Below are 68,357 nucleotides of genomic sequence, written 5' to 3'. Positions count from 1 at the left end.
AGAGGCTTTGAAGAGCATGGTATAAGGAGTGAAACATCTGGAAAAATTAGGATTAATGAAAACATAATTCCCAAGACTAAAGGAAAGATTAATCCTGCGTTACCACTTGTGTGTTCCACAGCTTTTCCCCAGCTCGTAACACTGAACTTATTAAATCGCCCTGAGCTGAGTTTTCCTTTTTCTCTCTCTCTCTTCCCTGTTGAGCCCAATGGAAGCGACTGATGCCGAATCTGACGATAAGGACTGTGCCGAGCAGCGTGGGGACATGGCCTGCCCCACGCCCAGGTGGGCACCCATGGCCTGCCGGACCATGGGTGGGGTCCCACGGGGTGGGGGTCCCATGGAGTGTGGGTCTCATGGGATGGGTGTCCTGTGGGTGCTGGGGGTGTCTATGCTGGCGTGATGGGTGCTGCACCCCAGTGGGGCTGCACCTGCTCCTGTGCCCCTGAGCAGGATGGGGCCTGACCGGCTCATGAGACGGGGGAGGATGCTGGTGAATTGAAGGATAAACATAGAATAAACTGCCCTGCTCTGCTTCCAGATGGATGCACCTCGAATCCTGGGGTCAGTTTTGGGCCCCTCAAGACAAGAAAGCCCTTGAGGTGCTGGAGCGAGTTCAGAGGAGAGAATGGAGCTGGGGAAGGGGCTGGAGCACAAGTGTGATGGGAGCGGCTGAGGGACCTGGGGGGTTCAGCCTGGAGAACAGGAGCTGAGGGGAGACAGGGACACAAAGAAACGGCCCCAAGTTGCGCCAGGGGAGGGTGAGATTTGATCTGGGGAACAATTTCTTCCCCAAAGGGCTGTCGAGCATTGGAACAGGCTGCCCAGGGCAGTGCTGGAGTCACCATCCCTGGAGGGGTTGAACAGGCATGGAGATGAGGTTCTCAGGGACATGGGTCAGTGCCAGGGGTGGGGGAACAGTTGGACTTGATCATCTTGAGGGTCTCTTCCAACCAAAACGACTCTGTGATCCTATGCCGTGCCACGTGCTGTGCCCACGCTGGCACCACCCTCTGCTCCAGAAACATCTGCGTTTTGTTGCCGCGGGGCCAGGCTTTGAGCAGGGGCTGTGCTGGGCTCTGGGGCCACAGTGGGGACATGGCTCATCATGGCACCAGGGAGCACCGGGGACTCGCCCTGGCCGTGCCAGCCCCAACTTGAGCCTCCTGGGCAGGGCTGCCCTGGGGTCTTGGGCTGCTCTGGAGCAGAGCTCAGATGTGTGGAGGATATAATGGGGGAAGATGCTCCTGGGTGACAGAGTTTTTGTCCCTGGAAAATGCGGCAGCAAATTCCTCCTTATTTTGGGGCAGTGATGCCACTGGCAAGTAGCACGAGTGGCAGCATCGGTTGGGGAGGGCACGTCAGATGTTTCTCCCTGCAGCTTCGTCACTGTGGACACTAATTTGTAAAAAGGGATGGAGTCAGGGTCGGAGCGTGTCTCTCCCTAGATTAAGAGGCAGCGAAGCCCTCTCTAGCCTGGTGCTTCTTGAGAAGAATGAAAGAAAGCAGATTCCACTGCATTACGTCTTCATTCGTCCCATGCTGGGTGCAGGGAGGCCGGGCAGTGCCAGCCCAGCGCTGGGGCCAGCTCTGCCGCACAGTCCACCCCAGCAAACCGCTGCTGCTGGCCCTGCGCTGCTGCAGTCCCCCTGGGGGGACCAGGATGGTCTGGGGGGTTGGAGGAGCCGCGTGGGATGGAGATGGGGAGCAATACCCGCTCTGCAAGTCCTTGCTGGGGTTTGGGTGAGCTTTTGCCTGCTGGGTGCTCCCCAGGACCTCATGATGGGGAACTAGATGTGGGCTGCACCCCCTCTTTGCCTGCGGGCCCCACCGCAGCTGGGGCTGCAGCCAGCTGGGGACAAAGGAGTGTTTTCCCCATGCATAGCGAAAAAAGGGCTTGTTTGCTTCATGCACGGGGGGAAAGGCTTTTTTGCCCCATGCATGGAGGAAAAGGGCTCATTTGCCCCATGCACAAGGGAAAAGGGCTTGTTTGCTCCATGCATAGGGGGAAAAAGATTTGTTTGCTCCCTGCATGGGAGAAAAGGGCTCGTTTGGTCTGTACACGGGGCTAAGGAAGGGCCAGCCTGCCCTGGCCACCCCCCTGCAGAAGGGGAGGCTCCCAGGGGACCCGATGGGACCCCGCTCCCTCCTTCCCACACTGCCGCCCCGCTCAGCACTCCCGCTTATTTTCCAGAGAGGAAACTGGCAACCTTGCTATTATTTTTTTCTACTTTTTTTCACGTTTGTTTTTTTTCCCCCCCGTTCACATGTGTCGTGGCGGAGCCCAGCTGGGGGCAGCGGTGCCGGGTGCCGGCGGGCGCCAGGTGCCGTCGGGGCGGCGCGGGAGGTGCCCGTCGGCCGCTGCGGGACAATGGCGGCGACAGCCCACGGAGCTCGCGCCCGTATTGTGTGAGCGAGGAGGAGATGGATGAAGGTCACATCCTGCCACTCTTCCGATGCCCGGCACCAGGAAAAAGCTGTGCTTTGTAAATATAAAAATAAACAACAAACTCTTCCCCCCATTTACCACCTTCCCCCCACCTTGAAGAAAACAACAACAGCCCCTGCGGTATCGCAGCCACCTGCTCGGGGAAGTGATTTTTCATATAGGCAGGAAATGGGGGGTCTAATTAAATCTGGGGTCAAGAACATAAAGGGAGAACAAAGTTTATTTAGGAGGGGTCAGAAGGGTGGGAGGGGGGTGCTCAGCGGGGCTGCGGATGCGTGTGACTCCATGGGACAGAGTTTCATAGAATCATAGAATCATTTCAGTTGGAAGGGACCCTTAGGATCATTGAGTCCAACCATTTCAGTGGGGCTGGGGGGAGCGCAGGGGTTATTTTGGCCCCAGGGTGGGTTGCAGAGCATTGCTTTCCTCCCACTATCAGGTCACGCCTGGTCCCCTCTTCCTGGGGACAGTGGTGGCAGCTCGGTCCTTGCCGGGGCAGGGATGCGCTCGGGGAGTCCCTGTTGTCCCCGTTCCCCGTGGGTGGAGAAAGGAGCCCGGGGAGCGTCACGCTCAGACCTACAAGAGTGTCCCCAGCCTTCAGCGAGATCATATGAGGTTCCTGTTTCACAAGCCGGAGGATGGCATTTCCATTGTGCTCGCCGGGGATGTGTTGCAATGGGGCAGCCGCTTCCATCCTTTGTCCTCCTGCCCGCAGAGGAGGAGTCTCAGCTTCTGCCAGGGTGAACCGTCACACCCTGTCCCCCCGCTTACACTGAATTCAGCTCTGCTGGCTGCAGCAGCCCCCCGGCGGGTCCCAGCCGTGGGCATCACCCGCACCACCAGCAATCTCCAGCTCAAAGGATGCCACCACACTGGGTACCCTTGTCTGGGGGGTCCCCATGGGGTGTGGGGACATCGGGAAGGCGATGCCCCATCTCGAGCCCCTGCTGGTGCTGACCCTGGGATATCCTGGCCGCCTCTGCTGCCTGCTCCTGCCTAATTTTCATAATCAATGAATTAACGAGCGGTTGACCCCCACCAAAGCCCGGCTACAGACCCCTGGGTGCTGGTGGCAGTGCCCACTCCCCCGAGGTGATGTCACTGTCCTGTCCCCACACTCCTGCCCACAGCAGGCAGCTGCTGGATTTTAGGAAGCAATGCAGGAATCTCTGCCTTTGCTGGGCTCTTCCAGCCCGGACCCGCTTTCTATCCCCCAGCTGGGCCCAACGCGCTGAATCTAAAGTAACACAGCATTGTTACGAAAAATAATTAAAACCCAACAAAAAGGCGAGAGGCAGCTGGAATCGGAACAAGCCAGGCTGGTGTAACCCTTTGCGGGCAGGGCAGGCAGGGCGGGCAGGAGACCAGCATCCTGCATCGCCCCGTGCCTGCGGGGGTGGAAAGGTAGGTGACAGGTGTCCCAGCTCTTGAGGTGTCCCAGTACAGACCATGAGCAGGACTAGGGGCAGACTTGAGGCAGGATGGGGAATGATTCCCCATGGGCAAAGGGGGACTTGTGCCCTGGAGGCTTGTAAACCAACAGGATTCTTGCCCAGGCTTTAGGGACGCTGGGTGTGCCGTGGTCCCCACATCCATGATGACGGATGGGATGTGCAACCTGGGGACACTCAACCCAGGGCTGCCCACCCCTGTCCCCACCCTGCAGAGAAGCATCAGGTCCCTTCTGTGACCACCAAACGGATGCAGGTGCCACCCACCATGCCAGCTGGGTGTTCCCTCCCTGCCACCAGCATCTCACCACCGAGCAGGGTACCAGAGGTGGCGACACGGGGCTGAGGACGCGTCCCCAGCCGCGGGCCATGCTCCAGCTGGGCGCTGTTTTGTAAGGACTCCTGGGCCTCTGCGGCACAGAGATAAGCCCAAGAATTTGCCGTCGGTTCCAAATATCCCATCCGCTTCCTCCCGCCGTCCTCGCCGCCGCTCCAGCCCGCTTGTCTCATTTCCGCAGCCTCGCGCTGGGGGGAGTTTTTCCTGTTTTCCCCCCCCAGCCGCGGGGCGGTGGCGGGGGGCTGCGGGGCGCAGGGAGGAAAGGCAGGACAATGGGCACAGGCAGGGATGGGCAGCTGCCCACCGCCCTCACCAGGGGTCTGCACTGGGGACATGGGGGTTTGCTCGGTGGCCCAGGATGGGGCTGGGAGAGGCAGACGGGTGGCAGCAGGGGTGGCAGGTGGCAGCGGTGGGGACGCGGGTCCTGGGCTGAGCTGAGATTGCAGATGTGGTTTCTTTTCCTTTCCTTTTATTATTTCTTTATTTTTCTTTTTCTTTTTTTTCTTTTTTTTCTTTTTTTTTTTCTCTAAGGGTTTTGCTGTAAATCAACCCAAGCTCCCTCCGGAGCATCCTTTCTGTGCCACGGTGGGTGACACCAGCTGGAGGACCCCCCCGTCCACCTGAGCATCACCCCAGCGTGAGAACAGGGATGGAGCCAGGTACCGCCGCTCCGCCCAGCAAAGCCCTTGGTGGAGGGACCCTGTGATCCACGGGGAGACGAAGCCTCCACCCAGAGCCACTTTTTAGGGTCCCTCTAGTAAAAACCACCCACCGCAACCCCACACACAGCGTGGGAGAGCAGCATCCCCTTGGGACTGTCACCTCCCAGGGGCTGTGATGTGGGGCTAGGGGGCTGGGATGCAGCTCCCCCATCCCAAACCACAGCTCTGGGAAAAGAGGGATCTACTCTTGGGCTTTGCTTGCTTGGAGCCCAGCATCCTCCCGAATGGCTGGAGGGCAGCACTGCATCCCCTCTGGTTTTGGGGAGGGGAGAAGGTTCTTGCCCCCAGCCCCTGGGCTGAATGTGAGTGTTTACTCGCTGCCTTTCTCACCGCTCGCAGTGTGGCAGGAGTTATTCAAAGGCGGGCGGAAGTGAGCGCAGCAACTGAAACAACAATGAAAAGGAAACAGAGCTTGAAAAATTCTCCGTTCATAAATCAAGCGAACTGCAGGTGATCCCCGAGCAGGAGTGAGCCGAAGAACAGACTCGGCTCGGGAGGGGGGGATGGCTGGGGTGTCCTGGGCTGGTTCTGGGTGATGCTGGGGTTGGTGTCCCTGTCCCCAGGGCTGCACATCAGGGGCTTTAGGGCAGGAGAGGTGCAAGGATCTCTGGGTTAATTTTTATTATATATAAGCAGATCTGGGTGAGAGAGGTGAAGCTGCAGCCTGGGGATGGGATGGGGTCCCTGTTGTGGCCCCCCAAGGCTGGCAGAGCAGGGAGATGGGGCTCTGAGGGTGCTCCAGAAGCTGCAGAACCCCTTGGCTCTCTCTTCACCTCCTCTGCAGCTTCCTGCCTTCCTTTTGGGGTGAAACACACCAGTTTTGAAGCAATGGAACCAATGCGGTGCATGCACACGTGGCTCCAAGCCGCGGCCGTGCTGTGGAAGATGCCAGGGTTAACGGGAGACGGTCCAGGGCTCTCGGCGGCATCAGGCCACGGCTCCTTGCTGAGATCTCATAAAGGCTTTTTCCTCCTTAGGAAGAGGAGCTGCTGTCTTGGGACGGGCTTCTCGGCGCTGGCAGCATCCCTGCGCGGACAGAAAACCTCTCCCCACCCCAGCCAGGTCCTGCAGCATCTTGCTACAGGGGAGATGGGGAGCAGTTTGGAAAAAGCCAGGTCTGCCCTCCTCACTGTCCCCTCTCTGCCAGCCCCTGTGAGCTGAGACCCCACCTTGGGGACACTGAAGGGGAGCTCATGTCTTTGGGATCCATGGATGGCTCCAAGCACCGAGCTGGTGGCAGCAGGCTGAGCCGTACAGTGGAGAAAAGGAAATGGTCCCGGTCCCCACGCTGGGAAAGCCAGGCAGGATTGTGTCTCCCCCACCCCATTATCCATCCCCCCTTCCACGATTTCCCTGTCATCTTGTCTTTCGACAGAGCTGGAAAACTGGGAGACAACCGTAAATAAATCCTGTGTCTTTAAGCCGTTCTGTACAGTACAAGAAAACGCACTCGTTGAATTACAGCTTTTTAATCAAATACATGTAACCATGTCACTTAAAGTGCTCGCGAAAAGCAGGGGGAAAAAAAAAAAAAGCTCAACACAATTGGAAGAGCATGATATTAAAACCAGCTGCTTGCTTACCCCCACCACAGTTAATAGTTTTTGAATGTTCTGAATGAGAGAGAAACCAGAGCCAAGCTCCACTTTCATGTCCATCTTTCTGATCAAGCCCTGTCAGACGGGGGGAGCCGGGCAGCCTGGCACAGTGATGGGGATGGAGGAACGCGGGAGGGCTGTGCTCCTCTCTCCTGCCGCTTCTCCCGTCCTCTTGGGCTTTGTCCCCATGGTGACGGGGATGTGGCAGCCCGTGGGCTTCCTTTCAGAAAAGGAGCAAGCCTGGAAATCCGAGCGCAGGTTGCCCAAGCCCTGTGGCGGTGAGGGATGCTGCCTTGGGACATCACCATTGTGTCATATCCCCCTCTGGCCACGTTCAACCCAGCTCCACCTCCTGATGCTTCTTCCTGTGCGTTGGCATCACCACTGCCGCAGCTCGTCCCCTATGGGTGCTGTGGCGCCGCGGTGCCCACAGCAGCCCAGCGTGCCGGCGCGGTCCCCAATGCCACATCCCCATGTCCTGCCCCCTTGGGGCACACACGCCTGGACCACCTCGGTGTCTACCTCCAGCCTCGCTGGCCACTGACTCCCCCAGCACCGCCTGCCAACCACACCGGGCTGTGTGGTTCCCCCGTAACGTGGACCAACGCTCATTAAGCGTGAGGCAAAGACCACCAAATATGTCAAAACACACTTAAAATTTATTGTTTCATACCATACATTTGAGTCTCTTGAACGCCGGCCAGTGTTTCTCCCTCTCCACGATGGGGCCTATCTGCTGTCACCGACACTTCGCGTATATGTATAGCCCGCTTGCTTTCTGTCTTTTTTCTTTTCCCCTTCTTTCTTTACATGAAAAACACAAACAATTGATGGAAAATGTACATTCGTTCCATATGGGACGGTCGAAGCATGGAGAGGAGCCAGGAGAGTCATTTTTAGGCAAACTCCTCTCTCCAGCGGATGACTGGATGGCTTCCCAGAACGGCCCCGCGCGGCCTGGCCTGACTCTCCTGACGAGCCTCAGACAGTCTGTGACGCTCCCGCACGCGGGGGGGGACGTGATTCAGCTCCCTGCTGGGCTCATTCTCCCCGGGGGATGCTGAGTGCAGGAGGAGGGAGAGGTTTCCACCGAGACCCCTGCAATGTCCCAAATGAGCTGAGCCTGGCTGTGTGAGATAGTGATGGGGAGACTTGCTTTGCATGGGAGGTTGAGTTAGGTTAGTTGGGTTGGTTACACTAGGTTGAGTTGGTTCGGTTGTGTTGGGTAAGGTTGAGATAGGTTGGTTGGGTTGGTTAAGCTAGGTTGAGTTGTTTAGTTTGGGATAGGTTGGTTGGGATGTATTGGATAAGGTTGGTTGGGATGTATTGGATAAGGTTGGTTGGGTTGGTTAGGCTAGGTTGAGTAGTTTAGTCTGGGACAGGTTGGTTGGGATGGATTGGATAAGGTTGGTTGGGTTGGTTAGTCTAGGTTGAGTTGTTTTTTGTTGTGTTAGGCTGGGATAGGTTGGGAGAGGTTGGTTAGGATGTGTTAGATTTGTTGGGTTGAGTTCATTAGTCTAGGTTGGGTTGCCTTCAGTTGCATCGCGTTGCCTTTGGCTGGGCTGGGTTTCCTTTGGTTGGGCTGGCTCATTTTGGGTTGGGTTGGGTTATACTGGGTTGTCCTGGCTTGTGTTGGGTTGGGTTGCACTGTATCAGTTGCGTTGGTTGTCTTGGGTTGCGTTGCCTTGATCTGTGTTGCCTTGAGTTGGGTTGTGTGACCTCTGGAGAGCACTTCCAACCCTTTCATGGTCCTGTGGCCTCTGGGAGGGATGTGAGGGCTGTTGGGGACAATGCTGGGAGCCTGGGGACCACAACCAGAGATCCACTAGTGATGGAGACGCAGAAAAAAAATGCTAAAAGGTATGAGTTTCAGGCTGTGCAGATTTTCCAGGGCACGTTAAGAACTCCTTACTGGCTTATTTTCTTTTTCTTTTTAAAAGTCTGTAACGCTTATGATACCATGGCCCTGATTTACTGCAGGGAACTGCCCTCCTCTGCTTGGAAACTGCGGGGAGCAGAGCTGGGGGGAGCATCCATCCATCCATCCATCACCCCCCCGGGCGCTCCGGGCACGGCCGCGGAGGAAACAGGGCCTTTCCTGTCCTGCAAGGAGTGCTGAGATTTTTACACGTTTCCTTTCCCAAACTGGGCTGCAAAACAGAAAGTTGGGGAAGGTTTGGGAACTTTTCTTCGGCTCAGTCAGGAAAGGTTGTGCTGGGAACGTTTGGAAACTTTCTTTGCATTTCAACCTTTTCCCTTTGGTTAACCTCTACAGCACATAATGCTGTTACATCTCTAAATGGTTTGCCTCCCATCTAAAAAAACCTGGAAACTTTTTTTTTCCAATGCTCTTTTTCTCGAGTCAGGAAATGTTTTGGAACCATTTCCCACAAACAGGTTTGGTTTTGATAAATCTTCATTTTTTTTTTTTTGGTGGAAGAGCAAAAAAAAGTCCCATTAATAGCTGTAGAGCTGCTGCTTGGTACCGCGGGTGGGGGACCAGCACCGACAGCCTCTTCCCATTCCCAGCGGTGTCCCCACTGCAGGGTTGTGTGGTGCTGAGCACCCAAAATACATGTACAAGGAGATTTAATTTCCCATTAACATCCCAGCTGGGATGATTTCATTGAGGCTACACGTCCACAGGTGCGTATGGGTGTTCCCTCCCCTCCGGTGGCTCCAGACTAGAATGTCTCCGGCTTCTCTGGAGCTTCCACCGGCCGCCCCAGTGTGTCCTGCTCACGGCTGGCTCAGCCGCGGCTTCGGCCTCAGGAGCTGCGGATCACCGGGCTGGCTGGCACATGCTGTTTTAATATTTGAGTGATGTCATCCAGCACTCTATAATGCCGTAAAAAAACCAGAACATCTATAAACCTGACCAGTGAACCTCCAGCAGAACACACACATGCATGGGTGTGCACATGAGTATGCACGTGTGTACACATGCACGGACGTGTGTGCAAACAGACACACATGCACATGCACAGATGCACAGAGATGCATGCCTGCACACAGATGCACACACACATGGACGCACATGCTTATGCACATGTGGATACCCATTTGTGCATGTACAGATGCACACGTGGGTGCACATGCAGATACACAAAATGGGACACACAGACATAGATATGCAGAGATGCACACACGTATGCATGCACACGGGTGCCCAGAGGTGCACATACACACACACAAATGCATGTACACAGTGATGCATATACACACAGATGCACACATGGTGATACACACAAATGCATGCACACACACACACGATTGCACACCGATACATTAGGATACACATGCAGATGCACACACATGGATACACACACACATCCCAACACATGTACACATGGATACACACAGTGATGCATGTACACACAGGTGCACACGTGCTTGGAGATGCACACACAAGGATGCACACACACACACACGTGGCAGGCAGCACAGGAAGGCTGGGTGTGATGGTGCACACACTGCCCAGGGCTGGTGACACTCACATGTGAGTGTCACCGAATGTTGGGGCCTCTGCAGAAGCAGCCCCAGCATGGGGCAGTGAGCATGGGGGAGTCCACTGCCCCACGTCTCCAGGGGACGCGGAGCAGCTGCCACCTGCCCATACAGCCCAGGCAGGTCCTGGTGGTGCCTCCCCCTCTCTCTGTCCCGGCAGGATCGGCCTGTCAGGTTTTACATATACCTATCAAATACCTTCTCCATATTTCTGCCATAACGACCTGCTAAGAGCCCCTCGCTCCTCCTTCCAGCCCAAAACCATCAGGCCCTGAGCTTTGGAGAGATTAAGTCATAAAAATCGGAAGGGGCTGCATGGTAACAGCCCCGGCCTGAGCCATAACGGCAGTGAAATCATCCTCAAACTATTTCAGCCCCATCATTTCCAGTCCCACGTCACACCTGAGCCACCGGCACGCAGCAAAATAAAACACTGGTGGATGTTTCCTGGCCCCGGCGCAGCTGTACAGGGATGGGGGCAGGGAGAGGAGGCAATGTTAAAAATAAAAAGCTCTGCCGGTGCTCAGGGCTGTCTCATCCCAGCGGGGTTTTCTGCTCTGTAGTTTGCATTAATTCACCCTGAGCTGAGCAAACCCACGGGGCCAAAGAGCCAGAGCACAGCAAGACTGAGAGACAGCGGATTTAGCATCAAACCCAAACGCGGCTAATTAGCAATGTGGGTGAAGTTCATTGAGGAGCCAACATCCCTGGCAGGGTCTGCTTAGCTCGCTGCTCTCCCGATGGATTTGGATCAACCCTGGTGCCAAACCCCGGCTCTGAGGAGGTCCAGATCCTGTCCTGGCCACGGCTAAAACGTGATGCTGCAGCTCTGATGCTGCAGGAAGGTGCCTGCAGGCTCAGTACCAGCCACGTGTTGCTCACTCAGAGGCCAGGCTGGAGGAATAGTCATGGTTTGGGACACTTCTTGATGCATTTAACAACAAAACAGTGAGTTTAAGTGAAAAAGGTTGTGCAAAATGCTGAGCAATAGGAGGAGGCTTGGCCAGAACCCAGGGTCTGGCACAGGTCCTCCTACCTCCCGTTATCTGACCCAAACCCACACTCCTGTTTTCTTCCTCTCTCCTTTTCCTTCTTTCTTGTTTCCCTGTGACCTGGGGTAGGGCTGGCCAGCAAGCTGGGGCAGCTGCACATTGTTCGCAGCCTCGATTGCAATTAGGCTTTATTATTAATAAAAACACCCAGGGCTGCATGAGGCAGGAGGGTTGGCAGGGCTCTGCCTGCTGTTGTGTAGAAGCAAGTCAGGGCTTTGCTGGCAAACACTCCGTGGTGATGCCGACATGGAGAGCCAAATCTGGCGCTGGGTCTCAGTGACCTGGGGAATGGTGGACACGGTGGGTCCCTGCAAATCACCCTGGCACCGTTCGGTGCTTTCGCAGCGATGCAGCAGCTGTTGTTTCAATATGATGCATCCCCGATGCATTTATGGATGGGAGTGACCATCCCTCACTCTGTGGTTTTCAGTTTGGTACCTGCCCCAGCCCTTCAGCAGCATCCTTGGGTATGAAACAAGGAGATCACGGCTCCTCACCCAGCCCCATGGCAAAATTACATTTCAACAGGTTTTCAGCACAGGTGCTATGGGAAAGCTCCAGCTGTGCCCAGGATGCTGCCGATGCTGCCGACCACCCGAAACCACAGCACACGGCACCCAAATTGCTCCAGAGCCAAAAAATCAGCCCAGTTATTTGCAGCCGTTCTCAGAGATCAGAGGCGAGCTGGCATGGCCCGAGCCATAGGGAAAGGAGGGGATTTCTGCTGCAGAAAAATGGCTTAATGTTTCCTCCGCCATGCGACGCGCTGCCGGCTTCCCCCGGCACCGCGGGGCAGCTGCGCGAGGGCCGGCGCGTCCATCGCGCCTCCGAACCGTGGGAAGTGACCGCATCCCAGCCCGGACGGTACCTGGAAGTTTGGGGGGATGGAAAATAAGTCAGAGTTTTCTTTTTTTCCCCTCCACAACCCCCCCTCCTCATCTCCTTCCTCCCGGCTGCTTCGGGGAGCGGAGCCGCTTCCTTTCATAGTCATCGGCGGCAGCACAGGATGCTTCTCATTTGGTGTTGTGTTTGTTTGGTGCGGCGCGGGGTTCTGGCACCCGCCGGGCGCCCGCCAGCCCTCCCGTGTAGGTAGTGAGGTCATTTTTCCATGTATTCCCCTTTTTTACATACTGTATATGGAAAGACAATGAAGCGCCTTTGTGGCGTTTAGTGCGAACACGTCGCCAGCCCCCGGAGTGGTCTCGTTTATTAGCGCTTCGCATTAAACAACAACACACACCAAAAAAAAGTGAGTCAGGATTTAGTCCTGTTAACACTAATGTGAATTTAATTTCGGAGAAGCTTGAAAATTAATGTCATTTGTTAAATATCCATTTCCCCTAAAAGGCAATTCTTTGCCAACAACAACAAAAAAACTCTTCTATTCAATTTTTTTTTTTTTTAATAGCCGTTTTTGGCGATATCAGCCTGATTTAAATCACTCGGCGTTCAAGGAACGGATGCCACCGGGGTTTTATGCAACAGATTGTCATTTCTCCTTTTCAAATTGGACAAAAAACATTACTGTAAATCATACGAGTGGTTCACGGGAAGGGGATGAAGCTCCGGCAAAGCACCGGCGTGATGACCGAGAAGCGAACGGGCTCCTACATGTGGTACTTTCTTCCAGCTCCAAGGAACAGAGCGAAAGCATCAGAGCAACAGGCTCTCTTTTGGGGGAATTTCGCGGGAAAATGGGGGTTAGCCATGAGGACCACGCACCGATGCGCTGGCAATAACCACACCGAGGCTCGTTTTGGAGGAGGATATCACATGTTTTTATTACGTTTTAATCTGAGAACAGCTGCTTTTCCTGCAGAACGCGCCTCTCGGCGTCCCGTCCTGTCCCGGTGCCGGTGCCGCCGGCTCAGCCGCGCTCACCGAGCCCTGGGCGGCTGATGGGGCGGCAGCCTGGAAATTAATACATTTGCCAGGTTGTCAAAACATTAATCAACGGATACAAAAATCTGGAAATGGTTGGGACAACATGTATTTGCGGAAAATATGTGTTCACACAACAAGCACACAAGATGGGAACAATTATATGAAGATGTTTTAATAATTAACCAGTATAAAACAGTTTGCTCTCCATACAGTTCTAGACAATAAAAGTGTTTGCAGTCATATTTTTCTTTTATACAAAATTCCAGTCAATTGTTCCACAACATTTACATTGTCATTCGCTTTTCACAAAATATCTCCTTTTTCTCCCCATTTTTTTTTTCAAATCCAGCTTTGCTACATGAATGCTTTAGATCTCATGGATATCCCTTGATTTATTTTTAAAAAGTCTAATAAAAAAAACCCCAAAAGACATTAAATACCATTTTATATATAAAAATGCTTAGTAAAAATATAGTTTTGTTGCCCAATTAAAATATATTGCTGAGAATACAGTAAAAACTGTCCTAAAGCCCACCCCTAACAGGCGCCGACACTTTTTACAACCCCAGCAAAGTCTTCCTAAAAGTTTTCCGCCCCCCCTCAAGTTCGCCTGCCCTTGGGTCAAATACTGGGGGGCAAGTCGCTTCGGCTCATCCTGGTGGTGGTTGTTTCAGGCAGGATTTACTGGAATTGGCTTAAAAAATGCCCCTTGGAGCTGATGGGAGCTACAGCTACACCCTGCCGAGGGCTGGACTGGGAGCGCGGCGGGACGGCTAGTGCTTGGGAAAGGCATCTATTGTGTTATATAGTTATACGGTATATCAGTGAGTTCAGCATGGTTTTTCTCTAAAAAAAAATTTAAAACAAACAAAAAAAAAGAACAAAAGAAAGCGATGCATTTAATGAGATACTCTAAATATTATGGAGCTCGTGGTTAAAGGAGGATGGCTTTTTGTTTTTAACGGAGAGCCGGGGCTCTCACAGTGAGAGCATCGGGCGGCGGGGCCAACCTAACCGGTGATGCAGGGGCTATAGTAAACTGCACTGCTGGCGTCGGACAGCGCGGATATCAAGCTGCTCTCCTCACAGGAGATGCTCCTAGGAGTCACTTTGGACAGGGAGACATGGTAAGGGAGTCCCGAGGCTTCGGGACGAGTCCTGCTCATGTTCAAATATTGGTCAAACTCGTTGCGATCAACGTCTGTCCAGAGCTCGGTTTGGTTCAAGTGATCCACACTCTCCATGTGATGGGCTTCGGGTGGGGGCGAGAGCTGGCCCAGGTGGGCGGAAAGCCCGTTCTGAGTTCCCGAGCACATCTGGTTGTAGTATATGCTGGAAGGATGGGGAGTCCTCATGGCGTCCGCCAAGTGCGATGGGGTCTGCGCGTAGGGCACAGCCACGTCCCGCCCCATGCACTTCTCCTGGGGAAACTCCATCTGGTGATGGTGGTGGTAGCCGCGAAAGGGCATCATGTTGCAGTCATCCTGCATGTGCGGAGGGAAAAACGCCGGCTCGGTCTGTTCCAAGACATCCAAGGGAGACATCTCAGGAGTTGGCAAGCCATAGTTTTCAATATCCGACCCCATGGAGTGGAGTTCTCTGAAGTGGTTAAGTGGGGGAGGCTGGGGGTGGCCCGGCTGGCTGCCGCCATGGTGACTCATGCTGAAGTTGTCACTGCAAGGCTGGGAAAGGTTATGCAGGAGGATATTGGGTTCCATCCTCTTGATTTTCTTGGCTTGCTTCTTTCTCCTTGGGCGGTACTTGTAGTTGGGGTGATCCTGGAGATGCTGGATTCGCAGCCGCTCTGCCTCTTCCACGAAGGGACGCTTGTCACTGGCGCTCAGTGCTTTCCATGACTGGCCTGGAAGGGGAAAGCAAAACTCTGTGACACTGGTTCGGCCACCCGGCGCTGGCTGGGGCATGGGGACACCCGGGGAGAGGGAGCCTTTGGGGTGGGAAGGGCTCCCTCAGCCACTTTGGTGCCTGACCGTGGTCCTGGTGCTGGCACAAGGAGGGGCTGGGGACTGGGAGCCCAAGCAGGGCTGTCCCTCCATCCCAGCAGCAGGTTCAGGCTGTGCCCAGCACTTCAGTACAGCGGGAGAATGGGGGTGCAAAGCCAGAGGGGGAGCGCGGGAATCCCCCTACCAGGGCAGGGGATTTTGCCTCCCACTGCCCCTCAATACATCCTGATCCTCTGGGGTGGCTGCTTCCCTGCATCCCGCATCCACAGCCCCACTCCTCCACAGCCCAAATTGCTCATCCCTAAACCCCACAGCTCTGTATTCTGAATCCCATGTCCCCGCACTCTGTAGCCCTGTGTCTCCGCATCCTGCTGCCTTGTCCGGCCATATCCTGCTTCCCGTAGTCCCGCATCCTGCAACTCCATCTACCCATATCCTGCTTCCCGTGTTCCCACATCCCGCATCCTATGGTCGTGCATCCCGCATCCTGCAGCCCTGTATTCCCATATCCTGCATCCCCACAGCTGCATACCCCACAGCCCTGCATCTTTGCATCCCACAGCTGTTTCCCTGTATCTCATGCGTGTGTAGCTCTGTATCCTCACATCTGACAGCCCACAGCCCCATATTCCCACATCCTAATCCCACATCCCACAGCCCTGTAGTGCTGCACCCCACAGCCCTCGATCCAGCGGCCCTGCATCCTTACAGCCTGTGTCCTCGCACTCCCGCATCCTTGTAGCCCACAGCCAACATCCCTTCATCCCATCTCCCTACAGCTCGCATCCTGCAGCACTTTAATCTTGCAGCCCCCAGCACCCCACCCTTCTAACTCAGTTCCTGCACTCCCATATACTCACAGCATGCCCCTCGCTGTCCCGTACCCTTGCAGCACACATCCCAATACCCCGTACCCCTGCAACCCACATCCTCAGCCCCTTATCTCTGCGTTCTCCTCCCCTGTACCCCTGCAACTCACATCCTCAGTCCTATAGCCCTGCACTCCAACGCCCCATACCCCTGCAGTGTATATTCCCAGCCCTGTAACACTGCATCCCGCTGTCTTGTACCCTTGCAGCCCACATCTCTGGCCCTTAACTGCCTACCCCTACGTGCCTAGCTCTGCATCCCCGCATCCCTGCCTCCTCAGCCCCACACCCTCACATCTCACAGCCCTACACTCTTGCAGCTCTCATCCCCAGCTCCATCCCCTGTATCCCTAGTCCCATACCCCCACATTCCTGCATCCAAAACCCCATATCCCTGCATCTCCAGAACCCTGCATTCCTGCATCCCCACATCCTGAGACTCACCCCCAGCCCAGTATCCCCACATGCCACAGTCCTACACTCTTGCAGCCTCCATCCCCAGCCCCACACTCCCACATTCCCGCACCCCCAGCCCCATAACCCCACATCCCCAGCCCCGTACCCCTGTATCCCTGCATCCTCAGCTCCATATCGCCACATCACTGCACCCCCAGCCCCATAACCCCGCATTCTCACCCTGCCAGCCCCGCACCCCTCCTCCCGCAGCCCGTCCCGCTCACCCAGCATCTTGCTGAGCACGGCGTTGTGCAGGTCGGGGTTCTGCTGCGCCAGCCGCTTGCGCTCATCCTTCGCCCAGACCATGAAGGCGTTCATGGGCCGGCGGATGCGGGAATCCTCGCCGGCCTTGCCCTCGGCCCGGCCCGCCGGGGGGCTGTATCCATAGCCCGGCTCGGGGCTGGGCGTGCGGCTGGGGGCCGCGCCGGGGCCCGCGCCGGGGGCCGCTCCGCCGGGGCCGGGGCCGAAGGCGAAGCCGGGCTCGGGGCTGGGCGTGCGGCTGGCGGGGGAGGCGGCTCCCGGGGGGCGCGGGAAGGCGAGCCCGGGCTCAGCGGCCGGCACGGCGGCGGTGACCCATGAACAGTCGCCCCGGGGTTGCGATATCTCCTCTCGGCAGTAGTTAGACTCAGATATATTCATTCCAGCTGGACAGCACTTTGTGTCCGACCCGACCGGGTGCCGGAGAGAGAAAAAACGGGTCCCGCCGCGTTCCACCGGGTCCAGCAGCCGCCGAGCAGCAGCCCCGCCGCTCGCCTCGCTCGCCTGCGCTTCGGGGGGATTTGGGGTCGGCTCGGTTTGTTTTGGTTTCTTTTCTTTCTTTCTTTTTTTTTCCTCTTTTATTTTTTTTCCCCCTTTTCCCCCCCAAAAAAAAACTTTTGGGATGATGCTGGACTGGAAGGGGCAAAATATAGCCGGGCTGGACCAATCAGCGGGGCGGAGGGGAGGAGGAGGAGGAGAGGGAGAGGAGGAGGAGGAGATGAGGGGGAGGAGAAGAAGGAGGAGGAGATGGAGATGAGGGGGAGGATGAGGAGGAAGGGGGGCGTCCCCAGGCACCAGCAGGAAGAGCCACCCGGGGAGGGCCGGTCTGGGACCGGTGTGGACGCTGCTGCCCAATTCCCTTCCTTCCAAGGAGGAGGGTTGTTAATTTTTTCTCTCTCTTCCTTTCCTTTCTTTCTTTTTTTTTGGTTTTTTCCTTTGCAATCCTCTTTTCTGACTACTTTCGATGTGCCCGCGCCTCCCGCAGCCTCGCCGAGCCCAGCCAGGAAAGTGTTGAGATTTGTCTGCCCGGCCGCTGCTTTGCAGGCAGACAAGGATGCTCGGGGCTTTGCATTTATTCTTCTTACGACTTATTTCGTGTGTGTATTTTTGTCAGCATTCCCCGCTCGGGGTTGGGAGCAGCCCTGGGGTGAAAGCAAGGGCGAGCCCTCTTCCCCATACAATTTTCCGATGGGAATTTCACTGCTGGGGGGAAGAAACATCTCCTTGCTTTTAAGCAGTGTTCACATTAAAAGAAACATGTTTTCAGCCTGGAGTCCTAGGGGCTGTTGAGGAATGGTGTATTCACCAGTAGCTGGGGGATTGTGGCTAAAACCTGCCGAGCTGTGCTACTGGCGCTGGCACGACTGTGCTGCCACCGCAGGCACCGCGGGCATGGCAGCACGCCCACAGCACGCTGCCACCCGAGAAGCAACGTGTCCCCCGCCGCAGGGTCACGGCTCCACTCGCTCGGCTGCAGTCCAGCAGAGATTTGCTGTGCCAAAAGCCAGGCTAGGTGGTCTGAAGGTCCTTCCTGCCCTTGGCACGGCAGAGTTATGAACTCTGCAGGACCTGTTCACAAGCTGCGAGACCTGCCTGAATGCTGTCCCTGCCACCCAGAACCCCTCCGGCTATGGGGTGATGTGTGAAAGGTGCCCCAGTGTCACTATCTGCCTCCAAGGCCCCTCTGACTGCAGGCGAGCCTGAGACCCCAACCTGAAATGTGAACGTCAGCCTTGGGAAGACTTGGGGCGCCGGGTTGCGCAAGAACCCGGCTCCCAGCCTGCTCGCAGTGGTGGGGTATTGCATGCCATGGTTTCTGTGTGTCTGGAAGTGATTTGAAAAAGTCGATCTGCTGTTAACCCTAAAGAAAACAAAGGCCTTAAAAAAAAAAAAAAGTTGTCTCACTTATTCAGTTGCTAGCCAGGAGAGATAGAGGTTCCAGGCTAGATTTCCTTCACGTTTCTGGAGACTCTTATTAAAATTTTGCAAGAGCAAATCAGTACTAGTCCATGGGAGAGCCCGTACGGCTGCAAGGAGCCTCTCCTCTGCTCTCCCTCGTCCCGCCCTGGCCGTACAGCCAAGGATGGAGCTGGAGCACTGCGATGCAGGAGGGACAGCCACATGTCACCGCCCGGAGTGGAGTCCCCAAGCCACCAGTGGCTTTGGCTCTTTGCCCCTGCCCTGGGAGCAGCAAGGTGGGTGCTGGGGTAGCTTGGGACCTCCAGCCCAGGACCTGCGGCTGCTTGTGGGGTAAAGTGAGCAGCCTTTGGGGCAGCTGGTCTGGGCAGCTGCTGGGGACACTCCAGACACATCCCCCCGCACTGGTCCTGGTCCTTCTCCCAGGCTTTGGCTGAGCACATGGCGCTTTCCCTGATCACATCCACTCTGTGGCCTCCCCCGTGGCCTCAGCAGCACCCATGGCCTCTGAGTGGGCTCAGAGCTGCCCTGGCTGGAACCTGGTGCCACCAGTTGGCATTTGGGACATGGGGATGAGCTGCAGAGGGGTGGGAGTGGGGACAGCTCAGATTTTCGCAGCCCTGGAAATGATGCTAAGAGAAGCACATGGAGTCTACACCTGGCTCAGCTTTCCCAGAGGTGGGACACACAAAACCCCCGCAGCACAGCCCCTCCTGTCACCCCACTGCCCCAGGGACACAGGGATGTGGCAGGGGGTGCTGGTGACCCCCCGACCCCAGCTCCTCAGCGGCTGCATCTGCAACGGCGTGTGAGGAGGAAGCCCTGGACATCCCTGGGCAGAGATAACATCAGTCTGTGCCAGATGGGTGACCTCCCCCCGCACCCTCCTCGCCGGGTCTGGCGTCGGGCGAGCTGGACCGCAGCCCAGCACACAGCCTCAGGAGCCGTACGTTTCATTTTTTTATTCCCCCCCCCACAAGCTTTATTGGGCTGGCTGCTAGCTGTCCCCATCCCGGCCCCCGGTTTCCTTTCCTAGCATCCCGCACAGCGCAGCACCACACCTAGCAGAGGAAGCATGGCAGGGACGGCAGCCTCCACTCCCGGCACAAAGGCATTTTCCCTCTCTGCCTCTAGCCCCTGCCTCTTGCTGCTGCTTATTCCATTGAGCCAGGTCTGATGCTGAGCTCGCACCTGCCTAAAAATAGACTTGGCACCACCTGGACCATCCCAAGGGGCCTCGGGGATTTGGGGGCTTGAGGAAAGGTGGTGGGGATGGCAAGAAGGTAAGAATGAGCACTGCTAGCTGAGCCTGGTGGATATTTCTGCTGCTGATGGCCGCAGGTGGATACAGCATCCCCAGTCTGGGCTAGGGGCTGTGCAACCAAATCCAAGGGATTTACCCTCAAAATTTGCACCCAGGCTACAGAGGCAGCAGGTGGACACTGGCAGAGTCCCCGCAGCACAGCAGCAGGAAAACCCTGAACCCTGATGGGAAAATTACTTTTAATTCTCATTTTGTAGAGGGTGCAAGGAACCAGGGGAGCAGTGAATGGGGCAGGAGAATGAGCTGTCCCCAGGCCTGGGTGCGGGTTCTGCACCCTCTGCAGCTCACACCTTCTTCACAGCCTCACTTCTAGATGTGCTAATCACCAGGCAATTATCAATGTGGGGCTGTTGCCCCCTTGTCTCCAGTTGGATGAATATTTCATAGGAAGAGATTTTTTATTAATTACAGCTGATAATTATCTCAAGGCCACACCGCAGAGGTACCCAGGGTGGATGGAGGTGACCTACCCCCGCTCCTTCATCCCAAAGGAGATGACCTTTACCGGGGGGTCGAGGGGAGCAGGGGGATCCGTGCGGGGCTGCTTGGTGCCACTGTGGGATGCCTGGGCTGGCAGCTTCCCTGGCACCCTAAAAGGTGCCCCCACGCCAGCGGGTTCCATGGGTCCCCCTGGGGCCATTGCAGGATTGCTGGAACAAAGGCTTCCCGAAGAAAGGCGCTTCCTGGCGAGCAAAGGACTCGGGACCCGGGCTGTGTGGGACGCTTGCTGGGAGGCTGAAGTCATCTGCTGGGAAATGCTGCGTTTCACTGGAGCCTCCCTTTGTCCAGGGTGCAATTGACCGCCCGGTTTCCTCGGGGACAAACAGTTCAGTGGGTCAGGCAGAGCTGGCAAGCACCGAGCAAGCCGACCAGGGGCTGCCGGGCGATGCTGGATGGCATCTGTGTTAGGAGCATTCCAACAGCAGCCATGGGCCCGTGCAAAGGTGACATGTCCCCTGTGTCCCCAGCGGGGGACCAGCCTCTTTCCCATCTGAGCTGGGTGGAGAATGAGTGGCCACAGATGGCCCCAGCCCCGGGAATGACCACCTCAGCTGTTTTCTGCTCATTTGCTCTTTTTATTGGCTTCCAGCTTCTGACAAGCGAAGGGCACTGTGGACAGTGTGAAGGTGTCCTGGACTCCCTGTCACCTGGCCCCACTGTCACCCACACTGGCAGCTCCCTGATGGCTGTGGGACTGGGCTGGCTGAGCCCGGCAATCAGCCACCACATCCGAGGAAGCAGAGAAAGTTGACTTTCTTTTCCAGCTCTTTCCAATAAGCAGAGGTCAACCTTGTTTATACAGGATTATAACTGGAACAACAACAGTATTACCCATTGTGAGAGCAGTGAAACCTAAAGCTAACCCGAAAAAGCTGTTGGTCTGCACAGATGTGGCTGCTGCAGCATCCCAGGTGGTCGCTGGAGCCCTTGGTCTGCACAGGGGCCATCCTGCCTCCCCTTCCCCTGCCATTGCCCTGCCATGGCCCTGACTCCCTGGTGATGGTCCCATCAGCTCAGGGTGCTGCAATTCTGCATCACCCTGAGTTTGCTCCCTCTGAAACCCAGGGTGCAGCCCCCACACCTCGAGCATCTTATGAGTCTGATGGGAAGTAGCTGAGGGACCTGGGGGGTTCAGCCTGGAGAACAGGAGCTGAGAGGAGACCTTCTTATCTCTGGACTGCCTGAAAGGAGCTTGGAGCCCAGGGAGATTGGGCTCTGCTCCCAAGGAACAAGCGCCAGGACCAGAGGAAACGGCCTCAAGTTGTGCCAGAAGAGACTGACGTCGGAAATTTGGGGATAATTTCTTCCCGGAAAGGGCTGTCGGGCATTGGAACAGGCTGCCCAGAGCAGTGGTGGAATCACCATTCCTGGAGGGGTTGAATAGACATGGAGATGAGGTTCTCAGAGACATGGATTAGTGACAGGGGTGGATGAATGGTTGGACTCCATGATCTTGAGGGTGTCTTCCAAGCAAAATGATTCCGTGATTCTATGTGAGCAAAGCTGCTGGCAATCCCACCCACGGTGCTCGCAAGCACCAGGAAAGGCTTCGGCACGGAGCACGGGGAGGGCTGAGCGTGCTGGGGCGTGCGGGGCTGCAGGCGCTGCAGCCGGTAGCTGCTTGCGGCAGTGGTGGTTGCGTTAATACTCAGTTCCCATCATGGAGAGAGCCCAGGCTTTTAGGAAGGAAAGTCTTACACTTCTACCAACTATTTCAAGACTCCCATAAACACATTTTTTGGTTCAGCATTAATGAATTACCTCAATGCAGAGCAGCTCATGCCAAATACATGAATACAGAGTGTAGAAAAGCCGCCGAGAAGCAGATTTGGCTGCCGTTCAGCTGCTCCGATCGGCACAATTTCTTTTCTCGATTATAGCAAGCAAATGCACTCTACCCGTGGCACCGCATCCTCCCAGGAACGGGCAGCTGGCCGACAGTTGGGCTGCACGGAGCCCGGGCATGCCGGGGTTATTTGCTGCTTCCATCGCTCCAGTTGGCAGCAAACGCTGCTCGCTGGTGTCTGCGCAGGAGACGTGGCCAAGAACTGGGATCCTGCTCTCTCTGCGTGCCCAGGCTGGCTGCTCCGAGCTGCCCAGCCTCCTCCTGGCTACTAGAAAACTGCAATTGGGAGGATTTCTGAGCCCAATTTTTTTCAGGGGGAGATGGGTCGGGGCTGCCCATCCGTGGCCGTGCAGCCACGTGTGCCCACGAGCAGCACGACTGGGTGAGGATCCTCCGTGACTCCTCTCCACGGAACAGAGAATCCTCACCTGCATCCTCAGTGAGTGTGTGTCCCCCTTTCCTCCAACAGCAATGGCTCTGCCATGCTGGGGACTGCCAGAGGATAATGTGCCCCCCAGGAAAAGCACAGAACCCCCACCTTGTGCAGAAACCTTTCCCATTGGGGTTCTGCTCTTGTGTTCCAAACCTCTGCACTCCACTGGGTGTTTGCTTATCCCTCGCTCTTCCAGCATCATGCAGCTGAAAGCATCATGGATAAACAGGCTTGCATTACGTTGTGGATGAGGATTTCAAGGAGGGGAATTAAGGAAGGACACACAGCCATCACACCTCCACTGCTTTTCACCCCAGGAGCTTGTCAGCAAGGGCTGAGTTGGTTGTTACCTCCCTGCTCCCTAAAATGAAGCTCTGCAGCAGGCGAGCAGGGGAGAGGGGGTGTTTGGCTGCCCCCTGCGCCCGTCGTCTCCCTCGCTGGGAGGGCTCATGCAGCAGCGCAGGACGTCTCCATCTGGGAAAGGTTTGCTGTTCTCAAGAGCTGTTGTGGCTCCCGACATGGTTTAACTTAGTGAGAGGCATTACCTCACCGGCCCGCCGCAGATGGCAGATGGCTGGGGGCTGTACCGCACTCCCCTCTCCCTGTTTCATCTGCAGCCCCTGAACCCAGTGCTTTCTGCTCCAGTTTGCCATGTGCCGGCCAGTTTGCTCACAGGACCTCTGGAAGGCAGTGACCCAGTTTTGGAGCATCACTCCCGTCAGGCCTGCAGGAAGGGGAGCCCTTTGCAGCATCTCTGGAGAAACGGGAACCCTTTGTTGCATCTCTGGAGGAAGAGGAGCCCTTTGCAACATCCCAGGCACTGACAACCTTTGTCAAAACTCACAGCCCATCTCCTTGCACACAGGTGCTCGTGGCCACCTCTCTGCTTTGCCAAGACTTTCAGCACCCGTAAGCAAGGATAAGGATGTTGCTGAGTGCAACCATACCTTCATATAGGCAGGGAAACCCTGAGTGCTAAACCTAAGTGGAAGAGAGGGGTTTTGGCTCAGAAGCGAGGAGATGCTGCCATGGCTCTGTGCCTCAGTTTCTCCACGTGCTATGCAGGGCATGGGGCAACCCAACCTCTCCTTGGGCCTTTTAGAGGCAACAACCTCCCCAGCAAAGGGCAGGATGTGTTAGGGTAATTTGGACAGAGTGTTTCTTTTTTGAGAAAGAATAGTAATAATAATAATAATAATAATAATTACAATAATACTACTAAAAATGAAGAAAAAGGCCTGAGAGCTTTCCTTCCCTGCAAGCAGAGGAGCAACTTTTCTTTTTCAGTGCTGTAATGGGGACATTAAGGGAAGGAAAGGAGTATGAATGTGCTGCATTTGCAGCTCAAAGCCTCAGGATCTGTGACATTCCACCCCCATAAATTAGCCTAAAAGTGAAATTTAAAAGCTTGCACAGGCAGCATCTTTCTCTTTACTTTCTGATTTCAGAGCATCCTTTATGCTGCAGCTCAAGGAAAAACAGCAGCGAAACTCCTCAGCAGCGGAGGTGGAGCTGGGGGATGCTTTGAGCGGCTGCAGGGGGTTCTGGTGCAGGGGTGCAGGGTGGGAGGAGGAGGAGGATGGTGTGGACCCCCAGGGATGAAGGCTGTGCTGATTCTGGGGATCCCAGCGGCTGGTGGGGTGCAGGGGGTGGTGGGGAAGGGCTCCAAGGCAAAGGCTTTGTTCGCAGGCCAGCCAGGAGTGTGCGAGGGCCACTGGCTTCCAGCGTTTCTTCTCCACGTCGCTCCCGCTGTGTGCGGGAGCCGGGCCAAGGTGGAGCACGGCGGGGTGGAGCGAGTCCCCGAGGACGGCAGGGGCCGGCCAGCCGCGTGTTTAGCCCTTAAATTGCCTGGGAAAGCAGCTCCATCTTTCCATCTCTCTCCGGGGATCTTCTCTCACCCAAGCTGAGGCTGTTTCCCAGGCTGTTTGCCCCAAACACCTCCAGCTCTGCCCTCCAACCAACCTTGCTCAGATCTGAAAATGCTTGGGAAGGATAAGCAAAGGCTCAGAACAGAACAGCCCTTCGTGGCGTGCTGGAGCTGCAGAAATAAGGTTAAAGGCTCTTATCTGATGGAGCTGCAGCCTTGCCAAAGCCTGTTGCTATCAGCTCAGGACACATGTGCTATTGGCAAAGCTTCGGGGACACAATAATACAAACAGTTTTCATTGTCGAGTCAACAATGATGGGAGAAGGAGCCTGGTGCTATTACCGGTATAAAAGGCGCGCTGTAGGAAAGCTCAGGACAGGAGGATGCAGTCGGGATCAACAGCGGGGTTCAGCAGATTACAGTTCTATTTGTATTCGGGAAGGAGAAACCTTCCATCCCCAGTGGGCTGGAGCCAGAAGGACGGAGCTGGGTGGGGGGGGTTCAGGCTGCAAGAAAAAACCCTTGGAGCAGCTGCAGCAAAGTGCTGATGGCAGCGGGTTTGAGTGAGGGCAGGAGGCAGGTTTGCAGGGCGTCAGCCTGAGGTCACGCTCTGCCGGCTTCTGAGATGTCACCCAGGGAAATAAACTCTGTAATGGATGGAGCAGGGGCTGCAGTGACAGCCAGCGGCTTGCAGGGTCCCTCCGCATCCCCTCGCTACAAAGCTCATGTACTTGAAAAAACCCACGGTGGTGTGTGCAGGGTGGGGGGGTGATTCAGCTGATGATGTCCCCGCTGTCATTTGGGCAGAGATGAGGATGATGGGGAGAAGGTTGGTGTCTCTGCAGGAGGCATGGGGTACCTGTGGGTATCGCAGGGTGAAGCATCCTTCCAAAGGGGGTTGGAGCAAAGGGGTTTGATCTCTTCTCCCAAGGAACAAAGCAATAGGATGAGAGGAAATGGCCTCAAGTTGTGCCAGGGGAGGTTGAGGTTGGATCTTGGGAACAATTTCTTCCCGGAAAGGGCTGTCGGGCATTGGAACAGGCTGCCCAGGGCAGTGGTGGAAGGGCTGAACAGATGTGGAGATGAGGTTCTCAGGGACATGGGGTAGTGCCAGGGGTGGGATAACAGTTGGACTTGATCTTGAGGGTCTTTTTCAACCAAAACAGTTCTGTGATTCTGTAACACCCATGTTGCATACCCCACACTCTTCCTCCTCTGCCTTCCTGGGCTCCTGTCAATCCAAAGGGGCCATGGACGCACTCCTGGGCTGGGTTGGGTGTGTGGGTGGGTGAGTGGGATGGGAGGATGTGCCTAGCACAGCACCCCCCCCCAGAGCAGCCCCCATGGCTCTGCCTGCCCCAGCCCCAGTGGTGTTCCATGCCCTTGGGACCCAGGCAAGGTCCTGATGCCTGGTGCCACACACAAGGGAGGGCACAGAGAGGGTGATGAAGGGTTTCAGGACCCAAAGCACAAGACAGAGGGTCTCCAACCACCCAATTTGCAGGCTGCAGGGAAGTGGGGTCAGCAGATGGGGCACTGGGATGAAGGCACGGTGCCATCCCGCACCCTCGGTGGTGGATGGTAAGATGACGGGCAGCATTGCCTCATCCGTGCCCGTGGTGGTGAGGAAGAGGATGCAGTTGTCATTCCATGGAGCAGGGGGGTAGTGAGCACAAAAGCCTCCACACCATGGGGGGCTGTGAGGAGCTGGAAAGCCAGGCAGGAGGTCAGGAGCTTATCGGCTGCTGCCAGGCCCTGAGCAGGGCCAGGGCGGCTGTTCCCCCCGGCGCAGGGATGGCAGGCAGCGGCCGGGAAGCAGGAAACCCGACGCAGCCAGCGAGTCTGTCCTCCTCAGCCTTCTCCGGGTGTTCTTGGGAACAATGCGCCCCGCTGCAGGGACGCCATGAGACTGGTCCCCCTGTGATGAGGACACCACAAAGCTGATCCTCCCACATCACCCGCAGCCCCTCATGGCCACCTGGCACCCACACTGGCACCCTGGCCACTGCACCATGCCGGGTGCTGCTCCCCATCCACGTGGGCTGAGAGATGGTGCAGGTTTTCCACCTTTTACATGGGGATTTGAGGTGTCTGGTGCATCACTGTGAGGTCTGGAGAGGGGAAAACCCTGGGGTGTGTTGGCTGCAGGCTGCACTGCTCCGGCACCGCCGTCCTGCCATGCCCCTGCTGCTGTGGCACCTCCCTAGATGACACATCTGGCCCCAGAAAGACAGATGTGCAGGCCACACAGGGTGGTGAGCCCCAGAGCAAGCCCATGGAGAAAGGACAGCTGTGCCAGCTGCTGGCCTGGCCGTCTCCCACCTCATTAAATACCTGCCTTGAGCGTCCAGCCCTGCCTGCCTGAGTGCCCAAATATTCCATATGAAAGCGGCAACAGCGATTACTCAAACATGCCGAAGAAAAACTGGCAGACTGAGGTGCTCAGTGATGCCATGAGATGCAGAAGAGTCTCTCTGGGCTGGGGCTCCCCTGGGATGAGGGGGCCAGGAGCCCCATTTCTACCCTCCCAGCTCAAGCAGCCGGGGATGGTTTCGTCTCTGGTCCCCGCTGGGACGGCAGCAGGTGCCAGAGTAGGGTGACAGCAGCCTAGCGGGGGGCTGCAAACGGGGTGCCTGGGCCTCGACAAGGCGCCTGGTTGTGAACACCCGGAGGCAGAGCCATTTCCTGAGCATGGCCCCAAGGACTCCGCTCGGCCTCTCCCTCCACCCCACCCAGCACACCCTTGTTTTTGCAGAGGTGCCTCTGCGCTGGGGACGTGGCCGCTGCCTTTGCCAGCGGCTGGCAGTGATGTCTGCAATGGTGCCGACAGCCCGGCTGGCATGTTTTCCCCCAGGGAGGCTTTAGCAGGAGGCCGTGCATTTCTGGGAATTGTGTCGGGCAGGGAAGGAGGTTTATTGTTCGAGCTGCGAGTATGCGGCGCGCTGATGAGATCAGGGCTCGGTGCTCGGTGGTGGGGCAGCAGAGCCGTTGCTGGTGCTGCTGATGGGGTGATAAGTAGGAGAAGGTCTTTATCTGCAGTCCCATCGCTGCGGGGAGGACTGGAGAGCAGAGGGCACAGCAAACCCCGGTGACCTGGCTCTGCTTGGCCTCACCATGCAGTTAGCACAAGGCAAAGGGATGTCCAGGGGGTTGTGAAGGTGGTGATGAAGGCAGGGAGCACGCTGGTGCTGACTCCAGACACGCAGACTCTTCCTCCCAGTCCTCCCAGTTCACCCAGCAGCCCCCTCAGGTACATAAATCTAGTCCGGTAGCTTGTAAGTGTAATAGTATAATAATTAATACCAGTCTCCTGTTCTTCACATGTCCTCAATCCCCATTTCTATATGCATCACCAAATGAAGACAAGCTGTTCCTTAGATCATATATAGGACTAGTCAGACCTATTCTAAAAAATACTCTAGAATTTGCCTATAGTATGCTGGATATTTTTCTAAAGAATTCTGCACTACGCTCAAGGGTTCTCAAGGTGTGCTTTGCACTACCTGGGACGCTGGAAGTCTCACTTATTTACTTTGGGACAAAGACCTTAATAACAACCTGTTGATCCCAAATTCTGCGGGAGACAATATCAGAGCTCTGTTGGCAAAACCAGTGTGAGGAAGGGGCTGGGGGCTCCATCCTTTGCTGTGGATGAACTAAGAGTTGCCATGTTAGCCCATGAGAAGGTAATCATCCTCCTCCTCCTCCTCCTTGGAAGGATCCCTCCCTCTATGCATCATGGCTTTTGACAAGTGACTTTTTGGCAAGTCACAAGAGCCTAAGGAGGACAGACCTGCTGGCACAGAGGGGCATTGCCATCCGGAGAGCTTCCCCAGCGCCTTGGGCTGGAGATTGCACTGGCGGGCAGGGACAGTGTAGGAAATGCTCCATGGGAAAGCCCGGTGTGAGAGCCCAGGAGCCCCTGCCTTCCCACAGCAGACTTATCAAGGCACCAGTTCAGAGAGGTGCTTTCCGTGGGCCAAAAGGGAAATGCAGACACACCAGACTGCTCGGGGTCAAGGATGCTGGGCAAGCCGCGAGCCGAGAGGCTGCAGGGGGCAAGGGAGGGGACCGGGGCGTGGGGAGGGAGACACAAATAGCAAAAAGAATGGCTTGAACTTCCTATGTTTTATGAAGGCGAATAAAAGGAGACAGAGAGGGGGAGAGAAAGGAGACCCAAGCGCTCACACACACGCTCTCACGCACACACGGGCCAGCCCAGAGCCCCATGGTGGCTGGGGAGGCATGGCAGCCTGCATCCCCTCGGCTGGCACGGCGCTGGGACAGCTGCTGCTCTGGCCCAGTGTCCCCCGAGAACACCTCGCCAAGAGTGACAGGCGGCCGCTTAGCACGTTTTTCTCCCCCTGTCATTATTATGTTGAACAGCAGCCAGTATAATTAAAATCGTTAGAAGGAGGAGATTTAGGGAACATCTAAAGTGTCTTGGAAAAGCATCGGCAAAGCTGGAGGTCCATTCCTGGTGTAGGACTTGTCCCAGGAGCTCCTGATGACAATGTCCCCAGACATGGGCTGCTCACCAGCAGCTCTGGGACAGATGTGGTGGGAGGTTGTGGGGAGCAGGAGACACGGAATCTTGGTGGGTTGGTCTGCCGGAGCGGCAGGGATGGAACCTGTGATATCTCCTGGAGCCGTGCTGGTTTCTGTTGCATTAGGAGAGCCTGTGCCACAAGATGTGGTGTGGAGAGGTTCTTTGGTTCCTCAGAGGAGAAAACAGGATGGTCTGCAAGACAGAAATGCAAGTCACCATTTGGGCCAAATTTTCCAGGTTTCTTAAGGGTTAGATGGAGCATTTGGCCTCTGGGGTCAAATGTCCCTAGTGCCAGGGCTAGGGGCCCATGGACATCGGGCAACCGCAGCAAGAAGGGGGACAAAAGGCAGAACTCTGTTCTGGGGCTGGCTTGAGCTCATGTCTGGGAGATCAGTTCCTCCTGTCTCTCCCTCCTCTCCCAAATTTGAGCTGCCCTTCTTGTACTTACAAGCTGTGACCCCAAGGCTGAGACGCTGAAGTTTGGAGGTGTCTCAGGACAGAGCTTCCGTGAGGGTCTCCCAGTGGGCAAGGCTGGGCCCAGGAGGGTTCCTTCTCTCTGCCTTCTCCAAGAGTGCACCAGGCTGAGCCTTTGGTCATTGGGAGCAAGACAAAGGGTGAGGTTTGGTGGCTAATCTCCAAACGAATTATGGTGACTTGAATCTGCTGGGGATGCTGGAAGCAAGGAAAGCTCATCTGCCTTGATCCAGCCCATCCACAAGGTTCAAACAAGCTGAGAGTCACTTGGGAAATACTGTAGCCCAGTGGGAAAACCAGGTGAGATTTTGTGGGTTTTTATTTTGCAGCAAACTGTTCTGGCTCCAGCAGGGATCTGCCAGCAAGGCACCATGTACAGAGACTTTCACGGTGCCTCTCAGTCCGCGGGGGTCAGCTAAGCCCCCTCCCAACCTCTCCCCTGAGCCCAGCGCCAGCAACAGACTCGCCCTCGCTCTGTTTTTAGCACATTCAAGTAGCTGCTTTCACAAGAGGTAAAAGAAAGTTCACGGATCCGTTGACAGATCAGCCCAAGCGGGAATTTCTCTGGGAATTCCTGCAATAGCAGGTTGGCTCCCGCGGAGGTGGAGTTTCCTCTGGATCTACCTCCACCCAGGCTTGGGGAGCGCTCGGGCCACCGGCTCCGCGCTCGGGGGGCCGGGCTGAGCGACGCCAGAGCCGCTTCCCAGCCAAGGTCAGGCGGGAGCCCTCCCCGCTGCCCGGCAAACGCCTGTCCTGTTCTGTTAACCCTTGGGTCGAGCGGAGCTGCGGGCTGGCAGTGTGAGGCTGCAGAGCTTGTGCCCGTGGATGTTGCAGCGCTGTGGGGGTTTTCTTCTCCGACCCAGCAGATGGGATGGGGCTGCAAGCGTGAGGGTTTAATGGTGTGAGGATTTCATGCCGTTACGATCCTCGGGGACCCGCTGCCGACCATGCAGTCATGGGGCCTGGGCGAGGACGTTCCGCCGCGGCGGGAGGTCGGCGTTGGTGGGGTGACGGGTTTCTCGCTCAGAGGCAGAAAGCGACGGGGTGACGGCGCTCAACGTTGGTGACTGTGCGCTCTGGAATCTGAGACACGTCCTCGGCCATACTTGTGGTCAGGAACCATCTTCGCGTTGCAGCGACACAAACCACATTCACAGTGGCAGCAGTGCCGCTCGAGCGCGTCTCTGACGCCAAGGACTGGAGTGACCCGACCCCACACACGGGACAGGCAGCTGCCCTGGTCCAGGGACCTCCAGAAGGTGCCCTTGTTGGGACTTGTCTCCTCCTCCCTCACAGAGGTGGGCCTCCCCAAAATGGCACCCCCTTGCTCGGCAGCCAGACCCTGCCAAGGGCTGGAGGGTTTCCAGATGCTGAAGAGGCTCCAGACGGCGGGCTGGGGGGAACTCGCCTTCACGAACATGGGGTCAAGCCAAGAAGTTTCAAGGTAGCTCCAAGTGCGATGCCAGGGAGAGGGTCTGGAGCTCAGGTTTGGGCTGGTGCCACCTCTGCTTGTTTGGGAATGAATCGAGATGTGTCTCACACACCTGGGGAGCAGGTCTTGCTCAAGGGGATCTCAGAGGTCTGTCCAACTCTGTGCAAGCTGCCATTTAGAACAGCAAGCTGGCAGCTTGAGGTACTTAATGGGCAGTTTTGGGGGACAGCCACCCAGGGGAGATTTAGTTCAACACTCTCCACCTTTGTACGCTGGTAGAGCTAAACTCTGCCCTCAGTGACTCAGTCGGAGCAGGGTTAGAGCTGAGCCCTGGTTCCCAACACCTAATCCTGCAGCCTGAGGCCACACGTGGCTCCATCTGTGGCCCTGCCGGGGCAGGACACGGCCGCTCTCTACCAGCACAGCCATGGCCCTTTCCGAAACATCCGCTCTTGGCAAGGGCTGCGAAGCCGGCTGCACAGGAGGAGGCATCGAAGTTCTTTCCCTGCCAGGGACCAGCTGCAGAGAGCGACAGTATTCAGCGGCGAGTCCCATTGCAGCTCCCCGGGGACGTGGCGGCCGCGCACAGCGTACGAGTGCCATCTACAGGGGGGCTCCGCTCCGGGGCACCCCAAAAGCCGCCGGGCCCCCGAAGAGAAGCTGCTAAATTAATGTATATTGTGATTAAGTTAAAAACCACGTACCCATCATTAACCAATTGACGTGATCAATGGTTTCTGACCACCTGAAAAACGAGGGGATATTTTTCAAGTTTTAGATCCTTCTGCATGACAAGAGGGAGACGGAAGATTAAGTGATACATTGTTTAGAAGCAGAGTGCTTAGTTTATATTTAACTAATAATTAATAGATGTAGTGTAAGTAAGAAACTAAACAATTACAACTAACATCATCAGTTATTTCTTAGTATAGATGTATGTCAGAGTTTTAATAAATTGTAATGCGTATGTAATAACCATGTGAATATAAGCAATGCAAGAGCATCCAGTCTTCGGAGCACTTATGGAGGATGATCCCCAGTGTTCCTCAGCGCTCATGAAATAAAGAATACCGCTTAACAGTATAACTGACTCTGCTGTTAAGTTTATTTCTCCGTTTCAGCGAGAACGAGCGGTCACGGCGCTGACCCGTTGCGGGGCCGCCATGGCCGCGGCTCCCGGCTCCGGACTACAGCTCCCAGCGTGCCCCGCGGCGGGGCAGGGCGGGCGCGGGGCACGCTGGGAGTTGTAGTCCCGCCGCTCGGCTGCGCGCCGAGAAGAGGCGGGCGGGCGCCCGGAGGACTACGAGTCCCAGCGTGCCCCGCGCGCCGCCCGCCGGACTGCGGTACCGGGGGCTGTGGTGGGTACTGGGCAACCGCCGCCAGCCCCCCCGTCCTGCCCCTGGGACCGGCAGCCGCGATGGGCGGGGAGGAAGAGATCGTGCGCATCGCCAGGCGGCTGGACAAGATGGTGGCCAAGAAGAGCGCGGTGAGTGGCGGTGGTTGGGGTGCGGGGGCCGCCCCCGGCCCCGGTTCCTGGTCTGTCAGCCGGGGACTCCCTCCCCGCCGGGACCCCTTCCTCGCTGCCGGGCTGTGGGACCCCCCGCTTGTCCCTCGGTGCCCGTTGTGAGGGGGCCGCCCCTTCCCCAGCCCCCATTTTGGGGCCCCCCTGTATGCGGCCGTTATGGTGGAGCAGACACCCCCCATGGAGGGGAGTTCTGTCCCCAGACCCGGCTGCAGGGGGTTCCCTCTCCATTCCCCAACCCTTGCAGCGGTTTGGGATCCACTCCATTCCATCCCACTGCCCGTTACTGGGCAGGGGGTCTGTGTTCTCTGTGGTGGGATGGGGACCCCTCCTCCCCACACTGTGCCCCCCACAGCCCAGCACCCCGGGGCTCTCCCTGTGTCGGGGTGGTCCCCTCTTGGGGAGCATCCTTGGCCTCCCCCTGCCCCGTTGGGAGCCTTTGGAATGGGGACCCTTGTGCATCCCCCCAGCACCAGCCTGGGGCTCTGCCAGACCCTCAGAGAGAACCCCAAGTGCTCCTGGATTTGCCTCCTGCATCCCCACCCCATGCAGACACTTGTGCTCACCCTTATGGGCTGTGGAGCCCTGGCCTTGCTGCTGTCTGGGTGTTGTCACCGGTGGGACTGTCCAGGGGGACAGCAGCAAGTATTTCCCTGCCTGGCTGGTTATATCAGTTGGTGATGCACAAGTATAAACAGTGTTTTTATAATGAGAGTGGTGAGAGCCCGGCCCAGGTTTCCCAGAGGTTGCCCAGAGAGGTGGTGGATGAACCATCCCTGGAGACATCCCAGGCCAGGCTGGATGAGGCTCTGAGCAACCTGAGCTGGTGAAGATGCCCCTGCTCATGGCAGGGGGGGCACTGGATGAGTTTTGGAGATCCCTTCAAGCCAGACTGTTCTGTGATTGTATAAGTGCCAAGGCAGCAAGCTTGGTGACACAGGTTTGTGACAGAGGAAGGCTGTACATCTGTGTTTGGGGTGGGGGAGAGGGATTTTGAGGCTGGGAAGGTTTTGGGAACGAGGTATTTAGGTGATGGGATGCTGGGTGCGGTTGTCACATGAATTTTTGGGTGCCAGACTGGCTCTACCAGCTGCAGATGGAGGTGAGCACTGGCACTTGTGTTGCTGTTTTAACAGCCCAGGGAAGTGTGTTTGGGCTAAACTGCAGCCTGTGATGTCTGTTCCTGTTGATGGTAGGTTTTCAACACCATTGTTGAAATAGGGAAGGACCAACTTGCTTCACTGAGAAAGAGACAGCTACTTAAATGAGTGGTATGCAATGTTTCCTCTTGGATGGTGTTTTATATGGTACTGAACGGTGGCATGTTTATTGTATATCGGCTAACTTGAGAACTCTTCCCGCAGGATGGTTGCTCGGAACACCTGTTTGTTGCTCTAGTTTTTGCGTGGATCCCCATTTGCTGCCACTGTGCCAAGTGGCTTCATTTCTGATAATGGAGACAGGAATCACCCGGTCATTTTGTATGTTAAGGGCTGGATTTAATGGAGTCCATTTGGCTGTTGGAGGAACAGAAAGGTGTGAAACTGCCTGAGTGGGAAGCCACTCATTCTGGGTACGGTAACGTGTGATTTACACTGGTGTGAGTTGCTTGTGTACGCACTGAAAGCTTTGACTCTGCTTTGATTTGGCTTTTGCAGCATCTGTTCTGTCGGAAACGGCCCTTCTGCGTAGGGAGGATAGGATCTGAGGACAGGGTCTGGCTGCTTCGCTGCTTGACAATCGCAGGCTCTGTTGATCTTATGCTGCAAATGAGTTTGGAGTGGCTGGTGTTTTAAATGAGCTGTTCAATGTGAACACTAGAAGGCCTTGTTGGATAAGGGGGATGAGAGGAGAGAGCTGGCTGAGTGCAGCCAGCCTCCCCACAGGCTGGATCTGCCGAGTGCTGCTGGAGGGAGACTTGGCCAGTGCTTCTGTCCCTGCCGTTGCGCTGGGTGACTACCAGTTTGAAGTACCCACAGACTGTCTAGTCAGAGTTTTTTCTGGATTTGGCTTCTGGCATTTAGAGCCGATGCAAGGAAACTTCATATAACAGATTTCAAGCGCCCAGCTCTTCAACATCACTGCTTGATGGTTTTACTCCTGGTATTAACTCTTGTCCTGAGCAGAGTAGGGTATTAATAGAATTCTGTGAAAGAGCTACATTAAGTTTCATGTAGAAAGAGGATATTTCCAGCTCTGGCTCTGTGCAGTGATTCTGAGCTTTAGGTGGGTGACTGAAGTTCTTGCAACTGTGCTAAATTGTTCTTGTGAGCTAATGTCACTAATCAGGGCCCCCAAAATTGTGAGTTTGATAGTAGGATCACTCCTGCAAGCCAAGTGGTGTGCTGAGTGGACAGTAGTGATTCACAGGGTATTTTTCAGGCGTCAAAAATGTTGAGCTTGCCAGGTAAGGATAATAAGTGAATGCTGCAGTTGTACCACGCACCAGCAAAGATCTGTACTACTCCAGTGCTCTTCTGTTTTGCCCATTCCAATATCTCAGGTGCCTCCAGACTGTAGGATCTGCTGTCTGTCTGTAGCAGCAACCCGAGCTGATGTTTTAGGGAAGGCTTGTTGGTGCTTTTCCCTTTGAATTTAATTTTTTGAATTTATTGCCAAGCTGTTGCATTTATTTACACATTTATTATTCCGTTTCTCTTTTCCTTTCTAGGATGGTGCAATGGATTTACTGAAAGAACTGAAAAGTATGCCTATGACTTTGGACTTACTGCAGGTGAGTTGCACAGTTAGGGTAAAAAGCTGAAGTCTGCATCTGGATGAGCTCAAAATGTTGTTTAAATGGACTTAATTATTTCCTCTTGCTTCTTGCCTCACTCAATGCATCAAAATAAACATCAAATTCAGAAAGTAGTACTGAACCTGGGTTTTGGACTGGCAATTAAATAGCTCTGGGACACCATGTGCTGTCTGAAACCTCTGCAGAGCTGAGGAGGCAAATGTGGGTAACTGCTCAAACCCTTTCTTGGGCTTCAAAAAGAGGAAAGGCTAGAAAATAGCAAACACAAAGGGCAGTCTGGGAGAACTTTAAGTCTTTGTAATGGTGATATTCCAGACGCTGGAGAGCTGTGAACATAATTACAATTCGGAGATTAAGGTATGCATCTTGGATTTTTTCACTCTAAGCTTGAGTGTCAGGTACAAGTGTGTGGAGAAGGTGTTTGTGGGTGATGAGATGTCCAGCTCCTGATGGGCTTGGGTAAACTGGATAGTGTCAAATCACTTTTTCAAAGAGAAAATAATTCTGCAAGTCCTTGGACACTTCATATCTTGGTCATTGCTTTGACTTCATCGTGCTTATTTCTGATTTTGGTTAGTAACAAGTAACAAATCTGTTCTGGAATGATTCATTTGAATGTTCACTCACAGTCCACCCGCATTGGGATGTCAGTGAATGCACTGAGAAAGCAGAGCACAGATGAAGAAGTGATATCACTTGCCAAATCCCTCATCAAATCCTGGAAAAAACTTCTAGGTAAGAAAATCAGCATGTTCCTGTCAGATTCAATTTATGAAGAAGCTGCCTTCAGCAGGAGGCTGGGTTTCTTAGGAGAGAAATAGAATATTCCAGAAAATCAGTCTTTACAATTGCACCTTCTGTCTTTCAAGTGTTTTTCTGCTACCATGTATTCTTCTAAACTTATCTCCTGTTTAGCCAGCTCATCCTTGAAAGAGCATTGAAAGCTTCAGGACTACTCTTACCACATACCTGTCCTTATAATAATTAGCAACATTATTTGTAGAAACGATATCTGCACTCCGAACCCTCCGTCCCCGCCTGTGTGCTGTGTGGCATTAATACAGCGTGTGCTGTCAACCTTGTGCAGCGGCTTGGAAAGAGAAATGCTGGAATGCATTTTGGGTGATGAGTTATAGGAAGACCTTAGTTTAACACCTTGTAGATGAATTCACATGGACTGTTTCCTGCTGGGGAGGCTTTCATGGTGATTAGCAGAAGCTTGTAATTCTGTCTGAGAAACCTTAATGCTGAGACTGCACAAAATTGCAGATGGAGGGAATACAAACATGGTCTTAGTGGTTACCTTTGATAAAAGAATGAGGCAGTGCTGAGGTTGGAATGGCCATGTGTCTCCTGCTCTCTGCTAGTGGCACAGTGTGAAATTCAAACACTCCTTATTTTTCAAACACATCCTTTGGGCAGCTGTGTGTAACAAAGAACAAGAGTGATGTGGTGTGTGAGGCAAAGAGAGATGTGGAGCTGGCTCTAGTCTGCACCCCAGGGCTGCTGTTTCTTGACAGGCTAAATGGGTGCTAGAAATGCTGTTTTCCTCTCCCGGCTGGGACGTTACCTCCAGCTTAGGGCTAATGTGTATTGGCTGGGCTGGGGCAGTTCGGGTCAAACTTCTTCTCTAGTGCAATGAAAGTCCTCGCCAGGGTTGTGCTCTTGGCTTTCAGCAGCACTTGGGCAACACGAGAAGTTGGATTCCCAGAAGGACTAGTCCGTGCTGGCCCTTGGCTGGAAATGCTGCTTTAGAGAACTCGATCCAATCTGTGCTCAGCAGCCAGGGTGTCTCTGAAAGAAACTTTTGTGATGAGGCATGTCTTGTGAGGAAGCTTATCTCCTAGGCAGGGAAGGTGATTGCTCTTGAGTTTGGTGAGGAAAGCTTTTGTTTGAATTAGTTTGTACTTAGAGGCAATTAAAAGGTCTGTTAGAAAGCTGGAGGGCCAGAAAGGTGTGTTGTTTTTTTCTCTTGCTTCTTTTTGGAGGATAATAAGTTACCTTAGGCCAACACTGTGTGGTATTAAGACGTTGATTAGTGTATGCAGGGTTGTAGCATAAAGACCAGTCCTGAATCCTTTAGCATCCTGTTTCTCTTCTTTTGAATACAGATGCTTCTGAGGAAAAAAGTGAGGAGAAAAAGAAGAGCATGTCCTTGCCAACATCTTCCTCGAAGGAGACTGGTAACTCGCGAGACCAAAGGTAATGTTTCCCTTGGACCACAGGCGATACTGTTACAGAGTTTGAATGTGCTTCTGATACCCGACCTTAATTTGTTTAAAGTGTATGAATTGGGAGTTTTGTGTAGTCAAATTCCTGGTCAGAAACCTTGAAGTGCAGATTGGTGCTGCCTGCCCCAGGGGGAGGACATGGGGAGGATCCGTTGTAGGGCTCCTGAGGGTGTGAAGAGCCTCTGTGCATGCCATTGCTGGTGAGGGGAGGCGGATTTCCATCCAGGGTGAGGACAGAAGCCTTTGTAGAAATACTTGGTGGCTGTTCCTGATGGGGAGAGGAGAAGACAGGTATTACCAGCTTGGCTCAAGCCAGAAGTGGTGTTGCAGTTCCGAGAGAAAGGGAAACTTCTGATTTAACCTTTGGAAAATTGACCCTGGGGAACACAGAGCCTAGAGGGAAGGAAGTGTGAGATGTTCCCTTGGCACAGTGGCAGTAGATGTTTCATGAGCAAATCGAGCTGGGCATGCTGGGGGATCTGGTTTGAAGGCTGAGGCTTGTGGTGATTTCAATTGGAATATGATCCCAGCTGTAGGTAGAGAGGCCAAACCCCGCTGTCTCCTTGCTTTGCAGACAGTTATCACGGGGTGTGTGGAGTGGAGCTTGTGCTGCAAACCCTCTCCTGTGCCTTGAGGATCTGCTGCAGCTACTGCAGGTTTTTTTCCCGTGATGCTTTCTACGTGTGCTCAGTCTCCATCTTCTGAACGGCAGAGCATCCCCTTGGTGGTGCAGGATAAACAGAAGCGAATGGATTAGCGTAGCACAGACCGAGGTTAGCTCCTGGTCTCAGTCTGTGAGCTGAGCTCTTTGCAGAGATGGGAATGCTTATTCTTCAGTGCTGCAAAATTAACTGCTAATCTGCCTCGACAAAAAAAAAAAAAGAATTTATTAGCAGTGAATATTCTTTGTTCTTTAGAGCACAGGCTGTGATGAAGGGAGTCAAGCTCGTTACTCAGTGTGTGATAGCTGGTTCAGATGAGGCTGCTAGCGAGACACCTAAGAGATCAGCTTGTATTCCGATCTTTCAGCCACTTAGTCTGCTGGATGTTGGCTGGGCCTTCCTCTCCTGTCAGGGAGAAACACTTCAATAGCTCTTGGCGTGGAACTTGTCTTGCTTTCTGGAACGCAGATGTAGAAATCCCTCTGTAGCGACTGGAGAGTTTGCGCTGAGACCTGAAGGCTCTGAGCCAGCCAGCCTGGAGCTGGCACCTGGGAGCTCACCCGCTGCATTACTGTGATCCAAAGCATATTCTGCAGTGCTGGAGTATTTTAGACCATTAGTGTAGTACATTTTAATGGGCTGTGTCTAATGTTTCTCTGGCTCTGGCAGCACGAGCTTTTTATTTTCCAGGATTCTCTAAACTGTCTTTATTAGGAGGATTTGGATCCGTGGCCTGAATTCAGCTTTTCCATGGGTTTTTCTTCCAGTGCGGCCCCAAGTTCTGCTTGCAGTCCCTGCCTGTTGCTTTGCCACCATTTTGTTCCAGTATAGACTTTTTTTTAATGTATAAACTTTTGCTGCCTGGATAGATTTACAAGTTCTTTCTCCTGTTTAACAGGAACAGTGTGAACCACAAGGATTTCCTGAAATAAGTCTGCTAGGTGTGTTTGAGGTCTATTTCTCAACTATTCTAATTATAAACTAACTTCTAAAGCTTAATAAAATAACTTTTTGTGCAGTCTTTGGAATGGCTGAGAAGTTAAACCACTTGGATCTTCAAGGAGATGTTGCCCGTACGACATGGGTGAAATATCAGAGTTTCTTTCTTTCTTACTGTATTAATGTTACCAGGCATTGGGTGTAAAAACAGAGCATTTCATAGCCCAGACACCGAAGTCAGAGCAAACTCTGCTGAAGAAGTTGCTCTTCTGCTGCCTAACTTTAAAGGGAGGGGGAAAAGCTCTATAAAATCATCTAGGAGTCATAATAGCCCAATAGCTTCATGGGTTAAACCCTCCATTTACAGCCCGTAGAGCTCACAGGAGAGCTTGAGTCTGGGTTGATGGTGTGGGTTGCTGTATTGTCCTATATTTTAGTTCAGGGCATGTGTCTTTGTGCTGGTTTCCTCTGACTGGTTTTGTATTACGATTAACAGGATGCTTTGCCACACACCTACTGATCCCTCCTCTTCTCTCAGTGACCCGAACCGAGACATTCTGACAGGTGAAGTTTCTCTTTCAGCTCCAACAAAAGGCAGGAGCCTCCGAAGACCCCGACCACCCCCAAAATCACCACCTTCCCTCCAGCACCCGTCACCTGCGATGCTGTCCGCAACAAATGCAGAGAAATGCTGACAGCAGCTCTGCAGGCTGATGGTGAGTGCTGGGGGAGACACCGGCCGTCATCTCTGCTTACTCCTGGGGCACAAAATGAATCTGTAACAGTCCATGGAATTTGTTGGTAATGGCGCTTGTGCGGTCACCATCTGCTCTTAGGCTCCTGTGCAGACAGGAGCCCCAGGAATACTGTGATTCCCTGAGGATTTGGGGTGGAATGAGTCTCTCCTACACTCAGGCTGTGCCATCTGAAATGAGAGGCAACTGCAGGTGCTCAGCATCTCTGCAAATCAGATTTTTAAATACCTCAAGCTGAACACATGCTTGTGTCCAAATTGCAGATCCCTTTGGAAAACAGGGGTCTAAGCACTGCAGAGTTTTATTAATTTGGAGCCAAGGAATGTAGACAGCAGATGGAGAAGTTCACAAAGTCTTTATTTCTAGCCTTCCTGTGTGTGTGCATGTGTTTATATATATATATGCTGCATTAAATACTTTGTCTAACTCTTAGAAAAACCCTTTCCATATGAAGTCTGGGCAACAGTCCCCTTGAGTTCTTCGCTAAGCTCAGCCCTGCTCTGCTCCATGTTCCCTACTTTATGGCATTGGTTGCCATGCCCCTTGTCCAAACTCGTAGCAATTATTGCACTCTATGCGATGCTATTTAATTGGGAAGAAGAAGTATGTGAAAGAAGAGGGAAGGAGCAGAGTCCTGAGCTGAGAGGAGAATTGAAAGCTTGATCCCGATGCTGCTGCTTTTGGGCCCTGAGTTGAACTACTTCTCATTGACACCAGCATCTGATGAGGCTTGTTTCCTGCCTGTATACGTTTGATTTCAACTATACCAAGAATATATGGGAAAACTATGTTTTGGGGACTGGGTTCTTGTTAGCTTTGTGTAGTGCAGTCCATCTGGAGAGAAAGAGGGCACAGGCTGGCTGTTCAGTCTGTTTGTATCACTATCCTTTTCCAAAGGGTGGCTAGAGCAAAGGCCAAGATGCCATTTGATGGGAAGAGCATGTAAATCAAAATAGCAAACTATCTAGATTTGTATCTCAGAAATACTAAGCCTAGGGACCCCACCCCTCATTGGAAGTCGTAGATCTTGTGTTTCTTTTGTCTTACAGATGACTACGTTGCCATTGGCGCTGACTGTGAGCACATAGCAGCCCAGATTGAAGAATATATCCTTACCAACAGGGCTTCCTCAAGAGCCTGTGTGCCTCCAGGCCAAGAAATCCATGTGCTTGGAGGAAAAATGGGACAGTCTTTCTTTGCATAAATGTTCTGCAGCATCTCTGCTTGTCAGGGCTCCGGTTCCAGCTCTGGCTAGGTTCTGGGTCACTAACAAACCCCCAGTGCGGTGCTGGGAGCTCAGGGCAGACGTGTGCTGGTGTGATGGACACGGTTATGTCCTCCTGGTCACACCTGTAATCCCCAGCTTATACTTCCTATCAAAATACTGTTTCCTGCTCTCAGCTCTGCTTCCAAATACATGCAGCTTCCCTGTGCCTCCCTATTGGGGAGAGTGTGCTGATTGACACAGAAGCGATGGGGAGGATGGAGCCTGTGGACTTGAGAGGAGTTTGCTTGCTTTGGGGGCTGTGGGGTAGGAGATGCAGCTGGGCTCTCTCAATGGAGGGTTTTGTGGTTACTTTGAGAGAAAGAGCATGAGTGGTGTAGAAAAGTGCTTGGAAGGCTCTGGGTTGACCGCAGAGTCCTTGACTGCCATGAACGCATATACCAAGATGTCAAGAACACTGACATGAAGTACAAAAACCGAGTGAGGAGCCGCATCTCGAACCTGAAGGACTCCAAAAATCCCGAGCTGAAAAAGAACGTGCTGTGTGGGGCGATCACCCCTGAGCAGATCGCAGTGATGACCTCGGAGGTGAGGAAGCCTGAGGAGCAGGGTTTGCTTCTTACAGGAGACGTGTCCTGTGGTTTGGCTTGAAACAAGAGGCTGATGTGCTGCCAGGGCTGCAGATGCCTCAGCAGCCGCTGCTAGAGTGCACAGGGAGCGAGTTAGCAATAGGGTCTGCAATGTGGAGAGTAGTCTGGGGCTTCACATCATCACGGGGGCCTAGTTATCAACCAGCAATGTGGAATGAAAGGTTTTCTGTCTTGACACCCATCTGTTCGACCACCCTGTCTGTTGACTCTACAGTAGTGAGTGTGATAGTAAAACTGGATAAATGTGGTTTTATTGCTCTTGTTTTTTGAAAGGAAATGGCCAGTAATGAGCTGAAGGAGATCAGGAAAGCCATGACGAAAGAAGCAATCCGGGAGCATCAGATGGCCAAGACTGGAGGGACGCAGACTGACCTCTTCACCTGTGGAAAGTGCAAGAAGAAGAACTGCACCTACACCCAGGTCAGTCTTGCTACTCCTGTGGCCTCCACACCCTTCACCGCTACACAGGACACGATCTGTCACGATCACAAACTCTTCTTGCTTGATGACACATCCTACAGCACAGCACAAATTTTGCCACTGGTGGAGAGAACCTTTACCTATATTCAGGGCTCTCTCAAATATGCTGCTTTTGCACATGTTTCCTTGGAGCTTTTGTGACATTTTTTGGCTCATCTACACCAGAGCAGGGGCTGTGCAGCACCGAGGAAGCTTTCAAAGCAGAGCAGTGCTGCTCGCTGCCCAGCTTGGGAGAGCTGCACGTTGAAAGCAGGTGCTGGGAATGTGGAGATTCAGACAAGAAAGGAGCGAGTAGTGTAGAGGAGAGAGACAGCAGAAACTGAGGCAGTCACGTTGATGGTATTAAAAATGCAAATTAAGAACGTAGATAAGCTGCAGCTGGACAAATCCCAACTTATTTCAAATCAAACAACATGAAACAGGTGAAACAAGGAATAACAAAGCAGTGATGTGAGCAGGCAGAGGGGATTTTTCTCCTCGATGGGCAGCTGCTGGAAGCCTTCTGCATTACCAGCGCTTTTTAGTTCCCATGTTTGTGCCAGGCGTCTGGAGATAAATGTGCCTTTGCTGTGAGTCAGTGGTTTAGAATGTGCAGATACCCAAAAATGCACCAGCAACCACATGATTGCTACCGAGTGGGTGCGCACAGACTGCGTGTGCAAGTGAGCGAGTCTCCTCCGAGCGCTCGGCCGTGACGTGCAGACACAGCTGAGAGCCCGGCCGGGGATTTTCCTGCGGCTCGGCAGCATCCTGCATCCCGCCGGCTGGCTCGGCCCAGAGCCCCCATCCCAGTAAAACAGCTGGAAGCACCAACCGGGCCATCTCGCTCGCCCCGGCAGCACGGGAGACTCTGTCTGCACCTGTCAGATTGGAGTCTGACTGCCTGGAACTGCGGCAGGTGATGACAGCGGCTTGTGAATAGAAATATCAGACGATTTTCTGTAGTTTTAGTTAGTTTTTTTCAGTGAAATCACTTTTTGGTGACCGAGATGTTGTAAGTTCCAGGTAGATGAACTGCCAGTTTTGAAAGAGTTGGGAGCCAGGCAGTAATGTCAAATGAGAATTGCAGAATTCAACTATCCAGCATACTTGCAAAATGTGCTTATTTTACATCATGCAAATACTGTGACTCTTGCATATTGGGTAATTACACATGTAGATCACCATAATTAGCTCTCGACATAGTTCTACTGTCTGACTTGTGCAGGGAGTGCCAGTATTTTCAGCGTAGATCTGCCTTGCATTCAAATGCCATGAAAATATGACTATTAGCAAAGTATGTGTTTCTGGCAAGAGCCAGTCAGAGGCAGCAGTCGCATCTGGGTTAAATATTCAGAATTTCCTCAATGGCTCAAATACAAAACAGGCTGGAAATGTGCAGAACCTGGTAACCCAGAGCATGTTCCTGTGAGGCCAGGACTGGTCTGTAAATGGCTTGAGTGTTTTTTTATGTGTGACTGGAACACGTTCTTGGTGGGGCTGAGGGTGTTGTCATCTCACTGCCACCTGCATCCCTTCCCCGAGGACAGTACGGAGAGGGACTGGCTGTGTATAGAATTATGGAACAGTTTGGGTTGAAGGGATCTTCCCAGCTCCCCCAGTGCCCCCCTGCCATGACAGGGACATCTTCACCAGCTCAGGTTGCTCAGAGCCCCGTCCAGCCTGGCCTGAGATGTCTCCAGGGATGGTTCATCCACCACCTCTCTGGGCAACCTGGGCCAGGCTCTCAGCACCCTCAGAGGAAAAAACATCTTCCTCTTGTCCAGCCTGAGATGTTGTCCAACTCCAGAGCCAACCAACTGCAAAGAATGGGCAGGAGAAAACAGTGAGGAGGGAAATCTGCTGCCCCAAAACATGTCATGAAATGTCTGTAGAGGTTTATTTCTGTGTGTAAAACAATAACCAGGCTTATTTTACAGGGAAGCCCTCCCAGGCCTCAGTCTCTCGTTAATTTCTGACACTGTGACCGCAGCCTGAATCCCTGGTGGCCAGAGGCACAAGGAGCTCCCTGTGACCCCCCGTGCGGGGCCATGTGTGACACTGGGCTCTCATTGCCCTTCTGTCCCCCCAGGTGCAGACCCGCAGCTCCGACGAGCCCATGACCACCTTTGTCGTGTGCAATGAGTGTGGGAACCGCTGGAAGGTAATGCACCAAGGGTATTGCTGGTGCTGGGGGGGCATTGGGGGCAGCTGCTGCCCTCAGAGGTGCTGCACAAATGCTGACTGGCTCTAGCAAGTGATTTTTCTTTTTTTTTTTTTCTTTTATTTTTATTTTTCCTCCCAGCACAGAGGCAAAAGCTTCTGGGTTCATCCCACCTCTGCAGCCCACCTGGGTCTCACTTGCTCATTCCCTGCCTCCTTCCTCACATCCCATTTTCTGCTGTGACCAGCTTGGTGCTTTCCTTGCTCCCGTTGCCCTCTGTGGGGTGGTGGTGATGCCGTTTGGGGATTTTAAAACTGCTTTTTTATACTGTGCAGGGAGCTCGGGGGGAGCAGAAATCTCTTGGTCAATGGTGAACAGAAACAGTGCCAAAGAGCCACAGCTGAGAGATTTAAACAGGAGCTTTGTTAGTTTGGCCCCTGCTGAATCCCCCAGCCCTCACCAGCTTCAGAAACAAGCCCCTCACCTTGATCTCCATTTTAGGCAACCCACGCATGACCCGCAGCTCCCCTTGGAGTGAGGTTTTCTAATCGGGGTTTCCACTCCCTTCTCTTGCAGTTCTGCTGAGATGTGCCATGGCCAAAGGCCAGTCAGAGCCTGACCCCCCACTCCAGCTCCCGCCACCGTCATGTTCCTGTCCCACGTGAGTTTGCTCTGAAACGCATGGGGAGAGCAGCTGTGGGCTGAGGGGTCGGCACAAGAACTCACTCAACACTCTTAACCGTTATTTTCTCTCATCTAAGCAAATATGGTCACTTTTTCTTCAAAACTAATATTAAACATTTTTGTCAGTTTCTGACTTTTATTTGAACTGTGTGTGTGCAGAGTTTTGCTTTTGTGGTGTGGGAGCTCTACAGACGGTGAGTGTCCAGCTGGGTGAGGGCTGAACACAGCCGGGAGCACCAGAGAGCGAGGAGTTGCTTCTAGGGCACCCTCAGACTGTGAATCATAGAGTCACAGAACACTTTGGGTTGAAAGGGCCCTTCCCAGCTCACCCAGTGCCACCCCTGCCATGAGCAGGGACATCTTCACCAGCTCAGGTTGCTCAGAGCCCCATCCAGCCTGGCCTGGGATGTCTCCAGGGATGGTTCATCCACCACCGCTCTGGGCAACCTTGTTCCTGGTCAGCTCATGAAAAATAAACCACTGAGCCAAGTCTTGGGCTGGCTGGTTGGGCAGAACTGGGATTCCTCGCCTGGCTGAGGAGCGCTGTTGATGAAACACAGCTTTTTGAGGCACAGAGCAGCATTCATTTGATTTTGTGTGGTGATCTATACCTTGTGATCTCAGGCCTTCAAATACCAACACCACAGGCTGCTGCAAAGATCAACGTGCTGCTCAGGTTGCAACAGCGTGAACACAGAGTGACATCAGCCACAAAAAAAGATGATGGGAAATGCTGCAAATCCAGGAAATCTTCCAGACATTTGGACTTGAAGGTAAGGATTACAGATAGCAGAGGGAACTGTTAGTGCTTAGCTCTAAATGGATGAGGTTTGAAGTGAGCTCAGTTAGTGCTTGGAAGGGGAGAGATGAAGAGAGGACCCGGCAGCAAAGCGACCCTGGGCTGCCCCATCTGCAAACAGGGCCCTGTGAGGGGGACCTGCAGGATCAGGCTTTCTGGGAGGTAACTAGAACCTGGTGGAGAAATTATGTGTGTCTTCACAACAGCTTTAAGTCTGAGGCTTAAAATCCCTCTTTTCTTCCTAGCCTTTAACTGGGGTGATGCAGCAATGCAGGGGAGCCCTGACTTTGAAGTCCTCTGACAAGCAGCGCAGCAACATTTGCAGTCACATCTCTTCCAGCATTGCTCCCCTATTTCAGAGCAAAAAACCCCAAGTATTTCCAGTGTTTTTTCAGCATGCCAGACAGCAAACATTCACCAGAGCCCTTGGAGATGTTTCGAGGAGCGAGCAGCCACATGAAAGCCGTGGAGAACGTGCTGGCAGCCCTGGGTGGGCTGCGCTCGCTGCAGGCACCATCCTTCGCTCGGGGCTTTCACTTGGTGGGGCGAAGCCAACACTCCTGAGAAGGAACAGATTCAAAGATGCTGACAACTCCTTTAAGCCTCACGAATCTCGTGGCAAATGGGATTACTCTGTGTCCTCACAGCAGCGCTTAAAAAGAGCTTCAGGATCTGAACCCCAGGCTGGCCACGGTGCTTCTGTGACCAGGAGCCAGTGAATTACCACTTGCTGTTGTTTTTCTTCTTGTGGTACTGGAAAGAGGGGAGTTGGGCTTGGGCTGAGTTTGCTGCTAATCCTGAATTAGGGAGTCCTGAGCAGGGCCCCTCAGTCCTAGGGGCAAACACCACATCTTGGCATTTTTCTGGGCCATTTTCTGGGATAACACCAAGAACTGCCAGTGAGGGAAATGCTGCTGGATAACCAGGTGTCTCAGAAGCCAAGAGTCACTTCTAAGGTGTTTAGAAGTGCTATGATGGGGAACAAGAGACTGGATTAACTGGTGGCAGTGGGGTCTGCCCTGGGCTGAGTGCTTTGTGGGGTGCAGAAGCTCTGACCTGCCTCCAGGGATGCTCAACCTCCAACCCTCCAGCTAAAGCCACCGCAGATACTCACAGAGCAAACCAAGAACTCAAACCTCTCCAGTGCACAGGGGAGAAGCTGGGGGGGCTGTGGTGGGGCAGGGGAAAACCTGCCAATAATCAAATCATAACAATACTGACGTTCCTGAACAAAGGAGCTATCTCTGGGCTCTTTCAAAAATACATTTTCTTGAACTGTATCTCCAGCTTGGCAAACAAAACTAAATTTCCTGACATGAATTTCCACGCAGCCGTGCCACTAGGAAGGAGACAAACAAACAAAAAAAGCTGAGAGAAGTTTTTTTTTGTTTGCTTAAACAATATCTTCAATAAAAAGAACTAGAGTCCCTTCTATTTTCTTGGAAAGGGATGGAGAGAGAAGGAGGGAAAGGGGCAGATAAATAGGAAACCACAGGCTGTTCTGGGGCAGGAAAAGCAAAGGCCAGCGCTGGTTTGCAGCAGGACCTGGCCTTGGCTTCGTTTCAGCACTGAGGGCAGAGGCTGCCGGCAGAAATGTTTTAATTCTGGGTGCCCAGGCTCCAGTGACCGTTCCTCATGCTGTACAAAAATACACAGATATTATATATCTTCCCTGTGATGTTTCCCATCCTGTGCGGATGCCCAGCTGGGGACCAGCCCGGGGTTCTCCTGCTGCTGGGTGTGTTTTCCCCTTCGCTCAGGTCCCGGAACTGAGGATGCAGGATGCTCCAGATTTGGGGTGATGTGTCGTGTCCAAGGGCTGGACCAGTGGTGACGGCTGTGATGGGGACTGGTGGGGTGGCAGCTGCAGGGTATCCCCCCCACCCTCCACGCACGTCCTCATGGTCCCACAGTCCCTTCTGTCCCCTCCAGAGCCCCTTGGGCAACTTTGGAGATGGGGGACCAAGGCCCTGGGGGTGCTGCCTGCCCTGTGCTCCATCCGACCCCATTTGTCCCCGTCTGGGAACACAAACGGAGCTCCAGGGTGACCCCCTCATCCCTTGGGCCACTTCAAACAGATGGAGTGACGTAAATCTGGCAAGTTTTTATATGTACAGAGACACTTCTCAAACCTCCCCTCCCACCCCTCGAGTCCCCCAGTAAAAGCCAACAAAAAAAAGCATTTAAAATAAAAAGTTAAAAAAAAAAAGGAAAAGAACAACAATCAACCTCCCTCCCACCTCCCCAAAAAAACCCCCGACCCAGTCCTCAACTGGGCCTCAGGTGGGAAACGGGGACGTGCCATGTCCCCAGGTGTGGCGGAGGGGGGATAAAGTGACCTCTTCAAAAGGGGGTGCAGGGGGAGCCGGGACCCCGCACACTCCCGCCAGCCCCCCCGGCTCGCTCCGGCCAGCGGCGGGGACGGGGATGGGTTCAGTAGTACGAGCCAGCCTGGGCTGCGCCGCCGCGGTGGCACCAGCCCTGGGGACAGTCCTGAAGGGTGGCCCAGACACCAGGGTGACGGTTCATAGGTAAAAAGCTAAAAACCTCGGCGGGAGCTGGCAGGGAGGAGGCACCGGGTCCCCCCAGCCGCTGTGACCCCCACCGGTGTCCCCACAGCTGACGGGCACCCTCAGGACTCCGAGGACGAGCGAGAGACGCTCTGGAGCAGCGATTTGTAGATGGCAGAGTTCAGGAAGCGAGGGTAGGAGTCTCTGTGCATGAGCGTGTAGATCTGGAGCTGCGCGTCATCAAAGGTGTGCGAGGACGGCTCCTGCATCTTGCGGTTGATGACCTCCCGCACCCGCGAGTCCAGGCTCACCTGGGCGGCAGGGACAGAAATGGGGTGAGGGATTCCCAGTGACAAGCTCTGGTACCCATTCTTGTACCCCTGGGTGAAGCTCTCAAGTCCAACTGTTCCCCCACCTCTGGCACTACCCCATGTCCCTGAGAACCTCATCTCCACGTCTGTTCAACCCTCCAGGGATGGTGACTCCAGCACTGCCCTGTGCAGCCTGTTCCAATGCCCGACAGCCCTTTTCAGGAAGAAATTGTTCCCCAGATCCAACCTCAACCTCCCCTGGTGCAACCTGAGGCCATTTCTTTGTGCCTCTGTCTCCCCTCAGCTCCTGTTCTCCAGCTGAACCCCCCAGGTCCCTCAGCCGCTCCCATCACACTTGTGCTCCAGCCCCTTCCCCAGCTCCATTCCCTCCTCTGAACTCACTCCAGTACCACACCAGTGCTATGGAGAGAGCTGCAGTGAGAGGCAAGGGGGTCTCCAGGTGCTCCCCGTGTCCCCTTGCTGGGCACAGGGAGCTGGGTTGGGGTGTCCTCACGCTGGGGATGCTCTTTGCTGGGATGCAGCAGCATCTCCTCAGCCCGCTGGTGCCCTCCTGAGGTTTCAGCCCCACAACACAACCTGTGATCCCACTGCCGCCTGTGTTCTGGCTGCTTTGCGGGGCAGGGTCGCTCCCTCCACCGCTGCCCACCGTGCCAGACTCATCCCCAACATGCTCCATCCCCATATCGTTGCAGGGCTGCAGCGGCAAAAACACCTCCAGCCCCATTTTAGCCTGAGCCACCCCCACCAACAGCCCCAAGAGGGGCTCAGCCCCGTACCTCCTTAGGCGAGAGGATGGAAATATAGTCCTCGTAGATCATCCTGGCCTTCTCGTCGATAGTGTGCTTGTTGCACTCGGTTTTGAGCTCCTCACACGCCAGCCAGAAGAGCATGTTCTCCTCGCTGTACTCAGTCCGCAAGAACTCCCGGAAGACGTTGCGACCCGCCGGGCTCTTCATCAGCTTGTCGAAGGACTGTGCCCAGCCCCGCACCTCCTCTGGCGTGGGTTTGGTGCTATCAGGTCCCATGGGATGGCAAGGGGACAGCATTAGGGCCAGCTGGGGGTCCCCACTGTGTCCCTCCCTGCACGGCTCAGCCATGCTCATAGAATCATGGAATAGTTTGGGTTGGATGGACCTTCCAGTCTAATCCAACCCCCTGCAATGAGCAGGGACATCATCTCTCGTCCCATCCCAGGGGGACCGTGCCCAAACGCATCCCCTGTGCTCCCACTGAGGTCGCTCCTGCTCAGGCTCATCTTATTTCAGAGGCTTTTGGAGGTCGCTCACAGGGTCTGTCCCAGTTCCGCTCAGCCAGGCTGGAGCGTGGGCTTGATTTCGGCTGAATTTCACAAGCTGAGATGTATTTTAGTGCTGGCTTTACACAAACATGGAAGGAAGCTAAAAAACTCTTCCCTTGCTGAGCCCCCAGCCAGAGAGAGACCAACATGGGTCCATCATCCTTCACAGCTGGGGAGGGAAGGAGGCTACTCCCCAGCAAACACTCAGTACTTACTAAGGTGGTGCAGGATCAGTAATTATCAGTGGCTAATTAACACATCTGACCCCTGACCCTGCTGCAGCAGGCACTGCAGGGAGCACTCATGGCCAGGCTGATGAAGGGACTTGTACTTGTCCCCCAGGGAATGGGTGCTCGGTGTGGGGCACTCCTGGAGCCAGCTGCCAACAGGATGAGGCTCTGCCCTTGCGACACAGCCTGCAAGCTGCTGAGGTCCTTGCGTGTCTCAGTTTCCTTTTGCAAGGGATCCAAGGGGCAAAACTGTGCAGGGCTGCAGCCCAGGGCTCTGGGCTCCCCATTTCCCAGTGGGAACCAGGGACATGCTGCTGGAAGCATCATAGACCAAAGAATCATTTCGGTTGGAATAGACCCTCAGGATCATCAAGTTCAACCGCTCACCCACGCCTGGCACTACCCATGTCCCTGAGCACCTCATCTCCGCATCTGTTCAACCCCTCCAGGGATGGTGACTCCACCACTGCCCTGGGCAGCCTGTTCCAGTGCCCCACAGCCCTTTCCAGAAAGAAATTGTTCCCAAGATCCAACCCCAACCTCCCCTGGCACAACTTGAGGCTGTTTCCTCTTGTCCAGGAACCCCCCAGTCCCGGCACCCCGACCCCACTCTCCCCCGTGCCCACCCCCTCGGCGCTGCCCCTGCGCTCACCACGCTTCACAGTTTGGGATGGTCTCCAGTTTGGTCTCCCGGGACGCCCTCCATGCTCGCTCCCGGTCCTCGTTCCTAACGGGGAGATGGAAAGGTAGTCAGGGGCATTGGGGACCCACCTCAACCCCCTCAACCAGCCGTGGCCACCAAATTGCCTCCATTGGAACCAGCATCCCCAATATTGGTCCAGCCCAGAAGCCAGGCATGGGATAGCAGTGCCAGATCTGAGGTGTCACTGTCCCCTTGTCCCTTGCCCCCAGGGGTGCTGATGGAACAAGGAGAGAGTGGCCCCCAGCCAACTTCCCTTGGCTCTTCGAATTTCGGCGCCCGGCGCCGCCCGCAGTGCTTCCTGCTTGCGACATCGTCCCGAGCCGCCCACACAACACGAAACGTGCAAACTTCTCCCCAGCGGGTGGGTGGGTGAAGCTGCGGGCACGTTCCTGCCCACACCACCCTAGGATCATCTGAGCCCCAAAATGGTCAGTACTGGTCACTGTCTGCTCCAGAACTGGGGTACAGGAGGGATATCTGAGGATGGAGAAGAGCAGATGGGCTCTTCAGACTCTGGGCTACCCAGAGAAGGAGAAGCTGGGGATACACAGAGAGGCTGGGAGATCATAGAATCACAGAAGAGTTTGGGTTGAAGGGACCTTCAGAGCTCATCTCATCCAAGCCCTGCCATGAGCAGGGACATCTTCACCAGCTCAGGTTGCTCAGAGCCCTGTCCAGCCTGGCCTGGGATGTCTCCAGGGATGGTTCATCCACCACCTCTCTGGGCAACCTGGGCCAGGCTCTCACCACCCTCAGCATCAAAAATTCCTTCCTCATGTCTGGCCTGAGATGCAGCCACGGGCAAGTGGCTGATGAGGCCCTTGGCCTCTCTGGGATGCTCAGGCCGGGGCGGGCAGGGGGATGGACGTACCAGGAGCAGCTGCAGCAGCAGCACCAGCAGAAGCAGCAGGCGTTGGGACGGTGGTTGCTGGCCGGTTGCACCGTTGCTGGAGAAGTCTCATGCCGGGACATCGGAAGGGGTGTCTCTGCGGACGCGGGTCCTGCGTACTGAAAAGCAGGAGGGCAGGGAGCAGGTGAGCTGCTGCTGCCGATTATCCCCTGCTATGTGCAAGCACCCGGAGATAAATGAGGGACCCTGTGCTGTGATTTCTTTCTGGCTCCCGCCTGCCATCCTGGCCACCGAGATGGTCCCCGGCTCACCTGCGTCCCAGCCTCATACACGGTGCACGGGGGTGGGTCGTGCTTCGGGGGCTCTTCTACTGCTCTCCGCTCCTCTGAGCGCCCGGGTGAGCCGTGTCACCCCCCGGCTAATGTCCCTGCCGCCTCCTGGGTGGAGCCTGTGGAGAGGAAGAGGAGCAGCACGTGTCACCTCTGCAGAGGGACCCCCTGGCTTCGAGTGGCTCTGGGGGGATGCTCCATGCTGAGGAAAGCGCTTCACAGGCAGTGGGCTGGTCATGGGGCAAACGGTGCAAGAAAAAGAAGTGAGAAGGAAAGGGGGGTGAGACACAGCAGCAGATGCTCTGCCAGCCCCATGCATTGCCCAGGACCCCTCCCACGCTCCAGTGGTGCTGCTGGTGCCGGGCAGGGCTGGGGGCTCAGCACCGGACTTGTGCACCCCCAGCCGTGCCCTGTGCCATGGGGAAGCATTGCTGGACCCCCCTGGTGTGTTTGGGCCAGGATGGGGAAGTCAGAGCCACTTCACAGCATCATGTGAGTGGAAGGAAATGTGGGGGGGTGAGTTTTCACAGCTCCCAGTGCTAAACTAAAACTTGCCCCATGTCCGAGTCCAGCGCTCTGCAATGGCCTGACTGTCCCTGTCTGTCCTTCTCCATTCCTGCCTGTCCCTGCCTATGCCATTGGATCCGAGTCCTGCGCAGACTTGCTGAAGGGGATGGAGCCAGGGTGCAGGTCCCAGCTGGGGACAGAGCTGTCCCCAGAATGTCCCCGTGAGCCCATGGCTACAATCCAGTCCCCCTGTCCCCAGCCCGGCCATTGCCAGCAGTGCACTCCATGAGCTCCTTGCCTGGGTCCTCACAAACCCTCTCTCTGGCTCCCATCACTCCTGCAGGAACGAAAAAGGAGAGAGTCTGTGTTTCACTCCCAATTGTCCCTATTTATAGCCCCGAGCGCTGGCAGGATGGCTGTGACCTTGTCACCAGGCTCTGCTCCCTCTCCCACCGTGCTGCACTCAGGTCCCTTTAACCCCCCAGTTTTTCCTCTTTCCTTTTCCTCCCGCAGACCAACCCTGTTCCAGTCCTGTGCCCGCTCTCCCCCTGCCCGCCCCACACCGTCCCGCTGCCGACCCTGCTCACCCCACGGCTCCGGGCACGGCTCCCAGCGGGGTTGCGGCACTAATTACAGATGAGGTTGTGGGAACGGGGCGAGCAGCAGGAAAACCTGATGGCTGGGCAAACCCTGCTCCTTCGCAGCCCACCCCGAAGCAAAGGCTCCACCACGGCCCCAGGGTGCAGAGCAGGCGGATGGGGGGTGGCTGAGGGACAGGGACGTGGGGACAGTGTGTGGCATTGCTCCAGGGGGGCTCCCAGGCACTTAGCTTCTGCAGCTGGTGCTTGGCCTTGGCCAGAGCAAACTTGCAAGGGGTTGAGTCGAAATGCCCCGGAGAAGCATCAGGATGGAGCAGCATCCCTCAGCAAGGAGCATCCCACCCCCGCACCCACCGGTTGCATTCAGCACCCGGCTGGGAGGCAGAACCAGGTCACTGCCCATCCTGGGTGCTGTGACACACACCCGGGGCCAACTCGGCTGCGTAGGCTGCACCAAGGGGGACAGGGAAGGAGAAGAGGGCTGCAAAGGCCCCCCTGGTCCATTGCACCACAAGGCAACGCTGGTGTGCTGTGGATTTGCACCAAAAGACAATGCTGGTGTGCTCTTGGTTTGCATGGCCCGTTTCCCAGCCCCATGCATCCCCTAACAACCCCACAGTGCCCACCCGCCGTGCCGGCGGGGCCCACGTGCCACGGGGCTGTTTCCGGCAGCCCCAGCACCGGTGCTGGTGGATAAGGAAGTGCCGGCGGGTGACGGAGCCGACGAGAACCGGAGGGAAGGCGAGCGTGCGTGCGAGGCTGCAAAAAGAGGAAGGCTGACAAAAAGGGGACGTTTCGCCAGCAGAGAGGAGACACACCCCAAAATCTGCCCTGGCCCAAACCCCACGAGCTCCCCAAGCCCCTCATGAGCCTTTGCCATCACTGCCTGGTGGCTGCAGAACCTGGCCTGGGAGTTCCCATGTGCTGGGTGTCCCCAGCTCATGCGCCCGTAACGTCCCCAACAAGGGTGGCACCGCCCCGTCCTCCCCCCGAACACAGAGGGGACCCCCCACGCAACCAGACAAGACGAGCGCTCGCCAAAATCACTTTCAAAGCGAAACCTCCCCTTACACCAGGTTAGCCCTGTCCTGCATGGCTGCACACAAAGCACCCTGTCACCAAAGTCACCCTGTGCCAGCTACAGCATTGGGGTGCCTGTGTGGGCACAGCTGGGGCAATGGCAGACACCAGCCATGGGGATGACACCTCCCCACGAACCCCACTTTCCCTGAGCATCCTGCCCAGGGACGATGCCCTGAGCAGTGTGACATCCCTCTCCGGCCACCCCCGGCTTTGCAGAGTGGGTGCAAACCAGCACAAACCAACACGGTGCACAGCACCCCCCGCACGGCCGCTGCCGTGCCCCCGTGTGCCCCCCTGACCCTGTGCTGTGGCTGCCGGGGGACCCGGTGGCACGTCCGTACCTGCAGCCTGGCCATCGCACGGCGGTGGCATCGGGTGCCTGCCAGGGTGACCCCAGCGAGTTCAGGGGGTGCGCGGCATCGCCGGGTCTGCGGGCGGGGAGACGGGAGAGAAAAGAAGAGAGAAAGAGAAAAGAAAAGCGGCCGAACACATCCTCTCACAGGAAAGGGAGTGGTAAGGGAAGTGGCAAACTCAACCGAAGAGTTCAGACCTTTTTTGGGAAAGCCCCGCAGGGCCCGGCTGCTGTGCCATGGGGCTGGCTGTCCCTGCGGGGCAGGAGCGGGGCAGAGCGAGCCATGGTGACGGCAGAGCCAGGTGGTCTCCCCGCTCCACACCCCTCAGCCGGGTCCCACAGCTGCCTGAGCTGGGCTCCCCCGGCTGCGACGGGCACCGACTGCAGCACCGGCTGCTCCCGGGCATCTTGGAGATTGCCTGGGCACAGGGGCACTGGAACAGCCCCACAGCCGAGAAACTGGCGAGTGTGGCTTCCCCGAGGAGTGACATGCAGGACATGTCCCCAGGGTGGGCACAGGCTGGTCCCCAGCACCCAGCTGAAGTGGCTTCGAAGCAATGGTGCCTCCTGCCACGCTGTGCCCCGGGTGTCCCCGAGGCTCCAGTGCTGCCCGCAGGGCCAGGATGTGGCAGCGAGGGAAGGGGTCGGTGCCCAGGGTGGGCTGAGTCAGAGCCACCCAGCAGCATCGTCCCTGCGATGCGGGGATGTCCATCCTGCCCACCATGAAGCCCGGCTCCCTCAGCCATGAATGACTCATAAACAAAGTTGTTTGGGTTTTTTTACCTCTTCAGGAAAAAAAAAAAAAGAAAGAAGAGTGAGAGAGAGAGAGAAATCAGATGCCCAACCTCCGTTTCCTTGATTAAATTTGCCCTCGGCACCGTGGCAGGCAGAGGGCTCTGGCCTCGGCGCTGCACCCACTGAAACCTATTTGTGGTCTCTGCCCCCTCGTTCGTATGGCCTCACGCAGGTGGGAAAGGGAGAAAAAGGGAGGAAAGAGGGAGGGGGGATGCCAGCATCCCCTGCATGCTCCCCCGGGCGCCCAGCAGCGGGACATGCCCACTATCAGCCCGGCACAGCGTCCTCCTCGGCACCACCACTTCCCTCATCCTCCCGGGGGACACCAAGCCGTTATCTCCTCTCTTCCCAACACTGCACAGCCCAGCACCCAAAAACCAACGCGGTTGCAGCACCATCATCCCAAATGCCACCCCGGCTGGGCAGAAATTCCCTCATCACCCAAAAGTCACCCTCTGCTCCAGCAGCCCCTTTTTCTGCCGGCACCCTCCCCGCCATCGCTGCAGCGGCACCGCTCTGCTCCTCTGCTCACCTGAACCTCTTTCATTTTCCAGATGCTTTTCCAGGATGCCTCTGAGAGCCCGGAGCTCCTGGGATGTGGCCACGCTCCACGGGCAGCCCCAGCACCCCCAGCTCACCAGCCTTGGGGCACACACCAGCACCCAGCGTATTTCTAATTCTCCAGCCACAGCACGAGTTCTCTGCCCCAGGAGAGACCTTCCCTTTGTATTTTACGGGTCAGAACCAGGAGGGCGACAGCTTTGCTGCTCATCACAGATTGCGGACGATGCACAAACCCCAGCCGGTGCCAGCAGAGACCCCATCCCCAGCCAAACTGGGATCAGCCCCTCTCCAAGCCTCAGAGAAGCTGCAAAACACCCGTCACCGGTCAGACTGGCCACGCTGGACAAGTGCAAGCCGAGCCCAGCAGCCCCAGCCACCCCCACACTGCTGCGGGATTCTCCAATGTCTCGTAAGGGCTCAGCCCAGCCCGCAGCCCCCCCGCCTTCAGGGACCCAGCACCTCATTCTCTGCCAAATTTGGCTGAAACCAACCACAGATTGAGACCAGAGGCAGGCTGGCCCTGCCAGCAGCCCCAGCGGGTGGTGGGGGGCTGGCACCCCCGAACCCCTCTGTGCCGGGGTTACCCCTTGGGCAGGCAGCGCGGAGCCCCGCAGCTGCCGCCCGCCCCCGCCGCCTGGCCCAGCCACCTGCCAGCGCCACAGGAAGTTTTAGGAGCTATTTTTAGTCTTGCTTTTCTTTTTTTTCTCCCCCTTTTAGCAATCTATTAGAAAAAGACTCCAGAGGGGAGGCACGAGCCCCCCGCTCTGCAGGGACAGGGCTGGGTTGACCCTGATGCTACCGGCACGGAGGTGTCAGGGGTCCCAGGCACCGGCAGCGCCGGTGTCCCCTGGTCCCGCTGGGACAAGGGGGTGGTGACACTCACGTGGCAGCACTGGGCTGCATCCCGCTGAGCGCGTGTTACTGATAACACCGGCAGATGTGCCCGCGCACGTGGCGGCAGCGAGCAGACGCCTTTGGGGAGCTCCTCTGCCCAGCAGTGATTTTTCTGCCATTCCCCGAGACTAGAAAGGCAGGTCCTGGCCAGAGGAACCACGAGATGCTGTGTCGTGTCCCAACACCTCCCCGGTCCTTCACACTGCAAGGGCCAACAGCCCTGTGGGCACCTACCCTGCTGAAAAGGGGACGATGCCAGCATCCTTCTCCAGACTGGCCATCTCCTCTGCTCCCTATCCCTCTCCGGGGTGTATTTCTGCACTGAGCATCCTCTGAGCCACATCCCACTGTGAGCCCTCCCGAAAGGACGGCATGAACCTCTCCAAGACAGCCCAGCTCTCGCACTGAAACAGAGTTAATTATTTCATAGCATAAAAATAGCACCCGTGACAATCAGCTGGGGGATTTATTAAGGCAAGCCCTGACAATTATGTTTCTATTACTAGAGGTATCGCAGCATTGTTAAGGCAGATTCCTATGAAGCATTTGGTAATGGTCATGGTAATCAATACTCAGCAGGGGCTAAACCACATGGAAGGAGCCTGGCAGCTGACAGGAGGGAAGAGGAAAGGGAGGGATTTGGCATCGGTGTAGCCAGGGAAGAGCTGAGCCAGGTGGGTGGTGGGGTGCTCCTCATTCATGGGGAGCTGCCAGCACAGGACCCATATGTCCCCATCCCAGTGCACACCAGTGCAGGCAGCACCATGTCCCCTGGGGACCACGGGGGAGAGGAAGGGGTGTTAGCGGTAATTTGGGGTATAAGGATGCTAGGAGGACCAAGGATAGGACAATGACGAATTGCCCCTTCCAAGGAAATGAGGAACCAGAGAATCAACCCAGGATGGGGATGAAAAGGAGGGACCCTGCATTGCAAGGGAACACTGCATCAAAGGGTCGCTTACTGCGGCTCCGAGTGCTCCCGAACGCAGCCGATGGGCGATTTTCTGCCCCAGCACAAAACCAAACCCCGCTGGTTGCACCCGGAGACCCGGCTGGGCACAGTGAGGAGGTTTGGGAGCTGTCACAGGAGGTGGGTCTGGCTGCACCGAGGACAGGTCCAGTCCTGTTCCACGTTGATGTGGTCAGGGCAGGGCTGAGCCCAGCAGCCAGCCCAGCCAGCGGTGCGACTGGCCAGGCCAGGGCTGGGGACAGGGGACAGGGGACCGCTGCCCACACACCGCTGCCCCAGGGACATCTGCTCACCATAGCTCATTTGGGCCCCGCTGCCCACACACTGCCAGCCCTGACAGGCACCTTTTGGGGTCTGGCTTCACATGGTGTCTTGCTTGTGAGCACCCAGGGCTGGGACATCCCCCAGACCCAATGTCACTGCAGGTCCCCAGCTCGCCAAGCCGAGCTTCTGCTTCCACCAGTAAGAAACCTCCTCTCATGTCAGACTTTGATCCAACAGTGAGGGACTCCAGGAGTCCCCCAGGAGACCGTTATGTGGGCAAATACTCAGGACAAGGACGATTTGGTGACCTGATGCCTTGTCTGTGGTGCATCCCAAGGGACGTATGTGACCCCTGTGCTGCGGTGACCGTGGCCTCACCAGTGCTGGGACAGCAGCGATGCTCTGCCCCGGCCCAGGCGTGACGAACAACGGCCAGCTTTGGAGCAACTCGTGTCCTCTGAGACTGGTCACACCAGTTATTTAAAACCCAACCAAAGGGGAAGAAAGACGGCGGGGTTCAGGAAGGAAACGCTGTCACCCTGCATGGCCCCTGTGCCACTGAGGTGGCTGCCAGCCCCGGGCAGTGCCCGGCACCCGCAGCATCCCGATGCTGTTGGCTGTGGGTGGGTGCCCACAGCAGGCATTCTATGCTCAGATTGTGGCAGATTCCCTTGCTGGGGATCTCAGTGAGAACCCTGACGTGAAGGTCAAGGCGATGCCTTCATCGAGTCCCTGGACGCCGCAGGACGTGGCTGTGCCGTCAGGGGACACAGCAGCTCACCTGCCACCGCTGTCACGCTAAGGCACTTCCACAGCCCCAAATCCCTTCTGTGGGCGCTCTCCTGGTGAAACCCCTGCCAGACTCACAGGCAGCATCCTTCCTTGGTTTTTCTTGTTTTCCAAGGCTAGCTGGAGGCTTTCCTTTCATTTTCCAGGGCTCCTGCCTGCTAATGCCAATATGCACCTGTTTGCTCTTCTCCTGCCCTTTGCACTGGAACACTGCTTGGGCATTTGCTGTCTGACGGTAGAAACTAAAGTCCCGGGTGGGTTCATGCCTGCAGGAAGGGGAGCAATGGGAAAACCCAAACCCTTAACCCCAGCTCCCTTTGCTGGCTCCCTGACCCCCTCTACACTGAACCAGCATCTGGGAATCATCAACCAGCATCTAAGTCCAGCTCTGAGAAAGGGCTGCCAGTGCACCCACAGCCTGTCCCCTGCACCCAGAGCCACGGGGACACCGGGAGCTCTGCTCCCGTCCCATTGCTACCCTGGAGCCTCTGCAGCCTTTCTGCCTCCAGAGCGGGCAAGTGCGGACAAGCCAGTCAGGTTTGTGGCAAAGCTGGGCCCTCAAACCCAGCAGATCTTCGCAGTCTGAGCAAAGAACCCTCAAAAGGTCAACCGAGGCTGTTTCCACGTGGTTAGAGAACTGGAAGGGTGGCATGTTATAAACCTCTACCACACATTTTCCTGCTGTCAGGAAAACCCCTTTTTTCCATGTCTAAGCTGAATGTTAAACCTGAACCCCAAAGGACTTTGTTGGTGTTTTCATTGCTGTTGCTGCTCCACCCTCCCACCCCGGTTAAATCTCTGCTCCCACAAAATGGCCAAAGGCGGGAGGCTTGCAGGATGGGCGAGAGGCAGAACATTCCCTGCTTGTCCCTGTAACTCAGCTGGGATGGCCGAGCTCCTGTGTGGCCAGAGGAGCCGAGGAGGTGGGCTGGAGCCCATAGGGTGGGCTGGAGCTGATGGGGTGGGCTGGGGCATCGCCCCTCGTGCCCACCCCAGTGGCTGGGGAGGGGGCAGGTCACAGGCAGGACGTCTCTGTCACCAGTTTCTCCCAAAAAAAGGAACACAGTGGATTTCAAGCCAAAAAGAATAGAAATAAAATCATTCTCCAAGCTCCCAGAGAGCACTTTTGCAGAAGGGTAAAGGGTTGATCAAAACTCAGGGGCTACTGCCTTCTTTTACACATGCTCAGGATCCAGCAAGAGCCGGGATTTTGCCTTCACTGTAGTTTTACCCCAAAGCCACCGGTTCCCACGTACCCAGGTCCCACACAGCACCTGGGCAGACTGGGGGGATGCACAGGGGACACCCCTCATGGCCTGGGGACTGGCACGGCCACAGCTCGTCCCCAGCTCGGCACGGAGCTGGCAGCTCCTGCAGCACATGCACAGCACCATTTAAGCCATCTGACTCCTGTGAAAAGTTACGGGTGTCCTGAAACCCACAGGCACGGCCAGTGGAGTTATTTGCCACAAACAATGCTGCGGCTCAGCGCTACCACCGCACGGCTGCGGTAATAAGGATTCGGGGCTTTCTGCAAGTCACCTTCCCCATGCTGGGTGGGACAACCCATGGTGAAGCAGCTGGGGAAAGGAACGAGCTGGCTGAGCCCAGTGCTGGTGGAAACGAGCCGGAGGAGGCTCATGCAGCACTGGGTGCAGGACACTATAAAAGGGAAATGCTGGTGGGGCTGGATGCCCGTTCCCTGAGCCGGCGGGAGCTGGAGCAGTGATGGGCACCCAGAGCAGCTTCCCGGTCTGCGGTGGGACTGCTGGAGGCCCCACGAGCCCGTGAGTTCAGTTTCTTCCCCTCTTACGCCACAGAAGATGTCGGACACTCTTCCCCCATCCTGTCCTCCGCATGGGCAAAAAACATGTTGTAACACACTGGGGGACAAAAATAACCAGTGATAAGGTCCAGTATCTTTTCTCCTCCCACAAATTAAGAGATAGCTATGAAATAACATGTATAAACAACTGGTTTTAGATCCACACCTCCCTGAACAGCTTGCGTGATGGAAATGCAGACAGAGATGTGCAGCGGCGAATAAGGAACTGAGCAGAGGGAAGTCTTGGCGGAGGCCGCGGGCACCGGCTCACCCGGAACCCGCTGTTATTCCAGGCAAGAGCCCGAAGCACCGAACCCCAAGAACGCATGGCAGGCGGCACAAAGGCAGCGATGCTGCCAGCCCCACTCCGCTTTTGGGGCGCTCAGGCACGGTCAGGGTGTGGTACAAGAGACCAGCCCAAGGAGCAGGAGGAGCTGGAAGGGAAAGGCAGAGCATCTCGCGGGATGGGTCAGGAGCAGTGACTCTTACCTCCTCTTGAGCTGACTTTGCAAAATGATTCTGCCCAGAGGATAAAAATGTGGAAGAAAAGCCACAGCAGCTTGAGCCCACGCTCTGCAGACACCGAGGAGCAACACAGAGGTTGCTTTGCCACTCTGGACCTGTTGTTCAGAGGGAAGAGCCCTGAGCACTCAGGTCACCCGCCCCCTTTGCAGGAGCCCAGTTGAAACTCAAGATGCTGTAGCCCAAGTCCAGCCTAAAACAGATTACAACCAAAGATAAGCAAAGGCAGGAGAGAATGCATTTTGGGAGGTGGCAGAGATGTGCTGCTCCCCTATCTCAGGCGGACTCAGCATCAGTTACTCTGCCAAGGTATTTTTCTCCCTTACTCTCTCTGGGTTTGAGTTGCATTATCTGATTATCTGCCTTCGGTTTCTTCTTTATTTTAATAACAATATCAAAATGGGCACCCGCGCCCTGATTGAGATATATCCATGTCACTAAATTCATGCTTCTCCACTATAATCTTATGAGGTGGAGTTAGTTTAATTGCTGAAGAACACGACTGTATTTTGATTAGCGGCTTGAGTCATTTGTGGGGAAGGGCTGACGCGGAGGAGCTAAAATCCTTGTAGGGAAATCTGATGTGGTGCTCTCCCTTGGGAGATATTCTGAAATATGTGCCCACTGGGGCAACCCGTTTTCCCAAAGAAAACGATATCCACCAGGCCAGCAAACACCACGGGCTGTGCTCATCCAGTGTGACACGGGACGAGTGTCTCTATTGACGGGGATGGTGGAGACGCATCCAGAGGGGAATGAACTCCCCTCGCAGCAGGGAAATCCCTCCCACTCACTTAACACTTTTTGTTTAGTTTCTTAAATAAGGCCATGGATCCGCGCCAGAGCAGCCTCATGGAAGCGGCGGGGAGAGGGAGCTTCCCGGGGGAACCTCTCTGTGCCCAGAGACGCACCGCGATCCACACATGGAGCAGCTTCGGCAGCTGCACCAGAGCCTCTCCATCCCTCACTTATGGGGACACAGCTCCAAGTCACGACATCCCACGAAACTGTCCACGAGATGGGCTCGTGTTGGGTGATGCTCAGATGTAACATCCCTGTGGGAGAGAGCTGTGTCCCGGACACCACTGAGCCGGGTCCCTCTGTCCAACCCTTTGGCCGCTTTGCTGCTGGAGAAGCCAGTGGGGACCGGAGCCCGCTGTCACCTCAGCCAAACCCCTGAGCCACAGTGCTCCCCATGCTGGCCAGGTCAGGGCTCCCCATCACTGCAGCCCTTTGCATCAGGGGATCCGCACAGGGAGGGATCCAGCCTAGCAAAGTCGGTGTGAGGATGCTCCAGCACCACCCTGGCACCCACCTGTGGGTTCAGGAGGGGCCGGGGCAGCCCTTGACTGGGGAGGCCTCCGTGGGGGGCGACCCCCCCTGCAAGGTCCCCCCCCCGGGCTGGGCAAACCCCGGTGCAGCCGGCCCTGCGGCTGGAAGGTGCCCCCCTCCTTCCCCCTCCATCCTCCTTCTCCTCGCAGGAGCCCTGCCCTCCCCGAGGTGATGCGGCGGGGATGCCCCCCCCGATCGGTGCTGGGGTCCCTCCCGCCCTGCCGGCCGGTCCCTACGGAGCACCCCGCTGCCCCCACCCCCCGCCAGCCCTCGCACATGGGGCTGGTGACAGGCAGCAGCCGGACACACAGACGCACACACGGACAGACACACAGGCACAGCCCGACCTCTCCATCAACCCCGGCGCTCCGCCGTGCTCGGTGCGTGTCCGGGAAGCGGGGTGGCGGGGGGGGGAGCGTGCAAAAGGGAGGATGCCTGGGGCGGGGGGCGCATGCAGAGGGAGCGCGGCAAGCGGGCGCGGGGGGGCCGTGCAAAGCGGGGTCCGCCCGGGGAAGCGGGGAGGGAGGCTGGGCAGGGCACCGGGCGAGGGAGGGGGTGATATGGGCCCGTGTGTGTGTGTCCCCGCCACCCCCCAGCCCTGCGGCATCCCCGGGCCGGGACACCGGGTACTCACGGGCCGGGCATCCGCGCCGTCCGCGGCCCCGCCGCCCCCGGCCGCCGCCTCTGCGCTGCCTCCGGGCTCGGCACCGGAGGGAGAGGGAGAGGCAGCGGGAGCGGAGCGGCTGCACTGCGCACGCGTCCCCCGGCCCCTGCGATTGACTTCCTAAAGCAATTGCAGCTTTGGCACTTCCTCACGTCAAAACACACACACAGGGACACACACCCAGCGCCTCGGCACCGGCACACGGTATGGGCACCCAGCACCCGCACCGGCACCTGGTATGGGCATCCAGCACCGGCACCCTGCACCGGTACCCGGTATGGGCACCCAGCACCGGCACCCAGCACCGGCATCTACTACATGCACCCAGCACCAGTAACGTGCACCCAATACTGGCACCTGCACCAGCACCCATTATGGGCACCCAGCACTTGGTCCCAGTATGGGCACCCAGCACTGGCTTCTACTGCATGCAACCAGCACCAGCAACATGCACCCAAGTACCAGGACCTTGCACCCAGTACTGGCACCCAGCACCCAGTACCAGCACTTTGCACCCAGTAGTGGCACCCTCCATCAGCACCCAGTACCCAACACCAGCACCCTGCACCAGTACTGCAAGTCCCCTCTGCCCCTGTGAGTTCTGCACCCATCCCTGGAGCATGGGGCGTTGCTGTGGGGCTGTCCCGGGACCAATTCCCAGCCAAGAGCCCCTGCTGAGGAGCAGCTTCCCCTAAATCCGTGGTTTCTCTGCCCCTTTTTTTTTTCTTTTTCCCAAAAGGTGGGATTATGTGTTGCTAAAAATAAAGGGTGATAAAACTTTGGGAGAGAAAGGAGGTATAAAAATTTCACGATCTTGCCAGCCAGGGAAATTATCCCACTTTATTATTTAAAACCTCATTAAAAACCATTTCCCTGGGAGAGACAATGATCAAACCACCGCCTATTTCAATCCTCGAGACATGCATGCTGCTACATGGGGAAAAGCGTTTAAAATAGACCCCTATATGTGACTGCTCAGCTGAAAACACCAACCCTGACCTCCGTCCCTGCGAGCAGCATCATCCCGAGCTCAGCCCCCAATTGCACAGCACCCCTTGCGTCTCCTGCCGTTTCAACCCGCTCTGTCCAATAATCCACATTTTTCTCTTTCCCCCCACCTCCCACATCCAGCTTAATCCAGTGGGAGCTACCAAGCGTTTGCCCAGGGAGGATCTGCCCCAGGACCTCTGCGGATGAAGGAGGATCCTTCATCCGATTGCAACTTTTCCAAAGCTCCGGAGCAGCTCCAGCGGCTGCCAGGCTGCTCCCCCCTGCCGTGTGACCGGGCCACCAGCCCTCCCTCTAGTCTGCTTTAGTGCTTCGGTTCACTGGAAGCTCACAGATGCCCAGGAAGGCTCCCACATCTTCCAGGAAATGCTTTGTAGTGGGTGTTTGGGATTTTTAGAAATCCCCGTGAACGTTTTTGCTTGTGGTTCTTTGTGATTCGCAAGCCATTCTGTCTGATGAAAGGACCGTGAATGTTTGGTTTAAAATAAGTCACATTTTTAAAACGAAAGTGTGGATTTGGAGAAAACGTTTGGAGCTCCCAAATCACCTGCAAATTAGCGCTGTCAATGAATAGCCAAACTCACAGCAGGTGCTCACAGCTTGGCCTAGACATCTCCTCTTTAAATACTCGCACAGTGGGGAGGGAAACCCATCTTTTCTCGCAATTGCAAACGCTCCGATAAATAGCCAGGAACGCTGCTCCCGTTCGGCTTTTGGAAGCTGCTGTTCCCTACTGCCAGCCTGGGCTGTGAAGCAGAAGCTCCTGGGAAGCACAGGCAGCATCCCACCCGCGCTCAGAGGCACCGAGCGGGGAAGCAGCAGCTTCGCTTGAGCCGTTTCTGTGCCAAACCATGACAGTGGGTGGCTGAAGCGCTGCCTTGGGGACACCCCACCCCGTGCCGCCCCCGCAGCAGCCTCCCCAGCTGTCACCGCACTCCTAGGCTCTCCCACCCTAAGCCTTTCCCAGCCTTTTGTGGGAAACCCCCGCGGGTTTCCAGCCCCTCCGCCCGGGGCTGCAGTAGCGGGACCCGCCCGCAGGTGCCGCCCGACTCCGCGGGCAGCGGCTCGATGGGGACAAGGGCCCTTGGGTCGGGCAGGGATCGCAGAGAAACCCCGCTGCACGATGCTGAGCAGCTCCGGCATCGAGTTTGAGATAATAATTACAGTAAGGCTCAAACTGCTTTACTCTTAAGCCTACAATATATTTTTGTTTGGGTATGTGTATGAACACGCCTTAGGTTCCCCCTGCAGCAAAGGGTCCAAGCTGATGTGCCCAGATCAGTCATGAACATATCCAGCTGCAGAAAGACCTGCATCGTATTTTATCTGTGTATCAATCTATTGACATCCCTGCTCTAAGTGCCACTGAGGCACTGCATTATAAAGTGTTATAAACTGCAATGCATGGGGCTCTCCTAAACTCTCCCCACTTTTATGAAATGCATAGAAAAATGCAATCATTGCTAGATATACATTTAGTTATGCAAGAATCTCCAGCCCTCTTTCTGCTCTTTGACAGAGAGGCTGTTCAGTATTATGTGGGCCAACACACAAATCCTCAACAGGGAAAAAAAGAACCTGCTCTACCCAAAGATCAATCAATGCATAAAACCTCTGGCATTAGTGTTAAAGCAGACTTACTCTGCTTTTCCTCCTTCTGTAGACAGTGGCAAGGAAGAGGTTTGTAAAGAGTTAAAGTAACCCCGTTTGAGTGCCTGAGCCAGAGAGCACTGGGGCAGCTGGGGCACCATCCTGCTGGGTGCTGGTACCGTGTCAGTTCAGTACCCAGTAGGTATTTCCAAAGGGAGAGCACCTGCCCTGAAAACAGAGGCTTCCATGGGCATTTTCTCTTAATTTTCTGATGGTGTTGCTGGGTGAGCAGAGGTGACCTCTGCCTGGAGAGCATGGGAGCTGTGAGTACAGCATAAAGCACCTGTAAACCTTGTTTTCCTCCCCAAGAACTCCAGGCAGGATGGCAGGGAGCAGGAAGCCTCTTTTGATGCATATCTGAGAGGAGTCAGCCTGTGCCAGGGCTGAGATACAGTGAGGCTCCTGCTGGGTCTGCAAAGCACCATTTGATGGAGAAATCCTGTCAACAGTTGCTCAAACCAACATCCAAAGCGCTCTGCAGCATCAGCCTCGCTGGAGCGGCACAGTGGGGCGATCCCTGCCAGGGTGTTCCCAGTTTGTGTGCTCCTGGGCAGCCTGGATGTCATGAAACAGGATGTATGGAGGCTGTTGAGATGTTTTGCTTTAAAAAAGCCTTTTTCTCCCACCAGCCACCTGGGCCTTTTAAGGCTTCCCAAGCAGCAGAGTGGCAATGGACTGGATTGACCAAACAAGATGCACTGGGACCTGGAGCTCTGAGGAAGAAACAGTACTTGTGCTACTCCAGCCCAAGTGGGAGTTACGGGAGAAGCAACTTGGCTGTCACCCCGCAGGAGTTGCTTGTCATAGCTGAGATTGTAAAGGTCATGCTTGTCCTGTCCCTCAATGTGCAACTCCTGCCTGCCTGGGACACAGCGAGGTGACACGGTGAGGTAATGCTCACAGAGCTGCCCTGATCACCAGCGCTGCTCCGGGGCAAAATCCACCCCGTGTGCCTCCGTCACAGAGCTGTCTCTGCAGAATACCCAGTTTGGGCTGTGCAGTCCCAGCACAGACAATTTATTCCCATTTGAGAAATACTTGAGTAGGCTTTTTTTTCTTCCCTAAGGACCCAGAGCTCCCCAGGGAATGTGAGAGCCATGTTTCCCATACTGATCTCTGCCTCAGCTGTCAGGTGTGCACAAGCCTGCGTGTCTCCCTGGCTCCCGTGACTGCTTACATGCTCACTCAAGAGTCAGCAAAGATTGTCTCTCCTCCACTCAAGCTTGAAGATAAGGCAACAACGTGAAGTTCTGGAGGGCGGCTCTCCACAGGTTGTAGAGTAAAGTTTAAAGGGGATTTTGCACTACCAGGAACAACACAACCCTTTATACCAAACTAGCAGAGGTATAGAGCTCAGTCCCTGCATTTACAAATGGCTGTGTCAAGAAGGACCCTGCCAGGGCTGCAGCTGTGAGAAAACCCAACACATGCTGTCGGACCTTATTAGACGCTGGAGAAGCCGCGTGGATCTGACTTTTGATGGACGCCGAAAGCGTGGGAAAAGCTTCAGTCAGAGTTTGTGCCCCTTCAAGCACCCAGGTCGCTCTCCCAGGAGACTCTGGCCTGTTGAAAACTGGAGTCTGCAAATTCTGCAGCTCCCAGAGCTGTTTGTTTGCTTTTCAGTGCCAGGCTGGGGGGTGCGGGCAGGGAGAAGGAGCTCAGCAGAAATCTGAGCCAAAAGGGCTAGTGCTGCTATTTGAGGATGGGCCAAGAGCAGCACAGCCCCAAACCCCGTCTTTAGTATCATAGAGAAGTTTTTCTTGAAGGAATCACGGCAAATGATCCACTCTGCTGCCAGGGGTACGATTCTTCCATCTGTTCTTTTGGCTGAAATCAAGGCAGGCCGAGGAGATCTGACCGCTGTGCCCTTTCCTTCTTCACAAGATGGACAGTGAAAAACTTGGACCAAATCCAGTCTGTTCCAACCTATGTCTGCTGTGATAGTTCAAAAGCATCTCTGACTTTTTAAAAGGCAGAAGGAGTTGAAAGCCACCTTGGAGACCTTCCACCTGGTAAAAAACAGGCACAGTTTGGCCTGGTCTCTGTAAAAAACTCCACAGGCGGGTGGAACAGCTCCTGCTATGTTGGAGAATCAGTGGAAGGTCTCTCTGCAGCTTTTGGGCTGCAGGGTGAAGGTGATGGAGATGATTAGAGAAGAGTGTGTTTGAGGGGAAGGTTTGAGAAGTCAGGATCAAGTGTCTGTAATGAAAACACTTTTCACAAGAGGGGAAGGTAAAGATATTTCTAGTTGCATAATGTAGCCTGAGAATTATATTCTCTGATTTTTATTCTATTCGCATGAAAAGCATCTCTCCATCACTTCCTCATCTCTAAATTGTTTGGTAGACAGTTCATTAGAAATCTGCTCTGTTGAATAGCGAAGTAATGAATCTTAGTGCTTTCCATTTCCTCCATCTGAACTGGAAAGTGTTTTTCTCGCACGATCTTGGTCTTGAGCAGTAATAACAAAACCACAACTTCTGCTGCAGTTCTTTATTTGCAGGTTGGATTCCTCTGTGGACACATCTCAACAAAAGTGTACATGACCTGCTG

General features: G+C 55.2%; 3 protein-coding genes across 9 annotated transcripts; 1 reads left to right on the top strand and 2 right to left on the bottom strand.

Annotated features, from left to right (window-relative positions):
- Positions 1-13,627: 13,627 nt before the first annotated feature.
- SOX18 (SRY-box transcription factor 18) lies at positions 13,628-17,825 on the bottom strand. The gene is made up of 2 exons (XM_080354914.1): positions 16,511-17,825; positions 13,628-14,861 (listed from the first exon to the last, which is right to left on the bottom strand). Exons 1-2 carry the CDS (start codon positions 16,923-16,925, stop codon positions 14,011-14,013), a joined length of 1,266 nt encoding a protein of 421 aa, XP_080211040.1. The 5' UTR covers positions 16,926-17,825; the 3' UTR covers positions 13,628-14,010.
- Positions 17,826-32,233: 14,408 nt separating this feature from the next.
- Positions 32,234-45,646, top strand: TCEA2 (transcription elongation factor A2). Of its 6 annotated transcripts, none has more exons than XR_013922920.1 (11): positions 32,234-32,373; positions 35,081-35,143; positions 35,797-35,902; positions 37,279-37,369; positions 39,582-39,715; positions 40,804-40,860; positions 41,413-41,567; positions 41,903-42,049; positions 44,181-44,252; positions 44,829-44,913; positions 45,561-45,646. XR_013922920.1 is itself a non-coding variant. In XM_080354803.1 (10 exons), exons 1-10 carry the CDS (start codon positions 32,305-32,307, stop codon positions 44,835-44,837), a joined length of 903 nt encoding a protein of 300 aa, XP_080210929.1. In that variant the 5' UTR covers positions 32,234-32,304; the 3' UTR covers positions 44,838-45,021. The 6 variants fall into 6 exon arrangements, 4 of the variants coding, with proteins under 4 accessions (XP_080210929.1, XP_080210926.1, XP_080210927.1 ...); XR_013922921.1 differs by lacking the exon at positions 45,561-45,646 and adding an exon at positions 45,291-45,308; XM_080354803.1 differs by lacking the exon at positions 45,561-45,646 and having other exon boundaries at positions 44,829-45,021.
- Positions 45,647-47,289: 1,643 nt separating this feature from the next.
- Positions 47,290-63,143, bottom strand: RGS19 (regulator of G protein signaling 19). Of its 2 annotated transcripts, none has more exons than XM_080354758.1 (6): positions 63,117-63,143; positions 51,969-52,105; positions 51,679-51,815; positions 50,757-50,831; positions 49,354-49,588; positions 47,290-48,556 (listed from the first exon to the last, which is right to left on the bottom strand). In XM_080354758.1, the coding sequence occupies exons 3-6, from the start codon at positions 51,777-51,779 to the stop codon at positions 48,368-48,370; spliced, it is 600 nt and encodes a 199-aa protein (XP_080210884.1). In that variant the 5' UTR covers positions 51,780-51,815; positions 51,969-52,105; positions 63,117-63,143; the 3' UTR covers positions 47,290-48,367. The 2 variants fall into 2 exon arrangements, with proteins under 2 accessions (XP_080210884.1, XP_080210885.1); XM_080354759.1 differs by lacking the exon at positions 63,117-63,143 and adding an exon at positions 54,517-54,615.
- Between the last annotated feature and the right edge of the window lie 5,214 nt (positions 63,144-68,357).

This window comes from Nesoenas mayeri (assembly GCF_963082525.1).
Source record: "Nesoenas mayeri genome assembly, chromosome: 16".
NCBI classification, from domain to species: Eukaryota; Metazoa; Chordata; class Aves; order Columbiformes; family Columbidae; genus Nesoenas; species Nesoenas mayeri.
This window is presented reverse-complemented; position numbering and strand designations above follow the sequence as displayed.

What these genes read in the sequence shown, in the direction of transcription:
- SOX18 (XM_080354914.1), bottom strand. Translation starts at nt 16,925, where the DNA reads ATGAATATATCTGAGTCTAACTACTGCCGAGAGGAGATATCGCAACCC. An exon ending in CGTGCTCAGCAAGATGCTGG is followed by an intron (nt 14,862 to 16,510) that starts GTGAGCGGGACG and finishes TTCCCCTTCCAG; the next exon opens with GCCAGTCATGGAAAGCACTG.
- TCEA2 (XM_080354800.1), top strand. Translation starts at nt 32,305, where the DNA reads ATGGGCGGGGAGGAAGAGATCGTGCGCATCGCCAGGCGGCTGGACAAG. An exon ending in TGACTTTGGACTTACTGCAG is followed by an intron (nt 35,144 to 35,796) that starts GTGAGTTGCACA and finishes GTTCACTCACAG; the next exon opens with TCCACCCGCATTGGGATGTC. An exon ending in ATCCTGGAAAAAACTTCTAG is followed by an intron (nt 35,903 to 37,278) that starts GTAAGAAAATCA and finishes TTTTGAATACAG; the next exon opens with ATGCTTCTGAGGAAAAAAGT.
- RGS19 (XM_080354758.1), bottom strand. Translation starts at nt 51,779, where the DNA reads ATGTCCCGGCATGAGACTTCTCCAGCAACGGTGCAACCGGCCAGCAAC. An exon ending in TGCTGCTGCAGCTGCTCCTG is followed by an intron (nt 50,832 to 51,678) that starts GTACGTCCATCC and finishes TCTCCCCGTTAG; the next exon opens with GAACGAGGACCGGGAGCGAG. An exon ending in ATCCCAAACTGTGAAGCGTG is followed by an intron (nt 49,589 to 50,756) that starts GTGAGCGCAGGG and finishes GGGACCTGATAG; the next exon opens with CACCAAACCCACGCCAGAGG.